The 72,089-nt window shown below is 44.3% G+C and overlaps 1 protein-coding gene across 1 annotated transcript; it reads right to left on the bottom strand.

The window, feature by feature from the left end:
- Positions 1 to 32,647: 32,647 nt before the first annotated feature.
- LOC101595919 (zinc finger protein 14-like) lies at positions 32,648 to 65,865 on the bottom strand. The gene is given in 5 exon segments (XM_045139262.1): positions 32,648 to 33,931; positions 53,393 to 54,642; positions 56,121 to 56,181; positions 56,374 to 56,506; positions 65,751 to 65,865. Coding segments are annotated over 5 exon segments (2,337 nt in total). The 5' UTR covers positions 65,754 to 65,865; the 3' UTR covers positions 32,648 to 33,041.
- Positions 65,866 to 72,089: the final 6,224 nt, after the last annotated feature.

The raw sequence follows: 72,089 nt of genomic DNA, 5'->3' as shown, positions 1-72,089 counted from the left end.
AACCTCTAGCATCCGTGTAAAAATCTAGGCATGGCAACATATACCTATAACCTCAGCATTTGAGGAGGTAGAAACGGGCAGATCAGCCAGTCTAACCAAACAACAGAGCTCTAGGCTCAGTGAGACACTCTGTCTCAGGAAAACACAGTTGAAGAGCAATGGAAATGGACAACTGACATCCTCTACTGGCCTCTGCACACTTGTTCATGAGGTGTGCACATCTGCACACCAACCTGCACACACACACACACACACACACACACACACACACCCCACATACCACATACATACATAACAAAAAAAAAAAATAATAGAGCCAGTCTTGGTGGCCTTTACTCCCAGCACTCAGAAGGCAGAGGTAGGATCATTGTGAATTCGAGGCCACCCTGTGACTCCAGAATGAATTCCAGGTCAGCCTGGACTACAGCAAGACCCAACCTTGAAAAAAAGAAAGAATTGATATTGTTAAGCTATTCTTTCTACCTAAAATAGTGTTAAGATTCATTACAGCCTCTATCAAGATAAACAGGGAAAAAAAAATCCTAAAATTAGTATATCACTACAAAAATACCTTGATTATCTAAAACAATTGTATTAGTTCCTTTTCTAATGACAACCTTCTCTACAATTACAAGTAATTTTTTGTTTGTTTTTCATGGTAGGGTCTCACTCTAGCCTAGGCTGACCTAGAATTAACCATGTAGTCTCAGCGTGGCCTCGAACTCACAGTGATGCTCCCACCTCTGCCTCCCAAGTGCTGGAATTAAAGGTGAGTACCACTGCGCCCAGCAATAAAAATATTTTTTAACATTCTGCATGTTAAACATGCCTTGGTTGTTCTGGCTATCTAAAGGACCCCAGCCACAAGTCATTCATTTTCATGCTTAACTCAATTGACTGTAGGTTCTAAGAAGGTTTTAAATGAGAACCTTGGGTATAATATTAACATTCTCAATATGTGCCCTCAAACTACAGATTGTAAAAAAATAAAAAAAAAAGCAGGTTGTGTGGCATTTTGTGGATAACAACAAAGGAAATACCTACCATGCAAAATACCATGACCTATCCTATAAAGCCATTTTATTTTTTATTTATTTTTTATTTTTTTATTTTTTATAAATTTTTTATTTATTTATTTGAGAGCGACAGACACAGAGAGAAAGACAGATAGAGGGAGAGAGAGAGAATGGGCGCGCCAGGGCTTCCAGCCTCTGCAAACGAACTCCAGACGCGTGCGCCCCCTTGTGCATCTGGCTAACGTGGGACCTGGGGAACCGAGCCTCGAACCGGGGTCCTTAGGCTTCACAGGCAAGCGCTTAACCGCTAAGCCATCTCTCCAGCCCCTATAAAGCCATTTTAAATGGATTGTTTAAATTGAGAAATATGAAGGTAGAATTCAGTGTCCAGGAATGCTGTATTATTTGAAAATATCTTATCAGGGCTGGAGAAATGGCTTAGTGGTTAAGGAGCTTGCCTCCAAAGACAAAGGACCCAGGTTCGATTCCCCAAGACCCTCGTTAGCCAGATGCACAAGGGGGTACACACATCTGGAGTTCATTTGCAGTGGCTGGGGGCCATTCCTTCTCTCTCTCTTTCTTTCTCTCTCTCTCTCTCTCTACCTATCTCTCTCTCTCTCTCTTTCCCTCCCTTCTTCCCTCCCTCCCTCTTTCTCTGTCAAATAAATAAAAACAAATAAAAAATAAATTTTAAAAATAAATTATCTAGCCAGGCATGGTGGCACACGCCTTTAATCTCAGCACTTGGAAGGCAGAGGTAGGAGGATCACCATGAGTTTGAGGCCACCCTGAGACTACATAGTGAGTTCCAGGCCAGCCTGAGCTAGAGTGAGACCCTACCTTGAAAAAAAAGAAAGAAAGAAAATATATTATAAAATCTTTATCACCCTTAATCCTTTGTAAGAGGATAACTTATGAAATTGTCTTTTATGGTACTATTATTATATACTACAAGATTAAAAAATAGCCGGGCGTGGTGGCGCACGCCTTTAATCCCAGCACCTGGGAGGCAGAGGTAGGAGGATCACTGTGAGTTCAAGGCCAGCCTGAGACTTCATAGTGAATTCCAGGTCAGCCTGGGCTAGAGTGAGACCCTACCTCGAAAAAAAAAAAAAAAAAAAAAAAAAAAAGATTAAAATTATTTGCATGTTATTTATGTGTGAATCACATTTAAATGCCAGAATAAGCTATTTTTTAGTATGAGAGTGGTAAACTGTTGGATTCCTTAATAGTTAATGTCATTTTAGATATTTTAATCAAGTGTCAGTTCAATTGGTATCTTCAGAAATAAGCAAGAACCTTAGAACTGATCTAAAAAATGGAAGGAAGTAAAAATACATACAATACTACAAATTCTGAAGAAAGTGTTGAAGATCTTAAGATGTGCAAGAAACAGTTTCACATGAGATTATCAAGTACTGAGAAGTTTAAACAGAAGCCAGGTGAGGAGATCTCTGGAGAAGCAGGAGAAAATGGCTGCTAATCAGTGCAGATCAGTTGCAAGTGGACCTGCCACTGGGAAGTGCTTCTCCTTGCGCATAAGCAGCTCTGCTAGCATGACCAGTGGAAACTGTGAGGAAGAGCGTTGTCCTACACACACCAGCCTTGTAAGATCAGGAGGATCTGCAGGAAAGGACTGGGGACAGCGTATGAGTGTCCCAAGAACACCCCCAGGCAACATTGCACAACCTTTCCCCTCCATAACCCACCACCAAGAACAGAGACTACAGGAAGCCGGCTGTTCCCACTCTTCCTTCCCACACACAGCACCAAACCAGCCAAGCTCGGCAAGCTGAGAGTGTATCACCTGACTTCAAGACTCAGTGTAACTGGCTAGAAATTCCCTCCAAGAGCTAACTTGCCTTATCTTCAAATCTGGTTCTGGAGGTTTGTACTGCAAATTGCATCTTCCATATCAGGGCAGGGTGCCAAAGCAAACCACCACAGGGAGGGGAAGAATCCAGAACCCTTCTCCAGTCAAGGCTCTGTGCCTCCATGTCTCACCTAGATGATGCACCCTTTGTTGACCTGCACCTACCCATCCTCACAATCTCCCCAAGTGGTAGCCTGAGTGAGCTCATGAAAATGTTCATGGGATCTTTCAGCTGTGCCCTCCTGGGCTTATCACCGCTCCTACCACCAGACATCTTCTGTCCCTATTGTCCTGCCTTAGGGCACGTTACTTCACTCTTCCTCGCTTGGATACCTCTTTAGGGGTTTTGCATCTGCTGTCCTTTGGCCTGGAAGCGTGTGCTTCCAGCTGCATTTAACCTTTAGGATGGCTTCACTTCGGTAGGAATGTCTCCCTGGGATACACCACTGAGGGGTACATCTGAGGGTTTCTCAACCCTGGCACAACCTAGATTTGTAGCCAGATTTTTTTTTTTTTTTTTTTCGAGGTAGGGTCTCACTCTAGCTCAGGCTGACCTGGAATTCACTATGTAGTCTCAGGGTGGCCTTGAACTCATGGTGATCCTCCTACCTCTGCCTCCCGAGTGCTGGGATTAAAGGTGTGTGCCGCCATGCCTGGCTGTAGCCAGAGTCTTAGTGTGTGTGTAAGGATTACCTTATACATTGGTTTAATCCCTGTAACTTCTGCAAAACAATGATGTTTATCTGACGCAAAGCAAAGACCAGACAGCAAGTCAGCTGTTCATCACATATGACCCACCTTGCCCTACCAGGCATGTGGTTGAAGCTCAAAATCTTTCTCTTATGTGGAACTAAGATTTGGCCCAGGCATTGTTTCAGCACCCACTCACATGGCCAGTATGCAATTTTCTAGCCTCCCATGAGCCTCTGAGGCTGGGTACCCAAAGCCTTTGTGGAGTGAACAGGGAAGTCTCCTAATGTCTGAGGGGAGAATGCCGGGTACCTTTCAGAGACCAGCTACGCTGTAACTTGTCTTCCTGATAGCTCACCTGACGAATGGCTTTGGCCCCTCCTCAGAACCTCAGGCCTGGCAGCTCCTTGGGTATTTAAGGTACTTGAGTTGCCAGCTGTCTCACTTTTGCCTGAGAACTGGGAAAAATAACGTTTTCTCTTGAGCACAGCAAGAGAACCACAGAAGTAGACTTTTAATGGGCAGAATTGACTCTGGGGGCAAGTTCCCCAGAGAATCCTAGTGAAGAAAACTATTGTCTTCTCTTCCCAGGTAGAGCCTTTGAGCTCAATTCCCTTATAAGAAGGAATTTTGTTCCAAAAGCACAGACTTTATTATGACCTATTTACTGACAAAGATATAATATGATACTTATTTTTTTCCTGGCAAATACTTATTAAATATATTATTAGTAATCATGTCTTCAATATTTTCTCTGCTTTGTTATATGGCTATAATATCATATATAAAAAAGCAATATCTCATAATTTCCACAAAAGTACAATCTATCATAATATAGCATGAAGAGGCAGGTGTAGGGTTCAAATTGATGTGATTGGCTCCAGATCAAACTAATAAATGCATATGCCCTTGACACCACATAAATAGGTCTTTATTTTGTATGACTAATATTCCATTGGATTAATGGAAACTTTCACCCACTCATCTGTGAATAGACTTAAGTTTGTTTCTACCTTTTACCGGTTATAAATACTGCTTCTGTAAACACTCGCATACAAGTCTTTCTGTTCCCATGTTGTACAGAAATTTTCCCCAAAATGAAACATTCTATTCTGGAGAGAGGCTCAACAAAGTTCCACGTGAAAATGGGGGGTTTTGAGGCTCAGGAAGTAAGTAAAGCTTGGGATATGAACACCTCAAAAATGGCAGGAAGCTCCTGAAATGTGTGAGATTAACAAAGCCTCTTCCCAAAGTTATATAAGCAGTAAAAACCTCGTAGGAGAAGAAATAGCAGTGCTGACTCCAAGTTATACAGCAAGCTCCAGGCATGCAGGTTTTGGGTGAAGGAGCTGCTTTTAAGTTAGTCTTACTCTTGTAAGTAACCCCAATAAACTCGCTGTTTCACTAAGCTAGACTTGAGCAGAATCATCTCTTTTATCTGTCATCAGTGGTCTATCTGGGATGAATAGACACATATCCCGAGGAAAAGCTGACACCCTGTGTTCAATTATTAGAGACATTTATATTAAGGAATGGAAATTCTGAGTGATACAGTAGTTCTGTGTGTCACAGAACTGACAGTTGTCCATAGTGATGGCACTATAATGTCACGGCAATGCATGAAGGCTCAAATTTAACAATATATTTGCAAAATCAATAACAATCACAAGCAGGTAAGCATCAAACCAGTGCAGGGCCAAGTCCAGTCTCCATAACCAATGACAAACTCTCTGGGTTTCCAATTTTGCCCCTCCAGCCAGGCTGATCAGCCTGGAAAAAATTCCATTCTGAGCTCACAGCTCTCCGTGTCAGTCTTCCACAATCCTGGCATATCCAAAATGCGTTCAGGTCTATACCAGAAACCATGGCTCATTTTCATAGTCCGTATGATGGCCTTGGTGGGTCTCAACACAGGGATTTCAACATGGGTTTACATTCCCGCATCTCTGTAGCTCTTGGAACTGGTTCAGCTCCATAGAGTGGCCTTCGTGGGTATCCCTATAGGGATTTCAGCCCTGTTTCACACTGCCACATTGCAGCAGCTCCTGGAACCCACCTCCCTGCATTTCATGTGCTTCCAAAACCAGTACCAGGTGGGTGGCATAGCCAAACGTGTAAGTCCAGGAGAGAATAGGACTTGACCTTTGAAGAGCAGGTTATCATTTACCAGTCTTATTTCACCCCACCTCCTTTCAAAAGAATGTGCATTCTTACTGTCTTTAGCCTCCCACGGCTCACCCTTGGGGCATCAGTCCCATTGTCCAGAACAGTTTGCCCACCTTTAATGGTGGTGATCTCCTTAACAATCCCAGCTTAAGTATCAAAACACAAGTCTCTGTACCTACAACTCAAACTTGTTTTAATTTTTCTGTGATAAACTGTGCATCTTTCATGTCTTTCTGCTGTATGCCTTCTGCCAAGTACACAAGTGTCCATTACATTTAAATTTAACCTTGTTCAAATGCTCAAGGCATAAGTGGAAGAACACAGCCAACCTTTCTGCCAGTAGCTCAGTTTCAACAAAGCTTTTTCCTTCCCCTTTAAACTCCATAAGCCAAGCCTTCACAGTCCACAATTTTCTCTGTGTTTAGAATTTTTTAGCTTTCATCAGAATTAACAACAAAGATCTGCTCCCAAAACTGCATGGCTTCTCCAGTCAAAAGTGTCAAATTCTGGGCTGGAGAGATGGCTTAGCAGTTAAGCGCTTGCCTGTGAAGCCTAAGGACCCCGGGTCGAGGCTCGGTTCCCCAGGTCCCACGTTAGCCAGATGCACAAGGGGGCCCACGCGTCTGGAGTTCATTTGCAGAGGCTGGAAGCCCTGGCACGCCCATTCTCTCTCTCTCCCTCTATCTGTCTTTCTCTCTGTGTCTGTCGCTCTCAAATAAATAAATAAATAAATAAAGTGTCAAATTCTGGGCTGGAGAGATGGCTTAGCAGTTCAGCACTTGCCTGTGAAGCCTAAGGACCCCGGTTCGAGGCCAAATCCCTTCACATTCCTCCTACAAATATATTCCAAAAGACCAAAACCACATGGTCAGATTCACTGTTAGTACCAGTTTTCTGTTGTAGTTACCTTACCATTGCTGTGACAAGCACCCAACCAAAAGCAGTTTATGGGAGGAACGATTTTATTTGAGGCCTTCAGATTCCAGGGGAAGCTTCATCACTGGCGAAGAAGCTGGTTCACTTCATCAGACATTTACAGCAGAGAGAAAGATAAGTGGACAGCCAGAACTCAAGCTGATTCTTTTTTCTAAATATTTTATTTATTTACTTATTACAGAGAGAAGGACAATGGGTACTCCAGGGCCTCCAGCCCCTGCAAACAAACTCCAGATGCATGTGTCACCTTGTGCATCTGGCTTATGTGGGTATTGGGGAATCAAACCTAGGTCTGTAGGCTTCACCGACAAATGCCTTAAAAGCTACAGCCCTCAATCTGGTTCTTATCATACCCTTAGGGTTGGACTCCAGATATACCCCCAGAGACACACCAGCTCCAGTAAGACTCAACCTGCTGAAGACTAAGTAGAAAGCTTAATCAATAATACTTGAGTCTATGGGGTGGTTCACATTCAAACCACCTCAGACCTGTTCCAGCCTTGGGAAGAATTGCTTTGAACAGAATGTCCTTCTGGTTTTCCAGAGGAAGTTTCTGCTTATTCTCTCCTGAATATTCGTCCTGGGAATACATGGAACGCCAGACTCACAGTCACATGGAGATAACCACTGGCCTCAGAGCAGGAGCACTGCCTAGGCTGAGTCGAGCCTCACTGAAAAGGGAAGAAGGACCTGACATTGTCACAATTCATGATGTTGTACAAGGCAGTTGGCTTCATGGGCAAGATTACACGTTGTCTCTGAAGCCACTCATTTTTAGCTACAAAAATGAAAATATTTCCAACAGCCAACAAGAGTACATAGAATTGGAAGAACTTCGGTCAAGACGGTGGCCTCCTAGCCATGTTTCAGCTCCTGGGGTAATATCAGGCAAGAACTGTGGGGCTCCAGTTTGAATAGGCCTTAGCAGACCTCCACTGGGTGGTCATGGAGGGGCACAGTTGGGAATCTTCTGAGTCCCTCGCTCTCAGGTAGCCCACTAGACCCTGGAGTTCCCTCAATCATTCCACCAGCCACCACACTATGGACTCCCCCACCAGGTTCACTGCTACACTATCCACAGGCTCCTCAGTCTGTGCCCACAGCCCATGCTGGAGGCCCTGGTACACCCATATTCCCCATAGTTTCTCTCTCTCTCTTTCTCTCTCTCTCTCTCTCTCTCTCTCTCTTCCTCCCTCCCTCCCTCTTTGTCTGTCACTCTCAAACAAATAAATAAAATAAAATAGGAAATATAGTCTAGTTCACAAAAAAAAAAAATCACAAGGAAAACATTTCAGCCTCTGGGGTGAACAGTTTCAACCCTGAACAAACGAATTCATGGTAACAGGCCTTGTAAACTAACTGCAACTGGAAACTTGAACAAAACATGATAAAAGTCCAGTCCAGAGAGCTTTGAGTGACTTTGATTAATGAGGGGAAGTGATCTTAAAAAGATGAAGAAAAGCCAGGCATGGTAGCAATGCCTTTAATCCCAGCACTCAGAAAGCAGAGATAGGAAGATGGCCATGAGTTCAAGGCCACCCTGAGACTACATAGTGAATTCCAGGTCAGCCTGGGCTACAGCAAGACCTTGAAAAAACAAACAAACAAAAAGATGAAGACATACATGAGCTGGACTCATCTTGGTACTCAATGACAGCCATAATTGTTTGCCCCAGTGATATACTGAGATAAATAATGAGTCACTGCATTACTGGTTTTGAGAGCAGTGGAGCCTTTCTTGGTTTGGGGTGGGCTTATCTTAGGGGTCAGAGTGCCAGACACTCAATGATTACTAAAACTCTCAAAGTCAATGGTTATCAAGTTCTTGTCTTGTGACCCACAAATAATGGCTAATACAGACACAGTAGAAGGATAGATTAAACAGGTTTATTAGAATATAAAGCATAAAGTGAAATTAAGTCAGAAGGGATAGATTGGATTGGTTACTTTGAATGCATGTGAGGGGCTCCTAATGGCTGATGAGTTAAGAGGATTAGGCCAGCCAACATCTTGGGAAGTCAGCATAAATTGGGATTTTTCGCCCTTTGAAAGTAAGGGATTTTGTGAATTTCAGTTCCTAGGCTCTGCTTCCTGGGCCCATTATATAATCTCTGGGCTCATTGGCTCTGCCAAACCTTATAGATATCTGTTTATTCTTTTTGGACTTGTAACCCTGACTAGCGGTCTGCAAAATAGAGCTACCTTACTACTAATCCTTATCAAACGAATCTGGTAACAGGACCGTTTGGAGGAAGGACGTACCATAGCGGACTTTGAAGGGGCTTTTGTAGGATATAGAACACTTGGGAGACACACGGAATCTTAAAAGTTCACCTGGGAACCCGGGAGTGGTGGTGCACACCTTCAATCCCAGCACTCAGGAAGCAGAGGTAGGATGATTGCCATGAGTTTGAAAAATAAGTTTTACTGGGAGACTAAACCAAGCCTGGAACAAGACTGCATCTCTAGTGCAAGCTGACTGAGAGGTCTGCAAAGCTAGATTAGCTCTTTCAACATTCACAGAAGGTCCAGCATGCCAGTCTATGTAGAGATATTTAATGTTGAGAGCCTCACTCACAAGTAGATGTTTGAGTCCTTTGCATGGGGCATATGCATGAAATTGCTGTCTGTCTTCACCTGGCATTGTTCTCCTATGATGGACAAACTGTAGAAGGGAAGACGGTCTGAGGGTCCCTTCAGAATTAGCTTGATAACAGATGAAGCAAGCTTTGAAAATGGACCATAAAGTTTAAGGAATTCCTATACCTGTGAAGAGGCTCAAATATAATTTGGAAGGCTTTGGTTCCCATATGTGTGGCTTGATGAAAATGTGAGATGTTACAATGAGAGGATCCCGCGAGCAACAGCAGGTTTTCTGGGCTCCATAATCTTTTTTTTTTTCAAATTTTTATTAACAACTTCCATGAATATAAAATATATCCCATGGTAATACCCTCCCTCCCCCCACTTTCCCCTTTGAAACTCCATTCTCCATCATATCCCCTCCCCGTCTCAATCAGTCTCTCTTTTATTTCGATGTCATGATCTTTTCCTCCTCTTCCATAATCATTTCTTATAGGTGGCTGTGAAGTCCTGATTTGTTTTCTTCAGCCATGCACTAGTGATGTACGAGAGTATGTCTGGGAAGTAAGGTAGCCTAGAGAAGAAGCCAGCCTACCTGATGTTTAGCTTGTCGATCAGGCTCACTGTTACCTAGAGAAATGTCACAGTGGTTCTTCTGGTGGGACTTACAGGGCATTATGGGATCCTAACTTGGGAGCCAGATTTATAATAGGGCCAAATCTCAGGGGTATGTTTAATACGATGAGTGGTGAGCAAACCTCTTTCTCTCTAGGTGGCTGTATGAGTGCGGGTCACATGAGGAGCATAGGCCAAATCTGTGTAAAAATTAATCTCATTCCTGTCCCCATCCAGCTGCCCTGCAGCTGGAGAAACCTAGTGAAGGCAATTAGCTCTGCTGGGAGGAGGGGCTGACATGACCCAGAAGGGGCCCAGATTCTATGACCTTTATGAGGCTCGCTACTACATGCCCTCAAAATCTGTATCTGCCCCCATAAAACCTCCATCTGCGGCTCGGGTGACCACAGATCGAACTGGAGAATCCCAATTCTGCAAAACTTTGTCATGTCCAAGATTTTGGTTTGGTTTGATTTGGTTTGGTTTGGTTTGGTTTAGGGAGTGGTTTGTTTGTTTTCACTGTGGTCCCCATAGTTAAAATGAAATCCTTATAGTAATTATCTTATCTGAGATTAATAGTCATCTACATAGTGAAGGAGGCTACTCCCAGAGGGCCAATTTAAGGGAGAACAGATATTATGGGAAGCGTTTCTCCCCTGGGGTGGCATGAGCACATGTCTTCTCTCTGGATAGAGCACAGACATCATACCAAAGGATGATTATAACAAAAACCACTTTGGAACCAATGAGTTCATTGGGGTGATTTACAGAGCAGTGAAGGGTTGCTTGCAGGAGCAATAAATGACTCAAACACAGCTGTTCCACAAGAAGTCACATCCCGCCCTGAATGGCCACTCGCTGAAGCTGAGCCTCAGCAGTAAGCTGCATCTTGGCAGTTCACTGGCTACTTGGAGGAAGCTCCATCGAGTCTCTCCCCAACCCTTTCCCAGACTTGCTGACATCCTGAGTCTCTGCAACTTCCTTCCTCCATGCCCTGCCCACAGTAAGGAATGTTTCACTTTCTCCTTCCTCTCTTCAGGAGCTCCTTCTCTCTCTTTCTCTCTCATAAATAACTATACATTTTAAAACAAGATTTTAAAACAAATTCCGCCGGGCATGGTGGCACACACATTTAATCCCAGCACTCAGGAGGCAGAGGTAGGAGGATCGCCCTAAATTCAAGGCCACCTGAGACTTCATAGTGAATTCCAGGTCAGCCTGAACTACAGTGAGACCCTACCTCAAAAAATAAAATAAACAAGTTCCAAGCTTCCAATATACAATGGCATAAAATAAACATCCCCATTCCAAAAAGGAGGAATGGGACCATAGCAAAGAAAGACTGGACCAAAGGAAGACCACATCCCCTCAGGGAAATCACCAAATTCTGCAAATCCACGCCCAGTGTCTGGGGCTATTGATACCATCTGGGCTCTGACAGCCTTATGTAGCCAACAGCCTCTCCATTTTGGTCACCTGGCGTACTCATAGCCTCTGGGCTGGCTCCATTCCCTGCCTGCAGCTTACCATGGCAGAATGGGCATACCAGGGCCTCTCAACACTGCAAATGAACTCCAGACACATGTGCTACCATGTGCAACTGGCTTATGTGGGTCCTGGAGAATCGAACCTTAGGTACTACTGCTTCATAGGCAAGTGCCTTAACCATTAAGTCCTAGGCTGTCATTTTTAAGGAATTCACTATGTAGTCTCAGGGTGGCCTCGAACTCATGGCAATCCTCCTACCTCTGCCTCCCGAGTGCTGGGATTAAAGGTGTGCGCCACCACACCCAGCTTTCAGTAGCTTTTTAAATTTAACCTCTCTCCTTTGAAATGAATTTACATTTTTACAAGCTAGAACCGTCAATGAGTGAGGTATGCCCCTTTACTAATGTCCCAGTGTGAAATTCAAGCTTATTTTTATTTTTATTTTTGGTGTTTTGAAGCAGGGTCAGACTGACCTAGAATTTATCTACAGACTTACTCTATAGACCCAAACTGTCCTTGAACTCATGGCAATCCTCCTACCTTAGCCTACAGGTGCTGGGATTAAAAGCAGGTATGTCACCACACCTGGCCATATATCTTAATTGTGCAGATTTCTTTAACAATTACAGCTGCTTTCTCTGCACCATGTCCACATAAAACTTGCTAAAGCTCCTTTGTCCCATGATAGATATCATTCCTTCCCCTTCTCTCTCCCTCCCTTTCTCACCCCTTTCTCACTCTCCCCTTTTTCCCTCTCTCCAACAGTGGTGAGAAGTAACCATGACACAGTCTGGATGCTATTCTGACTTAAATTTCTTTGGCCAAACCAAATAGCCCATTAATTTTAAATTCAGCTTTGCCGGGCGTGGTGGCGCACGCCTTTAATCCCAGCACTCAGGAGGCAGAGGTAGGAGGATTGCCATAAGTTCGAGGCCACCCTGAGACTCCATAGTGAAGTCCAGGTCAGCCTGGGCTAGAGTGAGACCCTACCTCAAAAAAACAAAAAAAAAAAAAAAAAAAAAAAAGAAGTTGTCAATAATATATACACATAAATAAGTAAATAATAAATGTTATTTAAAAATTTTTAAAAATAAAATGTTTGTTCTATTGAGAAGAAAGAAAGAAAGAAAGAAAGAAAGAAAGAAAGAAAGAAAGAAAGAAGGAAAGAAAGAAAGGCTGGACAAGCTGACATGACCTTAAACTATGCCCTTTGCTTTAACTCCTAAGTTTCTTGTTGGTACTCCTGACCCACAACAATGTATATATGTGTGAGATGTGCTGACCACCCCACTGAACTGAGCATACAAATTACCCACATAAATGTTGAAAGCAACATGTGGGCTTAGAACACACAAGGCGTGTGTGTGTGTGTGTGTGTGTGTGTGTGTGTGTGTGTGCGCTTCTGTGCCAGCGATGTTCACTGGTCCTGCCCCTAAGTCTCTTCCTTTCATCAAATGTTTAAGGAATTTTTTAGAGTCCAAGTCCTTGTCTCTCCCACATGTATTGCTTTGTTTTTCCCCTCTTTGGTTTTGCAAGGTAGGGTCTCGCTCTAGCCCAGGTTGAGCTGGAATTCACTATGCAATCTCAGGGTGGCTGTTGCAGTCCAATTCGCATTGCTGGTAGAAATCACCTAACCAAGAGCAGCTTCTGGGAAAAAAAGATTTATTTTGGCTTACAGGCTCGAGGGGAAGCGCCACGATGGCAGGGGAAGACGATGGCTTGAGCAGAGGGTGGACATCACCCCCTGGCCAACATAAGGTGGACCACAGCAACAGGAGGGTGTGCCAAACACTGGCAAGGGGAAACTGGCTATAAAGCCCATAAGCCCGCCCCCAAAAATACACTGCCTCCAGGAGGCATTAATTCCCAAATCCCCATCAGCTGGGAACCTAGCATCCAGAACACCTAAGTTTATGGGGGACACCTGAATCAAACCACCACAGTGGCCTCAAACTCATGGCGAACCTCCTGCCTCTGCCTCCCAAGTGCTGGGAGTAAAGGCGTGTGCCACCGCACCCAGCTTACATATTGCTATTTTTGCTATTCAATAAAAAATATTTGATCAGTCTTTGCCACAGGCTGGCAGGTTTTGCAGCAAGAACCTTTAACCATCCAAGCCATCTCCCCAGCCTGCCCTCACAAGAAAAAATTTAATTGTTTGCATACCTAGATAAACTCTCAAATTCATAAACCCTTTTCTGCAGCAGGCAGCAAGACCTCTCTTCATAGACAGTCTCAGTGTCTACAATTGACCACCTAAGCACACCAACGCTCTGTAGACAAAGGCCAAAGTAACTGAAGGTGAAGACTTTAACTTAACCTCTAATTCGGGTAAACCTCCAACCAGCAATCCTTTCTGTTCCAAAGAAACAAGCTACTGCAAAGGCCCTCCTTCCATAATGCCTCCTTTTTAAACCCCAGGCCATGCCAGACACACACCCTCCAAATCACTGCTAAACATGTGATTAGCTTAACTGACTAAAAGGAGCAGAACAATTGAGGGGTACTAGGGTTTAGGGTACAGCACAGGCAGACAATCTTCCTGCCTCAGCATCCCAAATGCTGGGATTTCAACCTTGTGCTACCATGCCCAGGTCAGGACACTTATGAAGCTGACTTCCTCAAGTCTCTCCTTCTTCCAGGCCTGTGATTTTTCAGGAGGCAGAGGCAGAAAGATAGCCACAGATTTGAGTCCATCTTAGTTTATCTATACAGCAAATACCAAGCCAGTCAGAGCTTCACAGAAACCCTGTCTTACAGTAAATAAAGAATTAAATAGGGCTGGAGAGATGGCTTAGCGGTAAAGCGCTTGCCTGGGAAGCCTAAGGACCCAGTTCAAGGCTCGATTCCCCAGAACCCACGTTAGCCAGATGCACAAGGGGGCACATGTGTCTGGAGTTCATTTGCAGTGGCTGGAGGCCCTGGCACACCCATTCTCTCTTTCTCTCTCTCTTTCTCTCTCTGTCTGTTGCTCTCAAATAAATAAAAATAAACAATTTTTTTAAAAAAGAATAAAATAAAATTAAAACTTTTTAAACAACACTTAGTCATTATTTACATGACAAAAAATAATGAACTAGGCCAGGTGTGGTGGTACATACCTTTAATTCCAGCAGAGGGAGGCAGAGGGAGGAGGATCGCCATGAAGTTGAGGCCACCCTAAGACTACATAGTGAATTCCAGGTTAAAGTGAACCTACCCTACCTCGAAAAATCAAGAAAGAAAGAAATGTGATGTAGACCTGTGGTATAAATGAAGCTAAAAATTGAACTGATTCACTGTAAGAGTTAGTTGCTGAGGAGCTAAAACTTATCTTTGTCAGCAGATGGAAAAATCCCAAAGAAGGAACTGTCCAGAAAGGGCCCAAAGGGACGCTAAGAAGGAAAGATAGTTTAGGCTAAAACAAAGTAAAATGGAGTTTATTGTTAGGGTGGCCTGACTGCAGAAGTGAGTGATATGCAAATTATCACATATTATTTGGTCATTTATTCCTCCTCTTGGCTATGAAGACTATAAAATGGAAATAAGATCTCTGCTCCCTTGGGGCCACAGCTTCTTTGGAGGGCTACCTTAGGCTTTTTGGCCCTGGGGTAATAAATTCCTCTACTTTTTACTCATTCTAGAAATGGAGGAGAATTTCTACAACAAACCCTATAAGAAAAAAACTAAATATAAAGCTACATATTTAATTCTCTCCCTGAAATCCAAGTATTACTTGCCTTTTTGTGTCTTGTTTTGCAAGCTCTTATGAATAATAGAGAAGCAAAAAAAAATTAATTTTTAAAACACCATTCATGTCAGTAATCCCAGCACCCTAGATGCTGAAGCAGGAAGTTGCTGTTTAGTGTGAGGCCATCATGAGCTACAAAATGAATAAATTCAAAGCCAGCATGTGCTAGAGAGTGAAACTACAACTGTTGCCCAGCTAAATGGATATATTATGCCCATCCAACTTCCCTTATGCCCATATATTAATGCTACTCTCTCTCACCTTTGGTTAGAAAAGCTTCTCTTCAGCTGCCGGTGGCCACTGGGATGACTCAAATCACCACAGTGCTGAGAAGTGACAGTGGAGTGTTCAGAACTAAGTAAAATATCTCTTATCACATCCCCCAAGGCTCAGGGATCACTGCAGAAGTGATGGAAAAAATGTAAGAGCCACAGGAAGGGGAGGAGGAGTGCTTACGACCATGTCACCCAGATAGAAAGTGGCCTGGGTATCCACGACTTATGGTGGCTGACCCTCCCTACACAAGACCTGCATAATAAGAGGGGGAAGTGATGACATCAATATAGAAGAAAGACTAATCAGAAAGAAGGGATTCAATGGAGGGTGGATTTGGGAGGGGGAAATGATGGTGGTGGGAGAAGATTATGATCTTGGTATATTGTGTATACTTGGGAAGTTGTCAATAAAAGATTTCTTTAAAAAGAAAGAAAGAAGCTTGCCTGTGAAACCTAAGAACCCAGGTTCAATTCCCCAGGATCCATGTAATCCAGATGCACAGGATGGCACATGCTTTTGGATTTTGTTTGCATTGTCTAGAGGTCCTGGTATGCCCTCTCCCCCCCCACCCCTCGTCTCTCACTTTCTCAAAATTTAAAAAGTAAAATAAATAAATAAGAAGGCAAAAGAAAAGAGAAAGAAAGAGAACCAGAGGGAGGTGGGGGAATGAAAGAAAGAAAACTAGAGAACCAGAGGGAGGTGGGGGAATGGAAGAGAGGGGAGGAAAAATTAACCGAGGATCATGCTTGTGGTGGTTTGATTCAGGTGTCCCCCATAAACTTAGGTGTTCTGAATGCTAGGTTCCCAGCTGATGGAGATTTGGGAATTAATGCCTCCTGGAGGGAGTGTATTGTTGGGGGCGGGCTTATTGGCTTTATAGCCAGTTTCCCCATGCCAGTGTTTGGCACACCCTACTGTTGCTGTGGTCCATCTTATGTTGGCCAGGGGGTGATGTCCACCTTCTGCTCATGCCAGCATTTCCCCCTGCCATCGTGAAGCTTCCCCTCAAGCCTCTAAGCCAAAATAAATCTCTTTTTCCCAGAAGCTGCTCTTGGTTGGGTGATTTCTACCAGCAATGCGAACCGGACTGCAACAATGCTCTTTTGAGTTAACAAGTCAAGTCAGGGTCAATGGTAGCTTAGAAGCCAGATCTGACTCAATTTTTAGTTTTGTTTTAGACAAAGTCTCATGTAGCCCGGCTGGCCTTGAATGCCTGATATTCCTGCCTCTACCTCCCAAATGCTAAGATTATAGGCAAGTGTCGCCATATTTAACTTGAGTTTTAAGAGAAGCATTTTATGACACGAAACAGTTCCTGGCCCTATTCGGCTCACTGAAGTATGCAATGTTCACTTTCTCAAGAGACACTGTCGGGCATCTTCAACCTGCAGCCCCCAAGTGTAGCCCCATGTGCCCACGAATAACTAAGAATGCCACCCAACACAAAATTGTAGACTTACCTAAAATACTATGGAAACGTTTTTGCAAATTATCTTGTAATCTGATGGATAATTTTTGATGACAATGTCATGTCGCAATGTCAAAAGGTTGGACCTGCCTGCCCGGGTCCCATGGGTCCAATGTCAGGTCATGGCATTCCCCTCAACGTTGTCCTCCTGCCCTAGTCCCCAGTATCCCCACGCTTGCTCCCTTATGTCCTCATTACTCAGTCCTCTTGTCACTGTCAAGTCTCATATTTTCTGTTACCCTACCCATGTGCCACGGCACCCTGAACAGCGACCTCAGCTATCACCCTCCCCTTTTCCCTAACACTCCTGATCCCCTTTCTTGCTTCAAGACCTCTACACAAATTCACTCCCACATACAGGATATGTAAATTAGAAGCTAGCATTGCATGAGAAAGATACCTCGTTGTGGTGTCCCCCATAAACTTAGGTGTTGTGACTGCTAGGTTCCCAGCTGATGGAGATTTGGGAATTAATGCCTCCTGGAGGGAGTGTATTGTTGGGGGCGGGCTTATGGGCTTTATAGCCAGTTTCCCCATGCCAGTGTTTGGCACACCCTTCTGTTGCTGTGGTCTATCTTATGTTGGCCAGGGGGTGATGTCCACCCTCTGCTCATGCCATCGTTTTCCCCTGCCATCGTGAAGCTTCCCCTCAAGCCTGTGAGCCAAAATAAACCTCTTTTTCCCAGAAGCTACTCTTGGTTGGGTGATTTCTACCAGCAATGCGAACCGGACTGCAACACTCGTTTAATATAGTTATTTCCACGCTCAACCATTCCCCCGAAAGTCGCACACTTTCATTCTTGGCTTTGGCTGGGTGAGACTCCATCACACGGTGGAATGGGTACATGTGGCCGCATTTGATCCGCTCATCTGTCGATGGGCATTGGAACTGAAGTTGCAAGCACCTGGGGGGCCAGGATTGCGAGTCCTTTTGCTTATCCTAAGCCTTTGCGGCCCTGCGGTGGGCTAGGTACCTCCTCAGGCCTGGCAGTCCAGGGCCCCGGGCGCCTGGCACGCTTCTCCCGGCGCCACCCACAGCCTGGGCGGCCCGACGCCGCGCCCCGAGCAGACCCGCAGGCCCCCGATCTGCGCAGGGCCACGGGGTCGAGGCCGCCCCCCGGCTCTTCCTGGCCGGACCCCACACCCGACCCGGCACCCACCATTTCCGGGTCCTCCCGGGCTGTCCGCGGCCCCCGCGGTCCCCGCCGCCCACGCCGGAGCCCCCCACGACGGCGCGGGGCACCGGGAGTTCGCCCAGGACGCGGGCGGGGCGCCTCCGCGCGCGGCTGCCTGATTGGCCGCAGGGCGGCTAAGCCCGCCCCCCTTAGCCTTGAGTGACAGCTGCCATCAGTCCCTCGCTTGGCTGGGGAAGGGGTCGTCCAAGTAGCAGAGCGCAGCCAGAGCCCCTGAAGCAAGCCAGTCAGTGCTCTTCCCCTGGTGCAGAACTAGCCCAAAATGAGGTTAACCGAATTTAAGCGTCACTGGCTGTGCCTTTCAGGATGGACAGCGACTTTTCGCTATGCTCAGAGGGTCTTCCCTGCTTTCTGCTCCCACAGTTGAGTGAAGAAGTCGTCCCACGCATCCTGAAGACCCAAGGAGGCAATTCCTGACCACAGAGAAAAAGGGGCGCTGGGGCACACCAGGACATACTGCAATAGAAGAGAGGACCTAATGTCACGTATTGCTAAGAAACAATGAGGAAGCTGGCTTACTGGCCAACTTTTTCCCACACCTAATATTCCAACCTATCCATTTTTAGCCAAGAAAGTATTTTCCATTAGAAACTAACAAAAAAACAAAATATGTAAAAGACATCCAGAACCTGCCATTGGAGACCAGTAACAAATCCTTACAAAGTAATTTTGTTTTATTTATTTATTTGTGTGTGTGAGAGAGAGAGGGGGCGGGGAATGGGTGCACCAGGGCTTCCAACCACTGCAAACGAACTCCAGACACATGCACGGTTTTTTGTACGTCCTTAGGCTCCGCGCAGATAAGCGCTTTAACCGCTAAGCCATCTTTCCAACCCTCAACGGTCTTTTAAATCACAGAATAATTTTAAAAGATACATTGATTAAGTGGACTGCATAGTTAAAGAACACTTCATGCTTCCATGGATCTAACAGTTGAAATGAAATGAGAATGGGGCATAGTGACACAAATTTGTAATCCCAGCACTCAAGAGGGAGGAAGAGGCAGGAGGACCACAAGTTTAAGGTCAGGCTAGGCTGCGTAGCTCTAGGCTACCAGCCTCAGGTACACAGCAAGACCCTGTCTGAAAACAAATTAAAATAGAACAGGGACTAGTTCAGAAGAAGAACGGGCCAGGCGTGGTGGCGCACGCCTTCAATCCCAGCACTCGGGAGGCAGAGGTAGGAGGATCGCCATGAGTTCGAGGCCACCCTGAGACTCCATAGTGAATTCCAGGTCAGCCTGGGCTAAAGTGAGACCCTGCCTTGAAAAACCAAAAAAAAAATAAGAAAGAAAGAAAGAAAGAAAGAAAGAAAGAAAGAAAGAAAGAAAGAAAGAAAGAAGAATAGATTCAGTGGAGGGGGGATGGGGAAGGTAAAAAGGACAGTGGCGGCACGGGATTATGGTCATGGTATATCATGTGTATGTGTGGAGGTGGCCGGTAAAACGCTAAAGAAAACACAGCCAGACATGGTGGAGCAAACCTGTAATCCCAGCCCTTGAGAGGTAGAGGTATGACAAGCAGAAATTCAATGTCATTGTTGACTACGCAGTAATTTCACACCCAACGCAGACGACATAAAACCCTGCCTCAAAACAGCAGCACCAAAATGAAGACGGGCATGGTTACTCACACACGTGCAAGGGTGCTCCCAGGCCTCTGGTTGCTGCAAGGAAATGCCTATCTGTTCCTTACTCCTATAACTTTGGGGAGTGGTCCGGTGACTTTGTAAGTGTTAGCTTTCCCAGACTTGCTGGCCTCTTGACTCCTTCCTTCCTTCAGGCGGGAATATTTAAATTCAGAGAAATTGATGTTAAGCTGTCTCAGACCATCTCAAGCCCTCATGTTTGCACGGCAAGCACTCTTAACTACTGAGCCATTCCCCAGCCCCATTAGGTGATCTACTATTGTTATTATTAATTCCTGTTATTATTATTTGTGGGTATGTAGGTGTGCACACGCCACTGCACATACATGGAGCTCATACGTGGAGCGTTGGTCCTCTCCTTCCACCTTTTTTTGGACAGGGTCTCTCTCTCTCTCTCTCTCTCTCTCTCTCTCTCTCTCTCTCTCTCTCTCTCTCCTTTAATTTTTAAGAAATTTTTTTATTGATTTTTCTAAAAAATTGTTTATTTCTATTTATTTATTTGAGAGCAACAGACAGAGAGAGAAAAAATGGTCACTCCAGGGCTGCCAGCCACAGCAAAAGAACTCCAGATGCATGCATCACCTTGTGCATCTTTCTTACGTGGGTCCTGGGGAATTGAGCCTTGAACCGGCGCTTCACAAGCAAGCACTTAACCACAAAGCCATCTCTCCAGCCCCTTTTTCGTTTATTTATGAGAGAGAAGAGGGAGAGAACAGGTGCAACCAGGGACTCTAGCCACTGCAAAGAACTCCAGACACATGTACCACCTCACTTGTCTGGCTTAAGTTGGTTATGGGGAGCCAAACCTACATCTTTAGGCTTGGCAGGCAAGCACCTTAGTCACTAAGCCATCTCTCCAGCCCTGATCCTCCTCCTCATTCTCATCCTTCTCCTTCTCCTCCTCCTTCTTCTTTTTTCTCCCCCCACCCTTTCTCTCTCCAACTGGGAAGGCCAGGCTAGCTGGCCATCAAGCTTCTAGAGTCTCCTGATTTCTCAGAGTTATACATGCTTTGGGATTACAGACACATGTGCTATTTTCTATCCAACCTTTCATGAGTGTAGGGAATTTGAACTCTAACTGGAAGGCTAACAGAGCAAGTACCTTTAACCACTTAACAATCTCCCCAGCCTGGGAATTTTTTTTTTTTTTTTTGAGTCAAAGTCTCACTCTAGCCCAGGCTGACCTGGAACTCACTGTGGAGCCCAGGCTGGCCTCAAACTCATAGTGATCCTCTTACCTCCACCTCCCAATTGATGGGATTAAAGACAGCACCATCATACCCAGCTTCCACAATATTCTTAGTATACTAATGTTATGTGTAAAGTTTTTATTAAGGCGGTGACATATAAAATGATAAAGATATTTATTAAAGGTCTTTATGTTAACTTTCCTTTTCACAATAAAAATTACAGAAGACATCATTCCAAGAAGCAGTAGCATTCAGAATTTGGATAAAGTTATTCTCTGTGTAATAAAAATGATTGTTATTAAGTCTTTAAAATGATAACTACTATCTTCCATTTTCAAGACAAATTTTAGCTTACAATCCCAACATTAAGATATAAAACCGGGACTGGAGGAATGGTTTAGTGGCTAAGGGATTTGCCTGCAAAGCCAAAGGACCAAGGTTTGGTTCCCCAGGACCCATGTAAGACAGATGCACAAGGTGGCACATGCTGAAGCCCCTGGTATGCCCAATCTGTCTGTCTCACTTCTGTTTCTCCCTCTCTCTCTCCTTATCTCTCTCTCTCTCTCTCTCTCCAAATAAATAAAAATTAAATATTTTTTTAAAAGCTATAAAACCGCTCACCTATCTCTCTGTGCTACCTCTTTCACACATCCTAAGTGGCAATCATACCCCTAAAGCAATTATTTTTAAGATGTTTTTAATCTTAGCCAACTTAAACTAAAGAAAAAAAAAGATCATTTGTAAAGGCTTTGTATCTTTACAATCTCTTTTCTTCTTTATTTCTATTGAATCACGTCTTTGAAGATACAAATTTAAGCTGCAAAATTACTTAGTACTTATAAAGAAAGGTCATTAGTCTAACTTAAAACTAACAAGATATAGGTCTAAATAAAAGCTATAAAACCTTTAGTTTTTAAAACATTTTATCAACAACCCCTATAAATATAGACAACATACCATGATCATGATCCTCTCCCACCACTCTTTCCCCCCTCTCCTATTCCCCATTGCCATCCCACTGAACCCCTTCTTCCCAGCTAGTGTCTCTTCATTTTAATGGTATCATTTGCCCCCCCCCCCATTATGCAGGTCTTGTGGAAGTAGTGTCAGCCACTATGAGGTCATGAATATCACCGCCAGTTGTGTCTGGAAGACAGTACTTTAAGCACTCTTCCCCTTCCTTCGGCTCCTACATTCTTTCCACCCCCTCTTCCTCAATGGTTCTTGAGCCTTGGATGGTGTGATGGAAATGTCTCACTTAGCTCCAAACTCTCCACTGTCATTCCTCAGAACTTGGGTGAGTTTAGAGTGTCCCCAGTGATCTCCACAGTCTGCAAAGAGAAGCCGCTCTAACCAAGAGAAAGAGTAGCACATCCAGGCATAAGCCTAAGTATTGGGAGGGCCATTTGATGGGCACAATACACCCGTTTAGCCAGACAAGACAAGCACTTTCCCTTTAGGGCTTATGACCTTGCCAGCCACAAACTTTTGATTAGGGTTTCAGTACCATGCAAAGAATTCCTTCCCTTGGAGCAGCTTCAAGTCCAATCAGAAAGAAGTCCTTTCCCCCATAACAGACAAGCCACCATTGTACCGGCTGGTAATTTGGCCGAGCTGGTCAGCCCTGAAGCTTGCAGGGTGTGTTTTTAGTACTGCTGGTTAAGAACACTGACAATTTTTCTCTCCCAACAGGCTGACTAGCTCTTTCCAGCATCATGACAGCTAGTCAACAGGGAACAGGCTTCCAGCTCAGCTCTAGCTTGATTTCTCAGTGTTTTTTCAGCCCAAGCATGTGTTCTCTTCCACTATAGGGTCTGGAATGCCCTGAGGGTACCAGAGGCCTTTAACCAAGAACTTACTGGGAAGTATCCAACACTTGGCACTAAAATTTTCTTGCAACAATCTATGGCTACTGGGCACAGTATTATCCATCCCCTCAGAATATTTCTACCCAAACTTTCTCTTTTAAAATATATATATTATTTAGGGCTGGAGCTTAGTGGTTAAGGCATTTGCCTGCAAAGCCAAAGGACCTTGGTTTGATTCCCCAGAACCCACCTAAGCCAGATGCATAAGGTGGCACGTGGGTCTGGAGTTCATTTGCAGTGGCTGGAGGCCCTGGTGTGCCCATTCTCTCTCTCTCTCACTCTCTTTAAAAGAAAAAAAAGAACATATATATACATATACATATACATATACATATACATATACATATACATATACATATACATATACATATACATATATATATTGGTTTTTTGAGGTAGGGTCTCACTCTAGCTCAGGCTGACCTGGAATTCATTATGTAGTCTCAGAGTGGCCTTGAACTCATGGCGATCCTCCTACCTCTGCCTCCCAAGTGCTGGGATGAAAGGCGTGCACTACCACAACTGGTGTTCAAATAAATTTTTAAAAGTTAAATTAAAAATATATATTATTTAGCTAGCAGAGAAGTAGGTTTCCATGTGACTTATTCATAACATCTTTAATTTTGACTAACCCTCTTCCCAGTCCCTTCTGTCCCGCATCTCTTGGCTCCACTTAGAGCACCCCCGCCCCAGAATTCTCCTGCTCTACTTATTTTCCTCTGTCTCCCTCTGAGGCCTCCCCTGGCCACCCCCGCTCACGTCCCCTTTTTATCTTCCTGGTGTCTACTACTGACTTTTACTCCAACTCTCATACAAACGCAAACATTTGAAGCTGGGATCCACATGTTAAGAGCGAACATGTGGTGTCTGACTTCCTGAACCTGGATAACCTCAGTATAATTATTTCTAGATATATCCATTTCTCTGCAAATTTCATAACTTCATTTTTCTTTACAGCTTAATAAAGCTCCACTGTGTAAATATACCACATCTTCATTATCCTACCACAATGTTTCTTTAAAAAAGTCGTTATTTCTATTTTTTTCTGACTTTTTTTTTTTTTTTTTTTTTTGAGATAGGGTCTCACTCTAGCCTAGGCTGGCCTGGAACTCACAGAGATCCTCCGACCTCTGCTTCCTAAGTGCTGGGATTAAAGGCACGCACCACCATGCCTGGATTTTTCTGCCTTTTTAAAATAAATTCATTTGTAGCCTGAATGTCGCCTGTCACCACTGTCCATATAGAAAACCTCAAAAAAAAAAAAAAAATACTACCACCAACTTCATCTATACTTGCTTATCCTTCCTCCTACTGTTGCCTCAGACAAGAAATTTCACACCTCTCTGGAAACTTTTTATGGGGGGGGTTACCTACTTCTTATAACTTGCCAATTTCTTATAATCCTATATTTTAAGACTTTTCCGTTAGCCAATCAATATGTAAATTGTCTTTTTGGCTGTAATCCCCTGCCAAGCCAAGGCACCAAGGCTTTGAGACTGTAGTCTGCTGGATGTGGCTGCAGCCTGATTAACACCTGACCTCTCTGTGATGACTTGCCTTATCTTCCCTGCAACACTGTATCTTTTTATTTATTATTTATTTATTTATTGAGAGAGGGAGAGAGAGAGAATGGACACTGCAGGACCTCCAGCCACTGCAAAATGAACGCTAGACGCATGCGCCACCTTGTGGCTTTGCAGAAACTGGGAACTAAAGTTTCCGAAAAAGCCCTACATCTACATGGAACAAGGCTGAGTGGACTGACAGAACTCCTGAGACCACAGAGATAGCATGTTGCAGGATCAGAGCCAAATTACCTTGGGCTACTATTAGCTCCTTAATACTATTTATTGCCCACCTTCCTGTCTGACCTAACATCTTGGCTACTCTCAGTTACTAAGGTGGTATCTTTTGGGAATGTGCAAACAGAGCCCCCCAGCTTCCACCAGCCCAAGTGCTAAGAATGACATCAGATAGCATCTGAAGCCTAAGGCGGAGATAGCTCCCCATTAGCTGTAAACCTAAGGATCAGGAATATAAAGAGAAACTTATGAATGTAAAAAGTGTGGTGAAGCCTTTAGGTGGCCCAGCGACCTTCGAAATAAGAAACCTTATGGATGTGGGCGATGTGAGAAAGCCTTTTGTTGACCTGTTTACTATCAAAGACACACACAGATTCACAACAGACAGAAACCTTATGTGTGTAAGGAATGTGGGAGAACATTCAGATGTTCCAGTTTCCTTCACGTACGTGAAAGAATTCATGCTGGGGAGAAGCCGTATGTATGCAAGCACTGCAGCAAAGCCCTCCCTCGTGCCAGCTCTCAGTGAATACACGAGAGAAACCACAGCAGAGAGAAACCTTGTGTGTGCGCGCGATGTGGGAAAGCCTTCAGAGAGTTTGGCAAAATGCGAAGACATGGAAAGATTCACGCTAAAGTACGAAAAGGGAGAAAGCCTTCAACTACCTTCATTAGGTCCAAAAACAAAAGGGACTCATCATAGGTAAATCCTAGATCTAAAACCTGAGAACATATCATTACCCCAGGACCCTTCTAGCACACAGAAAATGCAGACTAGCGGGGATTGGTATCAATGGAGACAGGGAAAGGCTTCTAGGCATCTCAGAACTAAGATCTAGGAGAACACCGCATGGAGAGAAATATACACAGAAGATATGCACAAAAGTTTTCCCTTAGCCCACATGCAACAAAGCACACTGGATCAAAACCTTTGAGCGAAACACAAGAAAAATTTCAGTAGCAACAGTTTCAAGTTTTAGTGACTCATGAAAGCTCATGTACTGAAATCCTATGAATGTCAGCAATATGAAGAGCCTGAGGAGATTGTGTTTATCAATGGCTCATTCTTAAAGTATATCTCCACATCATTTATGTCTCATTCTCCCTCTTTCTGTTTTTTTAAGTTTAGTGAAGGGTCAGTCTTGCTCTAGCCCAGAATACTATGTAGCTCAGGCTGACTAATGGCAATTCTCTTGCCCCAGTCTTCAGAGTGCTGGGATTACCAGTATAAATCATTATACCTGGCTCATTCTTACTATTTATTTATTTATTTATTTATTTATTTGAAAGTGACAGACAGAGAGCGAAAGAGGCAGGTAGAAAGAGAGAGAGAGAGAATGGGTGCACCAGGGCCTCCAGCCACTGCAAAGGAACTCCAGATGCCTGCAGCCCCTTGTGCATCTGGCTAACGTGGGTCCTGGGGAATCAAGCCTCCAACCGGGGTCCTTAGGCTTCACAGGCAAGCACTTAACCACTAAACCATCTCTCCAGCCCTCATTCTTACTCTTTAAAAAAAAAAATTTTATTTGAGAGAAAAAGAGAGAGAATTGGCATGCCATGGCCTCTAGCTACTGCAAATGGATTTCAGACATATGTGCCACCATGTACATTTGGCTTATGTGGGTACTGGGGTATCAAACCTGGGTTCTTCGGCTTCTCAAGCAAATGCCTTAACTTCTAAGCCATCTCTCTGGGCCCTATTCTTACTCTTGAAAACAAATATGCTGACATAATTCTGGAAGTGTGGTTAAAGCAATCATGTATGAGTTTTGTATATCAAGTTCATTTTACTCAAGGAGAAAATAAATTCAGCCGTATGGAAAGTTTTAGGTATTTCTTACATTTTATGTATATTCCAAGTGCCTTTTCTTGGAAAAATGACATTTTGGTGTTTTGAACTCATGATCTGTCTGTCTGAACCTCCCATATACTGGGATTATAAGCGTGAGCCTACTCACCTGGCTTTGTATTATGTTTTTCAAACAGGATTTCTGTACATGTTTCTTAGAATTCATTTATTTTATCTTATACTTTATAGACCTACAGACATGCTTCGTTTACTGATTTATTTATGAGAGAGGCAGAGAAAGAGACAGAGAGAATGGACACACCAGGGCCTCCAGCCACTGCAAACAAACTCCAGACACATGCTCCACCATGTGCATCTGGCTTATGTGGGTCCTGGGGAATCAAGCCTGTAAAGACTAAGGACCCATGTTCAACTCTCCAGATCCCACGTAAGCCAGATGCACAAAGGTGAGGCAAGTGCACTAGGTGGCGCAAACATCTAGAGTTAGATAGATTGCTGTGGCCGAGGACCTGGAATGCCAATTCTCTCTCTCTCCCTCCCCACACTATCAAGGTAAAAATAAGTAAATAAGGGCTGGAGAGATGGTTTAGCGGTTAAGCGCTCGCCTGTGAAGCCTATGGACCCTGGTTCGAGGCTCGGTTCCCCAGGTCCCACGTTAGCCAGATGCACAAGGGGGCACACGCGTCTGGAGTTCGTTTGCAGAGGCTGGAAGCCCTGGCGCGCCCATTCTCTCTCTCTCCCTCTATCTGTTCTTTCTCTCTGTGTCTGTTGCTCTCAAATAAATAAATAAAAATTGAAGAAAAAAAAAAACATTTTTTAAAAAATTAAGTAAATAAAAAGCCATTTCACCACCAATCAATCAACCATGCTGCATCAGAATGGTGGGGAACAGTGAGAGCAGTGAATTCTGTGAATATGAGCCCACTGCTGAACTTCTTTGGTGGTGAAGTGAGTTCCTAGGTCAGAAGCAACGCTGCGTAAAATGCTATGATGGAGGATAAGACGTCCTGTAAGTACTTGGGAGACATAATTCTGGCAGAAGCATCACTTGCAGGGAGAACAAATACTACCTAGAGTAAGCATGTTTTCCAGAGAAAAACAAAGTGCTGCCCTCTCTATGACTGAAGCATGCCACCACAAACAATCTGCCCCCAGGTTGCTTGCTAGTCACCCCAGGAAATGGCCATACAAGAGGCTCGGTGGCTTTGGCATTCAGCAGCAGCTGTAGCCACATCAGCCTTGCTTGCTAAACCCGTGAGTAACCCACCTCACTGCCAGTGTGGCTGCTTTGCTCAAGGGCCCATTAGGCTGTGACAGAGATGGCTAGGGGAAGTTGTTTACTGCCACTCACAAAACAATTCATCCTGTCTTCTTGGTTACTGAAGTCTTCTCCTGCAGAGGTTACCTGGTGGACGTTACATTCTTCGCCCACGTGAAGGGGTATCCACATACCCCTGACCATGATACCTTTTGCACTAACTTTCAAATCATGCTCCTTGCAAGTCCCTAACCATCCAGCTACACCATTGGCTATAGCCCCATGGACCAATATACAGTCACACAACTAGCCATTTTTTTTCCTTTCATTCAAAATGTACAGCCTTCTCTCTCTCTACACACACACACACACACACACACACACACACACACACACACACATCTGCCTCTTTCCCTCTCTGTATGTCGCTCTCAAATAAATAAATAAAATAAAAACAAAAAAGGATGGAGAAATGGCTTAGTTAAGGGCTTGCATGTGAAGCCTAAAGACCCCAGTTTGAGGTTCAATTCCTCAGGACCCACGTTAGCCAGATGCACAAGGCAGCGCATGCGTGTGGAGTTCTTTTGCAGTAGCTGGAGGCCCTTGCGCATCCATTCTCTCTATATATATCTACCTCTTTCTCTCTCTGTCTGTCGCTCTCAAATAAACAAAAACGAAATGTACAGCCATGTGCAATACTAAAAGTTTCCTTAACCACTGAGCTTCAGGGATCGCTTGTAAAGAGGCTTTCATGAGAAATAGGAAGATTGCCAAGAATTCAGGCCACCCTGAGACTACATAGTGAATTCTGGGCCAGAAAACCTACCTCATAAAAAAAAAAACATAAAAAATAAAAATTAAATTAAATTAAATTTAAAAAGCTATTAGCCAGGTATGGTGGCTCATGCCTTTAATCCCAGCATGCAAGAGGCAGAGATAGAAGGATGGTCATGAGTTTCAGGCCATCCTGAGACTATATAGTGAATTCCAGGTCAGCCTGAGCTAGAGTGAGACCCTACCTCGAAAAACAAACAAACAAAAAATTAATTCAGGCCAGGACCCACATAAGCCAGGTGCACAAAGTGGTGCATGCATTTGGAGTTCCTTTGCAATGGCTAGATGCTCTGACATGCTCACGTTCTCTCCCTCTGTCCTTCTCTCTGTCTGTCTCTCAAATATATATATATATTTTTTTTTTAATTTTTTTTGTTCATTTTTTATGTATTTATTTGAGAGCAACAGACACAGAGAGAAAGACAGATAGAGGGAGAGAGAGAGAATGGGCGCGCCATGGCTTCCAGCCTCTGCAAACGAACTCCAGACGCGTGTGCCCCCTTGTGCATCTGGCTAACGTGGGACCTGGGGAACCGAGCCTTGAACCGGGGTCCTTAGGCTTCACAGGCAAGTGCTTAACCGCTAAGCCATCTCTCCAGCCCTTTTTTTTTTTTTTTTAAAGAAAAGAAGTTAATTTAAGAGAAACCTTGGGATTTTGTATGACATTTTAGTGGCTTTGCTGAGCGCTATCTTTATGAGATTGAGAGACTTTGGTAGAGATGAATGACTTAGAGACATGTAAATCAGAGTATTTTTCAAAGTATTTTTATTTATTTGCAAGGGGAGTGGGAGGGAAAATAGAGAATAGAAGAAGGGAAGGGAAGGGAAGGGAAAGGGCGTACTAGGGCCTCTTGCCACTGCAAACAAACTCCAGAGGGGTCAGACCCCGAGAACCGGCTTCCGCAATGGCCGCAGCAGCTGAGGGCCTGGCCCTGCTCGCCCTGACCCTTAGCCCACACTGAGCAGCGCCAGCCAGCCCTGCGGAGGGGCTTCTGGTGCGGGGAGGGGGGGGGGATGTGCCGTGGCCCTGTGGGTACACCAGGATAAGAAAGCGGGGTGTGCTTATGTGAAATAATTGTGGATAAATGAGAAATAATAAAGTGGTACCTCTTACCCATGCCTCTTCACCTGACATTGCATTTTGGAAAAGAAAAAAAAAAAAGATAGGTACAGTGGGAATCTTTTCACACCACGTTGGACCTTGCTAGCATCTGTCTGTAGTATCACTTGCCGTGCTTTGAGTAAATGACAGAAGGCCTTCAGAGACCCTGGCACCCTCTACAGGGAGGTTTGATTTTATGCTCATCTCTGAGTGCTTTACAAAAGTGGAAAAGCCTCGGGGGAATAAAGTAAAACAGCAGTTCGAAGACTTTAAAAGGACCTTGTATAGGTGGGGAAAGGCAATTGCTGCATGACCCAGTGCAGGAGGAGGTTATCTCCCTACAAGGAGCTGGCCAGCAAGGCTTATAAGGCGCCCAGACCACAAGGCAATTGTCACTGCGATGGGCTGCATTGCAGAAAAGGATGGTAAGACCCTCCTGCTCAAAACATTTCATATCCTGCTTGCAGGACACAGGGAAATCAAGCCAAAACTGAGCTGGAAGCTCCCTACTTGCAGGCTGGTGTTTGGAGTGTCAATAGGAGCTACAAGAACATGGTTCAGTGGTTAAAGTGCTTGCTTGCAAAACCTGCTGGCCTTGGCTCAATCCTCCAGGCATTGACGTAAATCTGGCATTTGTCTACAGAGCAAGAACACCCCCCACCCACCCACCCACACACAACTAATACATTTTTTTAAAGGAGGAGCTATACAGGCCATAGCTTTTGACCCTGCATTCTATACTAGCAATATGCCAAACAAGATATGCCTCCTGGTGCGGTCGTAACATGACTGCTGTGAATAATGACATGACGGGGGCTAGGTAATATAACAGCTGTTTCCGTGCTGGAGAAGCAGAGAACCCAGTCAAAGTAGGATGCCTGGGTAGGCAGCAGTCCCAATCTCGTGCTAAAAAGCCTGGATGTTCATTAGAGAATCTCTGGTACTGAGTTCACATTAAAAGGCTGGCAAAGCTGAAGTCTAATGTAGTATAAGATCACGGCAGCAATGGCAGACACAATCACTTAGAAATAAGGCAGGTGCATGCATACTGGTTTTTTGGTTTTCCTCAGACTCCTTTTTCACCTGCTAGAAGGTGCTACCCACGTTGAGGGTGGTGCCCTACCCTGACAGCCATAGTTCTGTTATGTCAACACACCAATCCTCTCTGGGAATATTCCCACAAATGCACACAGACATTTCACCAATCTCACCTCAATACAGTCAACAACCAAGAAAGATTCATGGTACTTTTTGTGTCTTAGGTTTTCCTACAATGTGTAACTTCAGCCTTCCAGGTAAGAAATATTATAGTGACCAAAAAATCATTGCATTCATACCTTCAGTGTATCCACTAGAGGGGAATACCTTATTCTATTTAGAAGTAATCATTCCTGCAAATTCAAACAACTATGCTGTCAGAAACCCAATTAAAAATATTAATTGAGCCAGGCATGGTGGCGCACGGCTTTAATCCCAGCACTCAGGATGCAGAGGTAGGAGGATCACCAGGAGTTTGAGGCCACCCTGAGACTATATAGTGAATACCAGCCCAGCCTGGACTAGAGTGAAACTGTACCTCAAAAAACAAAAATAGGGCTGGAGAAGATGGCCTAGCAGTTAAGGCACTTGCCTGCAAAGCCAAAGGACCCTAGTTCAATTCCCCAGGACCCATGTAAGCCAGATGCACAAGGAGGTGCATGCATCTGGAGTTCGTTTGCAGTGGCTGGAGACATTGGTGCACCCATTCTCTCTCTCTCTCTCACTCCCTCTCAACCTCTTTCTCTCAAATAAATAAATAAAAAATATATATTTTAAAACAAAAACAGCCGGGCATGGTGACACATGCCTTTAATCCCAGCACTCAGGAGGCAGAGGTAGGAGGATCACCATGAGTTCGAGGCCACCCTGAGACTACAAGTAAATTCCAGGTCAGCCTGAGCTAGAGTGAGACCCTACCTCCAAAAAACAAAAGAAAAAAACGTTATACATATATATATGTATATATATACATACACACACACAATTGTGAAACATACTCTATCTTTTGATATGATGAGTGAATGACAATTTATGACTAAAATAAATTATAACAATACAATCATGAATGAAATTTACATGAGGAATAAAACACCATCACTTATAAACACGTAACAATTTGACATAAAATATCTCACATGCAATTATGGTAGAATTCTTGCAAGTATCCATAAATGAAGACAATAACTCTTGGTAATATATAAATTGGCTTAAATAATTTAGAAACTAAGAAAACATACATAAAAAAGTAGTGACAGTTAATCTTTCTTATCAGCCTGACTGTGAGAAACCTAGAACATTAGTTGGGCACACTTCTGAGTGTTTATATCATTTTTAGACATGGTTAGTTCAAAAGGGCTCTCTTAGCCGAGCGTGATGGAGCACGCCTTTCATCCCAGCACTCGGGAGGCAGAGGTAGGAGGATCGCCATGAGTTCAAGGCCACCCTGAGACTACATAGTGAATTCCAGATTAGCCTGGGCTAGAGTGAGACCCTACCTCGAAAAACCAAAAAAAACGGGGGGGGGGGAGCTCTCTTAATGATCGCTCATAACAAGATGATGTTGTTAGGAGGGGGGACACTGCAGCAGGCGGGATGTACATGAAGGAAGAATTGTCTACGGCAGTAGATCATGCCCTCACCTCTTCCTGTGTGGCACCTTACACTGCTCTGTGTTCACTACGTGCACTGCTCACTGCTCTGCTCGGTTATGACCTCCCTGTCATGACAAGATTGACACCTCTGAGCCAGTGAGCCCAAGTTACATCATCTTCAGTGGCTTCTCTCAGGTTTCTGGTTACAGCAATGAAAAGTTAGCTAAACAAAGTAGTAGTATACGTATAAAAGAAAAGAACTTGCCCCATGAACCCAGCTGAAAAATCACAGCAACTAAGAACTCATTTTTCAATAATAGCACACTAAAATACATAAAATTAAGCCTTCCAGCATATCATAAATGTATTTTCATTTACATACGGGTCCAACAGCTCAGTCAGAAAGTAGAGGAAGCATTTTTTAAAAATAACTATTAACTCAGGCTCTACTGACTCAATAAACATCAGAGAATTATGTCATCTCACCATTTATTTTCGTGAATGAAATTAGAAATAGCCCAGAAATCTACTTTAATAATGAACAACTAATAAGCACAATATACTTACAACTTTAGAACATTTACTTTTGGTTGTATAATATCTGAAGCATTTCACATAAATTACTTTGCATCAAGCTTTTCATAAGGCATACTTATAGCATCCCATTACCTGAGGACATTTCACAGAATTTTGAAATTTCTTACAAGTGACAATTTTCTTATGTTTTCTGTACATTTACAAGTCTTGATACTGGGCACATACTTGGATTTCCGCCAACCAAAGACTTGTGCACCTCTCTTCTAAACAAGGTGTCTGACCAGTTTATTTGCTGACTCGCCCAGATGACTGCAGGCTTCACACCGCCACTACTTCTCTTCTCGATGCCCTGCCCTGTTTGCTATGCTAAGGAACTCTCTCCAGTGTTGGGTCTTTTCGTGTATTTTAAGGGAACTACTACGAGTGAAGGCTTTCCCACAATGGCTACATATATAGGGTTTCTCTCCAGTGTGAATTTGTTCATGTCTCTGACAATCACCCAAAGTGGTGAAGGCTTTCCCGCACTGCTTACAGACATAGGGTTTCTCTCCACTGTGAATCCTTCCATGGCGTTGAAAGGAACTGTAACCACTGAAGGCTTTCCCACACTGCTTACAGTCGTAGGGTTTTTCACCACTGTGAGTCCTTTCATGACGCTGAAGAGAACTGTGAATAGTGAAGGCTTTGCCACATTCCTTGCATTTATAGGGCTTCTCTCCGGTGTGAATTCGTTCATGTATTCGAAAGGTACCAGAAGAAACGAAGCATTTCCCACACTGCTGACAGACGTAGGGTTTCTCCCCACTGTGAATCCTCTCATGATTTCGAAGGGAATTGCGAGTAGTGAGGGCTTTATCACACAGGTTACATACATAGAGTTTCTCTCCAGTGTGAGTCCGTTCGTGTACTCGGCAGGTGCTAGAAGAGATGAAACATTTCCCGCACTGATTACACACATACGGCTTCTCTCCTCTATGAATCCTCTCATGGCGTGGAAGGGAACTATGACCAGTAAAGGCTTTCCCACACTGCTTACATATATAGGGCTTCTCTCCACTGTGAATCTTTTCATGGCGTCGAAGGGAACCGTGACTGGTGAAGGTTTTCCCACACTGCTTACATATAAAGGGCTTCTCACCTGTGTGAGTTTGTTCATGTCTCCGAACCTTACTGGAAGAAGAAAAGGCTTTGCCACACTGTCGACATTTGTAAGGTTTCTCTACAGTGTGAGTATCTTCATGATTCAGAAAGCATTCAGGATACATGAAAGCTTCCCCACACCCCCTAAACTTATAGAAACTCTCTGCATATATCTCATATTCATAAGGGCTATGGCCAGTTGGAACAGGGATAGGCACATTTAGGGATGAAAGGCCAATCAAGATGTCTTCACACAAACGGCTTTCGTACAGTTTGAGTCCATGAGTTTTCTTATTCACAACAGTATCTGGAAACTGGCTGAGGACTTCTCCACATCGACTGTCTTCTTTACGTTCACCTAGTAGATCCACCACTTCACTTCTGTAAAAAGAGAAAACGCATTACTCAAGTTTTGCTCATAAGCTATTTACCAGAAGAACTGTTCACAGGATGCACTGCCACAAGTTCTCCACACAAACAGACCGAAAGCTCTGCAGGATAGCTAATGTCAATATATTGATATTCATATGGAGATTCTTAATATTTTTATCAAGTTAACTGTTTTGCAAAAACCAAATGTATTACTATTCATTCATTATTTTTTTTTAGGTGGGGTATTGCTTATTGCTGAGATGCTTAGGTTGGCTTTGAATGTACCACCCTCTTCTAATGAAATGTGAACTAGCTCATCTTATAGGCATGAGCCACGATTATCTGCTTCCCTATGTTACAAACAAGAACACTTGAAGCCAGGCGTGGTAGGTAGCACACGCCTTTAATACCAGCACTCAGGAGGCAGAGGTAGAAGGATTTCCATGAGTTCGAGGCCATGCTGAGACTACAGAGTGAATTCCAGGTCAGCCTGGGCTAGAGTGATACCCTACCTCGAAAAAAAAAAAAACAAAAAACTTGAGTATTTTGAGTATTCTCTAAGCAAAACAGTTAAACCAAAACTATTTCTGAATTTCTTTTAAGGCAAGCCCAACAGACTGGCCTTTTTTTTTAATGCATAAGAGCAAGAGAGAGAGAGAGAAAACTGGCATGCCAGGGCCTCAGCCACTACAACCAAACTCCAGACGCCTGTGCCACCCTGTGAGCACATGCAACCTTGCATGCTTGCAACACTTTCTGTGTATGGTTTACGTGGGACCTGGAAAATCAAACATGGGTCCTTAAGCTTCACAGGCAAGCACTTTAACCAATAAGCCATCTCTCCAGCCCTATTTTTGGATTTTGAAGCAGATGCGTGTACATAACGTACATATTCTTGATGATAAAAACCAGTATAAACATGAAATTCCTTTATGTGAAAGCCTCAACATCAAAGCCTAAAGGTAATTCCATATAACATTTAAAATAACTTTGTGTGTAGAGCCAAGTTTGTATACACTAAATCATCAGAACGTCAACTGCATTAGTATGCCAGTGCTCCACAGGTTGCCAATTTGTATGCATTTTATAAGACAACTATCTAAGACTAAATTATTTTCAAGTTGGACTCATTTGTTCAGTTGGTTTTTTTTGTGGGGGGGGATATGGAGATATAATGCTTTTATTTCCGAGGGACTATTACCTTAGATTTCTTCTGGAACCTTTGTAGTCATCTTCAAAATTCTGGCCTTCCTCTGTTTGTCCTAAAACGTGGAACCAAAACCTCATCATAAATTCTATCATTACAAAAAAAAAAATATATATATATATATATATATATATTAAACCAAGCATGGTGGTGCACACCTTTAATCCCAGCACTAGGGAGGCAGAGGTAGGAGAATCACTGAGAGTTCAAGGCCACCCTGAGACTACATAGTGCATTCCAGGTCAGCCTGAGGTAGAGTGAGACCCTACCTCAAAAAAAAAAAAGGAAAATAATATTAGATTCCATTAGGTTCAGGGTATAACATGGCCATGGCTAATAGACTCACCAGATTTACCCTTTCTATATTCCAAATCATTGAGCAGTAATGTTGAACAATACTTGTTCTCTCATTACCTAGGTAAAGAAATAATCTCACCCTTACCTACAGAAGCCAGATTCTCCAAGGTTTCCTGCATAACATCTCTGTAGAGTTTCTTCTGGGAAGAATCAAGCAAAGCCCACTCCTCCAGGGAGAAGTTCACAGCGACATCCTCAAAGGTCAGAGACTCCTAAAATATTACACATATTTTCAGAAGGAAAAATGAGTCACATTATTGAAAATTTTGATTCATTTCATGAAAAGTCCACAAGATGCTGTGTTCTCCAAATGCCAATGAATACCCAGGACACTACATTCTACTCTCCATGCACAATCTCTCTCACAAACACACCTTTTTTTTTTTTTCCCCCAAGGTAGGGTCTCACTCTAGCTCAGGCTGACCTGGAATTCACTTTGTAGTCTCAGGCTGGCCTCGAACTCATGGCAATCCTGCTACCTCTGCCTCCCAAGTACTGGAATTAGAGGCATGCACCACCACACTTGGCTTCACACACACACACACACACACACACACATGTTTTTTTGCATAGTATTTGTGGTGGGGTTACAGGTGGGCCACCACACCCACTCCTCATTCCTATGGGTTTGGGGTCCAAACTCTGATCATGCTTGCAAAGTATTTTATCCACTCAGCCATCAAAGTTTCTCTAAGAACTCCTCATTTCAGCCAGACAGCTAAGCCAGTAAGCCAGTAAACCAGTAAACCAGTAAACCACTAGGACTCCCTGCCTCCACCCTTCCAGTGCTAGGATTACAGACACTCACTGCCACACCCAGCATTTTCTCTGCGTCCTAGGGATCTGAACTCAGAGCCACGTGCTTACATGGTAAGCACTTTATCCATTAGGCCATATCCTCAAGCTCCCAAAACACACTTTTGAGAAGCTAAAATTAAACTACTTTATAACATGTCCGGTACATATTATTAAAAGAGAACAATCCTGGGCTGGAGAAATGTTTTAGTGGTTAAAGTGCTTGCTTGCAAAGCCCCAGTACCCACATACAACCAGATGAACAAAGTGGTGCATGCATCTGGAGTTTGTTTGCAGTGGCTAGAGGCCCTGGTGTGTCCATTTAGGGTAACAAAAAGAGAAAAGATATGACTGTAAACATTATGCACTTATACATGCAATTTCATAAAACAAACACTATTGCACATAATGGGGCAGTTCTCCCCCTTGCAGTTACCTAATAAGAGGATGACCTCAGGAGGCAACAGTGTCCGTTCTAGGAACTGACATCACAGTCCCTCCTCCCTGTCTTCCCACCCTCTTTCTACTGCAGCTTGCTCCTGACGAACCACTGGGGTGCACTAGACTTAGGGCTTCTCCCTACTGTGATACTTTTCATTTAAAAAAAAAAAAAAAATCATGGGCTGGAGAGATGACTTAACAGTCAAGGCGCTTGCCTGCGATGCCTAAGAACACAGGTTCTATTCCCCAGGAACCAGGTAAGGTAGATGCACAAGGTGGAGTACGTTTGCAGTGGCTGGAAGCCCTGGCTTTCCCATTCTCATTCTCTTTCTCTCTCTCAAATAGTTTTTGTTTTTTTGAGGTAGGGTCTCACTCTAGCCCAGGCTGACCTGGAATTCACTATGGAGTCTCAGGGTGGCCTTGAACTCACAGCGATCCTCCTACCTCTGCCTCCCGAGCGCTGGGATCAAAGGCGTGCTCCACCAGGCCCGGCTTGAAATAGATTTTTTTTAAAAGCTAAAAGTAAAAATCATGTCGGCCTCCACCAATACTGCGTTTTTAAAGGCAATGTCACCCCGGAGGCCGCACTTTCTCCCTCCAACCCCATGCTATCCCCGTGTCTGTGGACTCCCCTTTGCCAGCCAGTTTGGCAACCTAAGGAACTACTTATTAATTCAGGGACTGTCACCCCTAGCGAGCAAGCAGGGGGCTTGGATTCTGGGGGGACCCCCCGCAGCAGAGCCGGGCTCCAGCGCGCAGGCGCAGTCCGCCACCGCCCCGGCCCCGCCGCCCCCCGCGCCCGCGTCTCCCCGCGACCCTCGCCGCCCCGCCGCGCGCCGAGGCTCCGGCCGGGGGAGGACGCCGGGGTCCCGCCGCCGCCGCCGCCCGCCCGCCCCGGGCACAGGGGGAGCGCGGCCCCGGCGGACTCGGCCGCAGACCCGGGAGGCCCCGTCGCCGCGCGGCCGCTTCCCGCAGCCCGTGCCCGGCCGCACTCACCATGTCCGCCCGGGTCCTCCGCCGTCTGCCCGTCCGTCCGCCAGTCCGTGCGCGCCGCGGCTCAGGCCCCCAGGCCGCAGCACCGGAGGGTCTCGGGCGCGCGCAGGAGCAGGGCCGCACGACGGCGGCGCCAGAAAGAAAGATGGCCGCAGCGGGAACAGCCGCCTGCCCACGGCCGCTCCTGATTGGCCAGCTTGTGCCGGGCGCCCCTGTGTCCTGATTGGGTGGCGCTCAGAGCCCGCCCGGGAGAACTGGAGCGGCCGGCGCTCCTGCCTGCAAAGCGTGGCTCCGGGTGCGCGTCCTGACGTCGGAGCATCTAAACAGATTGTGCGCCTGTTTTTGTGTTGTTTGTTTTCAGAGGAGAGATGAATGCGGCTTCTTACACATAACTGGGGCCATCCTGCTCCTTCCTGGTGGAAATGAAAAGAGTCTGCTCCCGAAGTTCCAGATTTAGTGTCCTATGAGGCAACTAGTGACCCCAGAGAAGGAAGAGAGCGTAGCTAGACCCGGCCACCCTGACAAACTGATCGCACTTGAGAAATCGGGATGTGGCATTTTTGCATCATGGCCAAAGCTTATGTGTTAACTCAATCTACATATTTCTCAGCCATGAACAGAAAAGAAAAAAATATGCCAGCAAGAGAGTAATCAGCCGGGCATGGTGGCGCACCCCTTTAATACCAGCCCTCAGGAGGCAGAGGTAGGAGGATCACAGTGAGTTCGAGGCCACCCTGAGACTACATAGTTAATTCCAGGTCAGCCTGGACAAGAGTGAGACCCTACCTCAAAAAAAAAACAAACAAAAAGAGGGAATAGTCATAGCTTGCTGTTGTAGACAGTTCCAACTTTGCTGGGCTGAATATCCAAACACACAGTGTTATGGGAGGAAGGAATTTATTTCAAGCTTACAGATCCAGGGAAATTTCCATCAGTGGTGAAAAGCGGGCTCCCTTTCACAGATCAAAGCAGAGAGAAAACCACTGCCACCCTGAAAACAAGCAAAACAAAACACCGAAACAAGCAGCGAGCACACACAACCGCCAGAGCTCAGACCGCTCTGTACACTCCTTTGGGCTGGACCCCAGGACCCACCCCCAATGACACTCAAGTGACAAGCTTAATAAAACAACACCTGTGTCTATGGGGGTAGATTTCATTCAAACTACTACACCTGCATGCAGAAACTTGGAGTCACAGGATAGCATAGTTTACAGAGTAATTATAGCAGATTTTCTTACCATCGGGTCCTTGCCCTGTAGCAGGGTGAATTGAACACACGGAGTAAGTAAAGCAAAAGAGATTTATTGAGGAAATAGAAAGACTACCCAGTATGAAAGCAAGCATGCTTATTATCCCAGTATCCCCCATATCCCAGTAAGAAGGGGAATGAAAGGTTATGCTTTGTGATTAAGAGCACAGAAAAGCGTGCAGACTTAGCAGTGAAGGTCCGCAAACAATTGCACAAAGGAAGATGTATTTGGGGGTATGTTTCTATATTATTAAGGGGCTATCTATTCCTCACAGCTTCTTAGCATGTCTTCAGGTGATGGGTAAAGAGGGGTGATCTCTTTGGGTAGATGTTGGTGAGTTCTTTGGGAGGGGGTTCAGAGCTCCTTTGGATTGACTGATGGTCCACTGGTTCATTCTGAGTTGGTTGTTAAGGACCCTTCTTTAAATTTTATTTATTTATTTGCGAGAGAGAGAGAGAGAGAGAGAGAAAGGCAGATATAGAAAAAGAGAATGGGCGTGCCAGGACCTCCAGCCATTGTGAATGAACTCCAGACACATGCGCCACCTTCATGCACTGGCTTATGTGGGTCTTGGGGAATCAAACCTGAATCCTTAGACTTCACAGGCAAATGCCTTAACCACTAAGTCATCTCCCCAGCTGAGGACCCTTTTTGTTTGAATACCTTTTTAGGTTTGCTTTCAGATCATTCGGCTTAAGGTATCCATTTTGTTTGTTTTCAAAAATTTTTGTGTCTGATCATTCTGTTTGTTTTTGTTTGCTTTCAGATCTTTGAAAGCATTTTTGTTTCTGGTAATTTAGTTTGTTAATTGCTAGCATTCAGCCCTTTTCTCCTGCAACTCCTCCAAATCTAATTCAAGGAAGGAGGAAATATTTGGAGGAAAACTATTTGGTATCCCAACTGGATTTGTTTGATAATTGTGTGAATTCAACATGCAAATACTTGACAAAAAATGGGGAACACTTATGAAATATAACTTCCCTTTATGTGTCCCTCAGTGGGAAACATCTGATTCTAAATTATTTGTATCTAAAGCTAGAAGTACTAGGTAAGAAAATTAGAATGAGCAGCCTGCTTTAATTAAAATTTTAAAAACCTAAATAAATGGTAAGTTACAAAACAAGAGTTTTCAAATTTACATCCAATTGAAAAGGATACATTACAAAGGAATGAAAAAAATAATGAAATGAGGTTATGTTAGAACTAATGATAAATTCTAGAAAGCCAACTGCTCTTAACTCCTTACTCTAACTTCTATCCTTCTCTGACTTTGTCTCTTCCTCCACTATCTCCAAGAAAACAAAATTCTGTATCAAAAAAAAAGGTTTTTTTGACCAGGAGCAGAGAGCTATATTCAGGTTCTCTAGAGGAAAAGTAGGATAAACATATATTCTGAAGGCAATTTAATTCCAGCACTAGGGAAGCAGAGGTAGGAGGATCACCATGAGTCCGAGGCCACCCTGAGACTACATAGTGAGTTGTAGGTCAGCCTGGGCTACAGTGAGACCCTACCTTGAAAAACCAAATAAATAAATAAAACAATTTATTAGATTAGGTTTCAGCGTGCAGGCTGGGGTATACACCAATGGCTGGCTGTATGCTGGAGAGTGAGAATGCTGTAGCTGTTCAGTCCACAGGACAAGGCTGAAAAAGCTAGGTTCCAGTGTCTGCAAAGGTAACAGAAGGTAGAGGCACTCACAGCAAGTACCAAGGACTGCCAGACAAAAGGCACTGCCTTTGCCTGAAACCTCTTTGTATACAGGCTACCACTGGAAGGGTTCCCTACTGTGGAGGAAGGTCTTCCTCCCTCAATTAATCCATCCTGAAAACACCCTCACATCTACCGAAAACAACTGTCATTTACTTGATTCCTGATGTGATCAAGTTGACAACAGAAATTAAATCACAACAAGGTGCCGTGAGTGGCTCACGCCTGTAATCTCAGCACCTGAGAAGATAAGGTAGGATCACTATGAGTTTGAAGCCATCCTGGGCTGCACAGTTCCAGGTCAGAGGGAGACTCTACCTTAGGAATAAAAAAGAAGAAAGAAAAAATTAACCACCAGAGCAAGACTACCATCCTCAGAAGGGCAGAGTGGCAAGATTCTGAATAAATACTTGGTACCTCTCTTCCTACTAGGTGATTTCTAATGGTTCCTTCCATCAGCCAAACCAACTTGGTGGGGAAATAGTGTGTCTATCTGGTAAGTTGGCAACTTTAGTCCTGGGCTTCTCTCTGTTTAGTCAGAGACTCAGCCTAAAGTACTGTATCTTAATGGAAATGTTGCATGGCCTTTTAAAAGTGTCAAACCAGGCACACTGCCCGTCCTCCAGCTTGGGGCGACACGGGACTGTTTCCTTCCTGGAGTTTAGGGACTTTGGTCCTGACTGTGCAGCCCGTGCCACCGTGCAGCTGGGAGAGCGGATGGAGCCGCTGGTGTTGGGGACGCCGGACATGGTTTAAAGGCAGGAGCGTGCATAGTTCAATACCAGCCTGGGCTGCAGAGTGAGATAGAACAAACACACAAACCACGCAAACATTGAACGGTAGATCAACAAAAACAGCTGCAATCAGAAGGCATGTACCTTGTTACAGTGAAACAAGGCACAGACCTGCTCTGGCTCACATTCCATGTCCATCAACCAAAGTCTATGGACAAGACAAGACAAGATAGCCAACTTCCAGGCAGAAGATGAGCCACACCTCAATGCAAAGCACACCCCAGGGTTGCTTTGCATTGAAATGGGCTGGTGTGAGCAGAGGGATATGGCACAGCAAAAATGAAATCTTTGGGCCAAAACTGCTGCCTCTTCAGCTGCAATTGTATGAGAGATTACAACTTTTGAGTCTGGGTCAGCTGACCTGCACTGGGGCAACAGGAAGGATGTAGATTCTATTGAAGGGGCTTGAATGCTGAGGAGTGTTCTATTCTTCAAAGTTAGATTTATTCCCCCCTGGATTAACAAACTGGCACCCCACCAGTTATTATGAAGTATAAGAAATGCAAGAAAGAGAGGGTCATTGAATTTGCAACACGGTCTTGTGTTTTGGAAATGGCCATGGACAGTGTGAAGCAGGTTTGCTGGCTGCCTGCATGAAGACCCCATGGAGCTGTGAGGATGAACCATGGGTTGCAGTGGAGACCCAGTGGTGCAGCTGGGACCACAAGACGGCTGCCAGGGAGAGGTGCCGGGCCCAGATGAAGTTTCCCAGGCCTGTGAGTAACCTAGTTGGAGGAGCGGAATTGGAACTACAGACTTATTGGTGGTTGGAATTACTGGAGTTGGAGACTTGTCATTTGCTAGAGTTGCTGGACTTGGAGCTAGAGTTTGATATTTACCCCGGTTGTTTTAAATCTTGTATAGGTTGAATATTTTTTCCTATGCCCAATGCCATCTTTTGCAATGTGTTTATTCTGTGTGCCATTTATGGGTTTTGGTGGGATTTTTTTTTTTTTTTTGGTATTATGGCTCGAAAGATCTGACTGTGGGAATGTTTGTACAATCATTAGGATTGATTAAAAGCTATGGGAACTTTAAAGATGGACTGAATGCATTGTATTTTACATCATGGATGGCTATGGTTATGAGTTTATGGGGGCCAGGGGCAGAACATGTTGTTTTGATTCACGTGTCCCCCATAAACTTAGGTGTTCCAAATGGTAGCTTCTGAGCTGATGGAGACTTGGGAATTAATGCCTCTTGGTGGCAGTGCATTGTTGGGGGAGGGGTTGTGGGTATTATCGCCAGTTTCTCCTTGCCAGTGTCTGGCACACTCGCCTGCTGTAATTGTCCACCTCACCTTAGTTTTTCTAGGGAGTGATGTCTACCCTCCTCTCATGTCATCATTTTCCCCTGCCAAGCTTCCCCTCAAGTCTGTAGGCCAAAATAAACCTTTATTTCTCACACACAAAAAAGTGCCAAACCAGGCTGGAGAGATGGGTTAGCAGTTAAGGTGCTTGCCTGTGAAGCCTAAGGATCCATATTCGACTCTCCAGATCCCATGTAAACCAGATGCACAAAGGTGAGGCAAGTGTGAGGTCTCACATGCCCACTAGGCTCCTGACCTCCTGCAGAATTATTTACACCCTGCTGATATGTGTCCTACATATGCTTTTAAAAATGGCGCCTGCATCCATTTATCAGCCATTCTAGTTTTGAGTGTGCTACCCATTTATCTTCAAAACCCTGTCTAAAATAGATGGCTATTTAAACAGAATCCAAAACAGGAACAGAGTGGGGAAGAAAAGTGGAGGACTTGTGGCCAGTTCAGGTAGGGTCCATATTCACTGATCACACATTAAGATTGTATTACTTTGCTTGTTTCTGTAACAAGAACAACTTAAGGGTATGAAGAGATGGCTTAGTAGCTAAGGTGCTTGCCTGAGAAGCCTAAGGACCCAGGTTCAATTCCCAGGACCCATGTAAGCCAGATGCACAAGGTGGCACATGCATCTGGAGTTCGTTTGCAGAGGCTGGAGCCCTGGCATACCCATTCTATCTGCCTCTCTCTCAAATAATTATAAAGGGAAAAAAGCAACTTAAAGGTTTATTTTGGTTCAGTTAAGGAATAGAGCCCATCATGGCAGCAGAGGACACAGCTGGTCACATGGTAACCACAGTCAGGAAGTGGGGGGGAGGATATGCTATTCTACTTTTCTTTTTTTTGCTCTAGGTCCTAGTCCATGGTAAAGCGCCAAATGCATTCAGGTTGTGTCTTCCATCCAGTTAAACCTCTGGAAACTCCCTCAAAGATACACTCAGAGATGTGTCTCCTAATCCAAATCCAGCCAAGTTGGCCATCAAGATTAACCATCAAAATGGTTAATGTCGGAAAATGAGGCTGGACAAAGTCTTAGGTCAGTTCGGTATGTCAAAATACCATAAGCTTGGTGTCTCACGAAGACATATTTGTCACAGCTCTGGGCCCTGTGGAACCCATAATCTAGATACTGTCTACCTGTTCCTAGTGGTATTCACCATTGTATGTACCTTGAAGATAGTAAAACTTAAGTCACGCCGCATCCATGTAAGAAACACGTAGCAATTCTGTTGTGTTAGCTGCTTGGGTGCCTTCTTTCCATTGACCGTGAAACACACTCAGAGGACTTCAGGCAGAAGAGATCAAGCAACCCCTGCAACGAGGCAAGCCAGGGACAGAAAACTGATCTAAGACTTTTGAACACTGCTTTAAAACTTATTTCTGGGCTGGAGAGATGGCTTGGCGGTTGAGCGCTTGCCTGTGAAGCCTAAGGACCCCGGTTCGAGGCTTGGTTCCCCAGGTCCCACGTTAGCCAGATGCACAAGGGGGCTGTGGTGGTTTGATTCAGGTGTCCCCCATAAACTTAGGTGTTCTGAATGCTAGGTTCCCAGCTGATGGATATTTGGGAATTAATGCCTCCTGGAGGGAGTGTATTGTTGGGGGCGGGCTTATGGGCTTTATAGCCAGTTTCCCCTTGCCAGTGTTTGGCACACCCTCCTGTTGCTGTAGTCCACCTTATGTTTGCCAGGGGGTGATGTCCACCCTCTGCTCATGCCATCGTTTTCCCCTGCCATTGTGGAGCTTCCCCTCGAGCCTGTAAGCCAAAATAAACCTCTTTTTCCCAGAAGCTACTCTTGGTTGGGTGATTTCTACCAGCAATGCGAACCGGACTGCAACAGTAAAGTGGTACCGAGGAGTGGGATTGCTGCTAGACACCTGATTGTGTGGCTTCGGCCTTTTGAAGCTGATTTTCAAGAGGAATGTGGAAGGAGTTGAAACCTTGGCCTAAGAGATGCCTTGCAGTGCTGTAAGTACAGCTTGATGGTCTATCCTGGTCAGAGCTGAAAGACCTGAAGGCAGTAAGAACTATGGACTGTGAGGTTTGGCTTATGAGGGTGAGAAAGAGCTGTGCCTGGACTGGGCTAGCAGTTTGTGTGAGATGCTTGCTCTTGTGCCCATGTCCTGAGAAGTTGTGCAGGGTTGCTTAGCGTAGAAATGAACTGGTGTGTGCAGAGGGATATGGCACAGAAAGGAAAATCTTTGGGTGAACTGTTGCCCATTCAGCTGCAACTGAGAGATTACAACCTTTGAGACTGGGCTAGCTGACCTGCGCTAGGGCAACAAGAAGAATGTCAGCTTTTTTGAAGGGGCCTGAGTGCTCAAGGAGTGTCCTGTTCTTCAAAGTCTGCTTTATTCCCCCCTGGATTAACAAATTGGCACCCTACCTGGTATTGTGGAGTATAAGAAATGCTGGAAAGAGGGTCATTGAGTTTGCAACACGGTCTTGTGTTTTGGAAATGGCCATGGGCAGTGTGAAGCAGGTTTGCTGGTTGCCTGCATAGAGACCCCATGGGGCCATGAAGATGAACCGTGGCTTGCAGTGGAGACCCAGTGGAGATGCCGGGACCATGAGATGGCTGCCGAGGAGCTGCCGGCCCCGGTGAAGTTTTCCAGGACTGTGAGTAGCCTAGCTGGAGGGGCGGAATTGGAATGCCAGAGACTTGTTGCTGGTTAGAATTATCGGACTTGAAGATTTGTCACTGGCTGGAGTTGCTGGACTTGAAGCTATAGAGTTTGATGTTTGCCCTAGTTATTTTAAATCTTGTATTGGTTGAATGTTTATTTGCTATGCCCAATGCCATCTTTTGCAGTGTGAATATTTATTCTGTGCCATTCTGGGTTTTTTTGAGGTTATGTTTTGGTATTATGGCTCAGTTAAAAGATCTTGAATTATGGGGATAAATGAACATCATTGAGATTGATAAAAACTATGGGGACTTTTAAAGTAAGACTGAAAGCATTGTATTTTACATCATGTATGGATATCAGTTTATGGGGGCCAGGGGCGGAATGTGGTGGTTTGATTCAGGTGTCCCCCATAAACTTAGGTGTTCTGAATGCTAGGTTCCCAGCTGATGGATATTTGGGAATTAATGCCTCCTGGAGGGAGTGTATTGTTGGGGGCGGGCTTATGGGCTTTATAGCCAGTTTCCCCTTGCCAGTGTTTGGCACACCCTCCTGTTGCTGTAGTCCACCTTATGTTTGCCAGGGGGTGATGTCCACCCTCTGCTCATGCCATCGTTTTCCCCTGCCATTGTGGAGCTTCCCCTCGAGCCTGTAAGCCAAAATAAACCTCTTTTTCCCAGAAGCTACTCTTGGTTGGGTGATTTCTACCAGCAATGCGAACCGGACTGCAACAGGGGCGCACGCGTCTGGAGTTCGTTTGCAGAGGCTGGAAGCCCTGGCGCGCCCATTCTCTTTCTTCCTCTATCTGTCTTTCTCTCTATGTCTGTCGCTCTCAAATAAATAAATAAATAAATAAATAAAAATTTTAAAAAAACCTTTTTTCTTTTCTTTTTTCCCTCAGGCTGGCCTCAAACTCACAGTGATCCTCCTACCTCTGTCTACCGAGTGCTGGGATTAAAGGCATGCACCACCACTCCCAGGCTTTTAAACTATTTTAAATTATGGGTATTGGTAACCACACATGTCTGTTGTTGATTCCCAGGACAAGGGAAAAGTTTGGTCAAAGCTATGCTGGCACATGCACCATATGGTTACACCTGAGAAGCAATTTTGCATGTGAAAAGGGGCTTAGGGGAATATCTTGTATTTTTCACCAAGCCCTATAAGAAGCATCAGTACATCTTTTTTTAAAAAAAAATTAATTTATGGGCTGAAGGGATGGCTTAGTGGTTAAAAAAAAAAAAAAAAAAAGCTGCTCTTCGTCAAGTGGTTTCTATCAGCAAAGCCAAAGGACCCAGGTTTGATTCCCCAGGACCCACATTAGCCAGATGCACAAGGGGGTGCACGCATCTGGAGTTCATTTGCAGTGGTTGGAGGCTTCGGTGTTCTCTCTCTTTCTCCCCCTCTCTCTCTCTCCCCCCTCCCCCTTTTTCTCTGTTAAATAAATAAAAACGAAATACTAAAAAATTTATTTATTTATATGAGAGGAAGAGGCAGAGAGGGGGTGTTGAAGGGGGGGGAAAGAGAGTGAAAGGCTGTGGCTGGACCTCCAGCCACTGCAGACAAAGTCCAGATGCATGCATCACCTTGTGTATATGGTTTATGTGGGTACTGGGAAATTGAACAAAGTGCCTTAAGTGCTGAACCATCTCTCCAGCCCTTACATCTTCACTATTAAACATCAGCTCCTTTCTACTATTCTGTGTATGTTTAAGTTTCTCTGTACTTACTATAGTACTCAAAATTCAAAAATACTGTGTGTAAGATTTTGTCCATGTTCTTACATAGACTCTGCGATTACTTCAACAGGGTTTTGGACTTCAGTGAGACATCAAGAAATGGTAACTCGATAAATTATGGGCTGGAGAGATGACTTAGTGGTTAAGCCAAACGACCCAGGTGCAGTTCCCCAGTACCCATACAAAGCCAGATGCATAAGACAGCGCATGCATCTGGACTTTGTTTGCAGTGGCTGGGAGACTCTGCATGCCCCCCCCCTTTCTCTCTCTCTCTCTCAAATGAATAAATACATTTTAAATGATAAATTGTCACTTATAACTTTGGTAACATAATGAATTAAATGTTTTATATTGAAATAATCATTTCTTACATTCCTTTACCTGAAGTACAATTTCTCATTCCTACACTTCTGACTTAATCAGAATGAAAAAAAAAAAAAAGGTATGTACTTGTTAAATATAAGGCAGCTTTCCTAGTTGTAAAACTGAGGTATTTTTCATATACATCCAGAACTATATTCGCACCTGTTACCTAATACTAATAGACTGGTATGAAAAGCATAATTAATGCCACATTTATAAAACTGCAGATGAACACAAAATCTGAGGTGTGCCTGAGTTGTAACAGTACTATAGGAATGCGAAATTACTAGACACCACACATGCTCTCTGTGATGGCTTGATTCAGGTGTCCCCCATAAACTCAGGTGTTCTGAATGCTAGATCCCCAGCTTATGAAGATTTGGGAATTAATGCCTCCTGGAGAGAGTGCATTGTTGGGGGCGGGCTTATGGGTGGTATAGCCAGTTTCCACTTGCCAGTGTTTGGCATACTCTCCTGTTGCTATGGTCCACCTTAAGTTGGCCAGGGGGTGATGTCCACTCTCTGCTCATACCACTGTGGAGCTTCCCCTCAAGCCTTTAAGCCAAAACAAACCTCTTTTTCCCAGAAGCTACTCTTGGTTGGGTGATTTCTACCAGCAATGTGAACCCGACTGCCACAATAAAGTGGTACCGAGGAGTGGGATTGCTGCTAGACACCTGACTGTGTGGCTTTGCCCTTTTGGAGCTGATTTTCAAGAAGAATGTGAAAGGACCTAAAACTGTGGCCTCAGAGATGCTTTGCAGTGCTGTAAGTACAGTTTGATGGACTATTCTGGTTGAAAGGCCTGAATGCAGTAAGAACTGTGGACTGTGAGGTTTGGTTTATGAGAGTGAGGAAGAGCTTTGCTTGGACTGGGCTAGCAGTTTGTGTGGGAAGCTTGCTGTTATGCCTGGGTCCTGACAAGTTTTGCAGTGTTGCTTTGCATAGAAATGAACCGGTGTGAGCAGAGGGATATGGCACAGAAAAAAATGAAATCTTAGAGCCTAAACTGCTGCCCGTTCACCTGCAAATTGTTTAAGAAATTACAACTTTTGAGATTGGGCCAGCTGACGTGCACTGGGGAAACAGGAAGAATGTAGACTCTTTTGAAGGGGCCTGAGGGATCAAGGAGTGTCCTGTTCTTCAAAGTCTGCTTTATTCCCTCCCCCACCCCCCGGATTAACAAATTGGTACCCTATCTGGTATTGTGGAGTATAAGAAATGCAAGAAAGAGAGGGTCATTGAGTTTGCTACACAGTCTTGTGTTTTGGAAGTGGCCATGGGCAGTGTGAAGGTTTGCTGGATGCCTGCATGGAGACCCCATGGGGCAATGAAGATGAACCATGGATTGCAGTGGAGACCCAGTGGAGATTCCGGGACCATGAGATGGCTGCTAAGGAAAGCTGCCGGCCCCATTGAAGTTTTCCAGGACTGTGAGTAGCCTAGCTGGAGGGGCGGAATTGGAATGCCAGACACTTGCTGCTGGTTAAAATTATCAGACTGGGAGATTTGTCACTGGCTAGAGTTGTTGGAGTTGGAGCTACAGAGTTTGGTGTTTGCCCTGTGTAAATCACGTATTGGTTGAATATTTCTTTGATGTGCCCAATGCCATCTTTTGCAGTGTGTTTATTCTGTGCCATTAGGGGTCGGGGGGGGATTTTTTGGTATTATGGCTCAGTTAGAAGATCTTGGACTATGGGGATGTATGAACATCATTGGAATTGATAAAAACTATGGGGACTCTTAAAGTTGTACTGAATGCATTGTATTTTATATCATGTATGGGTATCAGTTTATGGGGGCCGGGGAAGAATGTGGTGGTTTGATTCAGGTGTCCCCATAAACTTAGTTGTTCTGAATGCTAGGTCCCCAGCTGATGAAGATTTGGGAATTAACGCCTCCTGGAAAGAGTGTATTGTTGGTTGCGGGCTTACGGGTGTGATAGCTAGTTTCCCCAAGCCAGTGTTTGGCACACTCTCCTGTTGCTATTGTCCACCTTATGTTGCCCAGGGGGTGATGTCCACCCTCTGCTCATGCCATCATTTTCCCCTGCCATCGTGGAGCTTCCCCTTGAGCCTATAAGCCAAAATAAACCTCTTTTTCCCAAAAGCTGCTCTTCGTCAAGTGGTTTCTATCAGCAATGTGAACCTGACTGCAACTCTCTAAAACTGTGAAGAACGTGTGACATGGTTTCTTTTGTTCTTTAATAAGACATAAAGTAATTGCATTCAATGACATGGACTGCAGTCAAGGAATATGAAAATACCGCCCGTGAACAGCAAAATGGGCTTTGGGACTTTGTGAACCACTGAAGCACAATGTTTCCAGTGATCCTCTTAAGACTTGAATAGTTCCAACACTATGTTAAATACACTTCCTGATCCACAAAATTCTATTATGACTTCAGTCATTGATGCTCACCCAAATTATGACTTGGATAAGCAACTTCAAAGCATGTATAATTCTTTTGGGCGCTTCAAGGGAGAAATCACAGCAAGTCTGATAATACAACTCTACTTTTGTAGGAAAAACCCACTAAGAGCCAGCACTGTGCAGATACCAGAACCAGTTCACATACTGGGAGGAACTCCAGGACTTTATGGGGTACATTTTGCATCACCCCATATACATATATACACCCAGCAGAATGATTCTCTCCCTCCCTCCCTCTCTGTAGTTATAAATCTTCAAATCGTGCGACACAGGTAGTAATGCTGACACTTGTGGTCCAAAACAGTAGGGAATTACTGGTCAGAGTCTCAAATGCAAATTAAAGGCTACATGTTATGGTCTCTGTAAGAATTTAGCAAAGCAAAGCACATATACACTTTTCACCTATTTAGACACACCCTGGTCTATTTCAGCAGCCTGTACTGTCTGTGGTACCCTGCCCTGTCCAACCCCACACAAATACCTCGTAACAGTGCTGAGACACTGGACGCGGAAATGGAAATGATTAATGGGAGCATCTTCACCTACTCACATTCCCAAGCTCCACAGTGATGAAACATGCCCCACAGACCGTCACCTGCTGGTACATACGCTCCTTAGAGCCCTTCCTTCCATTTGAACAGCAGATGATTTGAGGTTTGCTCACCACCTCATTTTCCCCACCACACACAAGCAGCAACACTTGCACTGTTTTTTTTTTTTTTTCATGCCACTATACACAGAGAGGGCTAGATCATTCATGCTAGTACTGTATGTTTCCAGTCCACTGTGATGGCATGTTAGAATGCTCGAAAATGACCGTGAAATGCGTATTTAATAAGCAGCAAGTCGGTGTTGTCTCTGTCTCTTGCAAGGTTTCCTACTCTACCTCCCTAAATATACTGTTCTCATTAGAATCAGAGGATATTTAAGAAGTGCTGTGAGCGGACTAAGAAATAAGTACATAAATGCTCTTTAACTGAGACAAGGATGATCACTAGCTCACAATGGTCTTTGGATTTTTTTCATGTTCAGATGCTGGGAAAACATGCGCCAAGTAGAAGAATGTCCTCTGCGGAAGCAGCGGGCGGTGTGCTTTCTCATGATGCTGGCCAGCAGCACAGAGCTACAGCAGTCAGATGTCTGCACATGCCAATCAATTGGACAAGATAGTAAACATATTGTGAAGTAGCCCCTGTGCTGATTTCGCTCAACTATAGGCTGAGTGATAGGAACGTATTCAAGTCAGTCTAGGCTCAGATGTGAAGTTCACTAGGTTGGATGTAGCAAGTGTATTTTACACTTTATAATGGACTTATGGAAACAAAATATCCTGAAACCTGATGAGCATCTATTTTTTTGAGAGAACTCTCTCCAGTGCACATTGTAGGCAATACCTGAGTGTTCCATCAGGAAGGCCAAAGTAGGTCCGGAATACTGGGGTTGGCCTTATTCACAGGAAGGCCAGGTTTTTGAAAAGTCCAGTCACACGCAAAAGCAGGTAGTGTCCTAGTGACTAGGAGGACTATCCCAGGCTAGCCTGAACTCACTCTGTAGTCCCGGGCTAGCCTCGAACTCACTGTGAGCCTCCTACTTCTATGGCCAAAGTGCTGGGATTAAAGACATGCACCACTATGCCTGGCTCTGGCTCCTTTTTTTTTTTTTTTTTTTTTTGGTCATGCATTTCTAAAACTGGTAAAATATAAGCAAAGTGTCCCTATTTTTGCTAACAACTAATGCATTAATTAGGTTTTGTTCTATTACTTCAGCCTTTCAGGTAAGGACCGTTATGATGACCAAAGATAGAATTGCATATTCAATAAGGGAATACCTCATGTTTAACAGATATCATTCCCTCTAAAATGAACACCAGTCTTGCTAGAAATTCAATCATGAGTGGTCTGGACATTAAACCACATTATATTTCTGCACAGATTTGTTACACAAAAGTTATGGTCCTTGTGGTCTCTAGCAAGGCATTTATACCAACATGATGTTTGTTTTGTTGTAATTAGTGAAGGACAGATATAAACACAAAGTAAACAAACACGAGCTTCAACTCACTCCTGTAGCCCAAGCTAGCCTCAAACGCATGGCAATCCTCCTGCCTTAGACCCCAGATGCTTGGGCTACAGGAGTGAGTTACCACGCTCATATACAAGCTGTTTTAAAAGTTAGCCGGGCGTGGTGGTACACGCCTTTAATCCCAGCACTTGGGAGGCAGAGGTAGGATTGCCATGAGTTCAAGGCCACCCTGAGATGACAGAGTTAATTCCAGGTCAGCCTGGACCAGAGTGAGACCCTACCTCGAAAAAACAAAAAAACAAACAAACAAAAAATAAAAGTGTGTAAAAACTGGACTGGAGAGATGGCTTAGTGGTTAAGGCACTTGCCTGCAAAGCCAAAGAACCCAGGTTCAATTCCCCAGGACCCACATAAGCCAGATGGTGACATGTGTCTGGAATTCATTTGCAGTGGCTGGAGGCCTTAGTGACCTATCCCTCCCCTTCTCCTGCTTTCTCTCAAATAAATAAATGAAAACAAAATATTTTTAAATGTGTAAAAATTAAGCCTCATGTGTTAGAAATACTTGATTTACATATGGCTCCAATACAGTTATGAAAGGATAACAAGCATAATGAAAAGGTCATTATTTTTAAAATGTTTGCTCTTGCTTAGAGAATTTCTATCATTTCACCATTTGTTTTCAAGAGTGACAATTAGAAATAAATAGTCCAGAAATTTGCTTTAATACTCAATGAGTAGTAATCACAACATGCCAATAAATTTTCAACATTTCCTTCAAGAGGTATCATTTCTGGAGCATTCTATACAAGTTACTTTGTATCAACCTTTTAAAAGAACTATCTGTAGGGGTCCACTACAGGAAGAACTTTTATGGAATTCTGATACAATCTGTCACAACTGAAAGCATTGGTATTTTTTTAAACAAATTTAATGCTGAGGGTATTCTTAGGTGTGAATGAAAAGGACTTTGACACATTTCTTCTATCAAAGTTTCTCACCAGAGCCACGTTCCATTTGTGAATTCAACCATAATTAGAGGCGTCCCACAAGCTTTACAGTATTAGTAGTTCTGTTTCTTATGCGTTGTTGTGTTTGCTAAGGGAGGCCTTTGCACATTCTGATTTTAAGGAATTTTCTCTAGTGTGAGTCTTTTCATGTTTTTTAAGGGAACTACAAGCCAATGCTTTCCCACACTGCTTACATATGTAAAGATTCTCACCGGTGTGAATTTGTTCATGTCTTTGACAATGACTCAAAGAAGAAAAGGCTTTTCCACACTGTTTACAGACATAAGGTTTCTCTCCACTATGAATCCTTTCATGGCGTTGAAGGGAACTGTGAGCAGCAAAGGCTTTCCCACACTGCTTACAAACATAAGGTTTCGCTCCACTGTGAAGTCTTTCATGGCGTCGTAGGGAACTGTCAACACTAAAGACTTTATCACACTGCTTACATTTATAGGGCTTCTCTCCAGTGTGAGTTCGTTCATGTATCCGAATGGAACGGGAAGAGATGAAACCTTTCCCACACTGCTCACAGACATAGGGTTTCTCACCACTATGAATCCTTTCATGATATTGAAAGGAACTGTGATTAGTAAAGGCTTTATCACAAACTTTACATACATAGGGTTTCTCTCCAGTGTGACATCGTTTATGCCTCTGAAGAGAATTATAATAAGTGAAGGCTTTCCCACAGTGCTTACACACATAGGGTTTCTCACCAGTATGAGTTCTTTCATGGTCACGAAAGTTAGTCAAATAATTGAAAGCTTTCTCACATTTTTTACATTGGTAGGGTTTCTCTCCAGTGAGAGTTCGTTCATGTCTTGGAATACTACTCAAACTTTTAGAAAAGGTTTTCTTCCCACCTTGCTTATATACATAGGGCTTTTTCACTAGGTGAATCTTTTCATGGCACTGAAGGAAACTCTGATTCATGAAGGCATTATCACATTGCTTACACACATATGTTTTCTCTCGAGTGCCAATCTGAACATGAATTTGAATGTAGCTGTGACTCTGGAAAGCTCTCCCACATTGCTTACATTTATAGGTTTGCTCTCCATCTTGAGTATCTTCCTGCTTCAGAAAGCATTCAGGATAAGTGAAGACATCCTCACATTCCTTAACCTGACAGAGAGTCCTTCCGTGTATTTCATATTTATAAGGTTTTTGTCCAGTTTGAACAGGAACAGGCACATTTAGAGATGAATGACCAATGAAGCCATCTTCACATACATGCTTTTCACACAGTTTTACTCCAGAAGGAGTATCCTTGTTCCAAACTGTACCTAGTATCTGGCTGAACATTTCTTCACATTTGCTAACTTTATGTTCACCCAGATTGCCCAACACTTCACTTCTGTAAAAAAATGGAAAACACATTATGCAAATTTTTAGCTTTCATGCCAGCAGAATTGTCAGTTTTGTGTGCTTTATTTTGTGTGTGCATGAAACAAAGTTATCTACTGAAAAGGAGTGACAAATGCCCAAAGTGTAAGGGCACACATGCATAAGATTTTGACCAGCATCCAAAGAAATAGAAAGGAGGCAAGAAAAGACAACACTTTTGAATTAGAACTCAAAAGAGCAGGCAGACTTAGCAAGTGAAGATGTACAAGCAGTTATCAGTTTTATGCACTTTAAGAATTTCTGAACATGAATGGTCTGAATGCTCTGTATGGTGTCTGGAAGGCAGCTATTGCCAAGATACTGGTACTCATGAGGTGTTTTTTTTTTTTAATTTTTATTTGTTTATTTGAGAGTGACAGACACAGAGAGAAGGACAGATAGAGGGAGAGAGAGAGAATGGGCACACCAGGGCTTCCAGCCTCTGCAAACGAACTCCAGACGGGTGCGCCCCCTTGTGCATCTGGCTAACGTGGGACCTGGGGAACCGAGCCTTGAACCAGGGTCCTTAGGCTTCACAGGCAAGCGTTTAACCGCTAAGCCATCTCTCCAGCCCTCATGAGGTTTTTTATTATCTTTGTTAACTGTTTTTCAAACATTAAAGGTTATTTGGTGAGGTCCCCATGTGGTTGGTCTGGAACTGACCACACTCTTGTGCCAGCCTTGAATATCTGGGATTGGAGGCTTGTGGCACCATGCCTGCTTCTCAGTATCAAGAGCCAATTACATGTGAGTATTCACTACAAGGGGCTGGGATGACAAGTACTTTGGATTTTGAGATATTTGCATATACACATGTTATCTTGAGGATGGATAACAGTATAAAATACGAATGTCTTTATGTTTTCTATACACATTGTGCCTAAAGCCTATAGGCAAATTCATATAATATTATTAAAAGTTTTGAGGAGAAAACCCAACAAGTGAAAGTTTTGTATTCATTATTTCTGTATTTATCAGTGAGTACAATTAGTAAGTCAATAAAAAATGGAAAATTGATACACAAATACAACTGTTAGGTTAGCAATGAATTATTTCTTTAAATAACAAAGGTTACAGAAAACTGACTATACACATGTATGTATACATGTACATACATACACACGTGTGCACACACACACACACACACTTTTAATTTTTTGGAGGCAGGGTCCCATTCTGGCCTAGGCTGACCTGGAATTGATTCTATAGCCCAGGTTAGCCTCAGGCTACAATAATCCTCCCACATAGGCCTACTGAGTGCTGGGATTATAGATGTGGACCATCACACCTAGATATGTGTTATTTTTAATAAATCTGGGCATGAACAAAGTCTCAGATGAAATAATTTTGAATCTAGACTTATTTGTATACTTCTGCTTTTTGTTCTTTTTAAATTTCCAGTTGGCCCCACGTGGAAGGGTATTACTCTCATTTGGGAAGGCAAGTTACCTTAGACTCCTCATGGAACTTCTGTGGTCATCTTCAATGTTGTGGCCTTCCTGTGTTTGTTCTAAAATGCAGAACCAGAAAAATCAATATAAATTTAATTATAGGAAAAAATGCCAGATTCTAAGTAGGTTAATGGTGTGATGTGACTTATGCTTGGTGCATCCACCAATGACCCTTCCCATACTCAAATCAGGGAACAACACTAATGAGCAAGGTAGATTTGTTCTCAGATTAGGTAAGTGAGTGATCTCACCCATACATATAGCTGTTAGGTTCCTGAAAGTCTCTTCCATCACATCTCTGTACAGTTTAATTTGGGAAGGATGCAGCAAGGCCCATTCCTCCAGGGTGAAGTTCACAGCCACATCTTCAAAGGTCACAGGCTCCTAGAAGATACCATACATAAAAGGTGAAATTCACAACACCTTTAAGAGATACAGACTCAACTCATTTAAAAAGAAATACATACTTGTATTTCAGTTATCTCTCCACATGTGTTTACATGACAGGGGAGGGGCATAATAGGGTCTCCTGCCAGTGCATGAGCCCATCGGTTCTATGTGAGTGCCTGTGGAATTGAACCTAGGTAAGCAAGCACTTTTAGCCAGAGCCATCTCCCCAGCCCATCAATTCAAATTTTTATAGTTTTATTTGTTTGAAACAAGGCCTCTAACTTGCCTCTCCCTACTGGGATTATAGGTGTGCATCAAACACACCTGACTCCACACTCAATTCATGTGGTGCAGTGTCTTCCAAATGTTCACTCCATGCCCTGATGGTCATATCTGCTCTCTATCCATATTCATATCCTTTCACACAACAGATGCCTTATTAAACTGGAACTACTTGGAAAAGCAATGGGCATAATACAAACATCAATTATATTTCTGTATTCCTAATTTCTATTATTTTCTTTGACTCAACATTTGTAGTTTTTTTCTCATTTCTGTTTGCACACAGGGCATTTGTACGTCTCATAACAAATTTCTATTACTTAATGTGCATAACAGTGATCATCACCTGTCTACACTAAGGAGGCAGAGGCAGAAATATTATGAGTTTAAAGCCAGCCTAATGAGTTCAAAGCCAACATTGAATGTATAGTAACACATATTCTCAAATAGCAAAACCAAAACAAAATATAAACAAAAAGAAAAAAACCACTGGCTGTCCTGAGACTGCATATTCTTAGAAAGGAATTATGTGTGCACATACATCTAAACACATACGTACCAAAATAAAAATAAATAAGAGAGCCGGGCATGGTGGCGCATGCCTTTAATCCCAGCACTGGGGAGGCAGAGGTAGGAGGATCACTGTGAGTTCGAGGCCACCCTGAGACTACAGAGTGAATTCCAGGTCAGGCTGAGCTAGAGTGAGACCTTACCTTGAAAAACCAAATAAATAAATAAATAAATAAGAGAGACTGTTTCCAAAGTTTAAACCAAAACAATGTTGTTTTTGGTTTGGTTTTTTTTTTTTGGCTGTTATTGCTGTTGAACTCCTGTCCTTGCAGACTTGTAAGATGTTCTGTTGTGGTTTCCTTCCTTCTCACTGGGAAGAAGCAAAAACAGCTAGTGGGAGGCAAGTTCTTATTTTGGCTTACAGTCTCCCAGAGAAGCTTCTGATGGTAGGAAGACTGGCAAGAGCAGAGGCTGGATGTCACCTCTGCTATACCAGTTAGTAACAGCAGCAACAGAGCCAGCCAGCTAACACTTACAAGCTGCAGGCTGATAAACCTCAAGCCCTCCCCTGGCAGCACATCTCCCCCAGTAAGGCTCCACCTTCCAAGCCGCCATCATTCTGAATACGTGAGTCTATGGGGACATCTGATTCAAAACAACCATATTTTGTCCCTGGTCCCCACAAACTCACAACCATTTCAAGACATAAAAATGCATTCAACTTAAAAAATTCCCATAGCTTTTTTATTATTTTTTTTTAGTCAATCATAATATTGTCTAACAGCCCCATAGTCCAAAGTCTGTAACTGTGAACCTATTACATATATGTAATGGCACAGAGTGAACATTCATCCTGCAAGAGATGGCTTAACAACAAATTAAATGAATACCGAATTTAAAACAAACAGGGCAAATATCAAACCTGAAGGTATAAGTGTGGCATCTAGGACCTGTGACAAAGTTCTGGAGGTTCCAATTCCACCCCCCCAGCAGGGTTGCCCACAACCATGGCAAAACTCCATCCCAAGCCAACACCTCTGTTTCACAGCCATTCCATAATCCTGACATCTCCAAAAGCCCCAGGGTCTTCACTGTAACCCACGGTTCATCCATGCCAGGCTCCTTTCGGTCTACATGTAGGGACTCCAACAACCCTGCCTCACAACAGTCAGTAGCCATTCCCCACGCCCCCCCCCCAAAAAAAAACCACAAATGGTGCTGCAAATCCAATGACCCTTTTTTTCTTACATTTGCTATACTCCCATAGTACCAATTGGGCTATCAAATTTGTTAATTCAGGGAGGAATAAAACTGACTCTGAAGAACCAGAAAATTCCCTCAGCATTCGTCCTACTGTCCCAATGCAGCACAGCTGGCCCAAGTTCAGCAATGCACTCTCTTAAACAACTGCAGCTGAGCCGAGCTGTAGTCTCTAGCCACGATTTCATTTCTTTCTGTGCCATAACCTTCTGCTCATGCCAGTCCGTTTCTTCTAATCCAAGCCTGATCACGTTCTTAGGGTGTGGGCAGAATGCGGCTGGTCACTCACACACACTGCCTCTAGTCACGTTCTTAGGGTGTGGGCAGAATGCGGCTGGTCACTCACACACACTGCCTCTAGTCACGTTCTTAGGGTGTGGGCAGAACGCGGCAGGTCACTCACACACACTGCCTCTAGTCCAGCTCTAGTCACGTTCTTCCTTCATAAGCCAAGTACAATTCTTTCTGCATTTATGTCTTTCAAGTCCCACAAGTATGTTTCATATTAAGCTCTACTTTCAGCATTGCAAAGCCTTTGAATCAAAAGTTTCAAATCTTTCCATATTCCCTCCGCAAGTCAGGTCCAAAAGATCAAAAGCTACTCAGTCAGGTTTTTAGCAGTAAAACCCACTCCTCTGGTCTCAATTTCCTGTTACCTGCTTGTTGCACAGACAAAGCACTAGACTGAAAGCAGATGATGGGAAGAAAGTTTTTAGTTTGCCTACAGTATGGAAGGCACATTTCATGGTGGCTGAGGAAAGCATGGCATGAGCACTTCTGCCACCACAGGTGGACAACAGCAACAACAGAGTGAGTCCAACTAATATTGGCAGCTAAGGACTAATAAAGCAACATCTCCTCCAGGAAGACGCCACATTCCAAGTTGTCATAGGCTAGGGAACAGGTATTTGTAACACATGAGTTTATGATCTGCTTCAAGCCACCACATGTTCATCACAGAAAGATGAGCTAATCCAGTCCTGAAGCACTGACTGGATTTTTTTTTTGGGGGGGGGGTGTAAGGGGACATGGTTAGCTTAGAACTTACTATTTAGCCCAGGCTGGCATTCAACTCATAGAAATCCTTGTTTCATCCTCTTGAGTATCTTGAGATTTCAGGCATGCAACAATATATTCTCCTGGATGATGAATGTTTTTTTTTAAAAATATTTTTGTTCATTTATTATTTATTCATTTGACAGTGACAGACACAGAGAGAAAGACAGAGGGAGAGGGAGAGAATGGGCGCGCCAGGGCTTCCAGCCTCTGCAAACGAACTCCAGACGCGTGCGCCCCCTTGTGCATCTGGCTAACGTGGGTCCTGGGGAATCGGGCCTAGAACCGGGGTCCTTAGGCTTCACAGGCAAGCACTTAACCGCTAAGCCATCTCTCCAGCCCGAGGATGATGAATCTTTACTGAGCTGTTCCAATGGGAAAATTTTCACACAACTTGTTACTTGTATAATTGAGCCACTGTTCTGTGCCTATACTAGCATATTGCATTTGTAAGTTTGCACCTGATATATTTTTGACCAGTCATGATTGAACATTAAAAACAGGCTCATGAAGAACATTTCCCTTTGCTAACAGAAAAACACAGTCTTAAACTAATGAATGGAAATGATCGTCACTAATGTCACCAAAATAACACCTTACACATACCTCTCCCACAAAAAAAAAAAAAAAAAAAAAAAAAAAAAATAGCCTAGGTGGTCAACTATAAAAGTATTTAACTAGCTGAATGTCTACTCTAGAGCATTTCTTTAGTTTCAGAACTTGGGAGGCTGAGGTAATAGGATTTCTATGAGTTCAAGTTTATCCTGGGGCCACAGGTGAGTTCCAGTTCGGCCATGATTACATTGAGACCCCACCTCAAATAAACCTACATAACTAAATCTAATATGCATGATAACTGTCTTTGGAAAAATAATGTGCTCAGTTAACAAATACAAATACTTTTTAATATATGAACTCCATGTTATGATTTGGATGTTTCATGCCCCCCCAAGAGACTCATACATTGTAGGCCTGGTCCCCAGTAAATTAATATTCAGAGGCAGTGATTTGAGGGAGGGAGTGAACCATAAATACACTGATCTTATCAATAAATTAATACCATTCCTAAGTTTATAACTAAATGATGACTTCAAAGTGGTAGAAAACATGGCAGAAAGGGACTAGCTTGGTGGAAGTAGGTCACAGAAACATAACTCTTGATTGTGGATGTCATTTCAAGCCCACTGCACCCAGCTGTCATGAGATAAGCAAGCATTCCTCTACAACTAGCATGATCTCTCTCACCAAAGACCCAAGCCAACAGACCCTGCTAGGCATGGACTGAAATACTGGAAAACATCCAAAATAAATCTTTCCACCTTTGTTTGTCCCAGGTATTTTGTTTTTATTTTATTTTTATTTACTTATTTGAGAGAGATACAGAGATGGGCAGGTAGAGAGAGAGAATGGGCATGCCAGGGCCTCCAGCCATTGCAAACAAACTCCAGCTGCATGCGCCCCCTTGTGCATCTGGCTTACATGGGTCCTGGGGAGTTGAACCAGGACCCTTTGGCTTTGCGGGAAAACGCCTTAACCGTTTCGACATCTCTCCAGCCCTGTCCCAGGTATTTTGTAACAGTAATGCAGAGCTAACTGACACACTCCACTCTTCAAGACAATCTTAACAGAACTGTTAGCAAGTACATTACACAAAATAAAAACTAAATCTGTTTTTCTTGTGGTACTGGGGATTGAAGAAAACTGAATTTAATGGCCCCATATATAGACAAAAATGATACAGCAGCCATTGTGCAATAATATCAGAAATCACAATGTAATACGTGACGCAAGGACACTCTGATGCCTGAACACACGTGCTATATACTTTCTCTCACAGGCAGGTAACAAATTATTATAAAGTGGGAAAAATAAAGCCTGAACACTTTTTGAAATACAGTCACACATCTTTTAGATGTAAGAATAGTGAATTTCAGAACTAGAATTCAATAGAAAAACCTTTAAACAATCAAGAAATGAAACTACTAACCTCCAAGTAACAGATATAAGAGAAGCCTCATAAGAAATTTAAGCATGTCAAGTAACATGGAATTGAAGGTATGCTGTAAAGATTCTGGGATGCAGAAAAAGCAAGAGGAAGCCTAGGGGCTGGGGAGATAGCTCAGCAGTTAAAGGTGCCTGTTTGCAAAGATTGCAGGTCTGGGGTTCAAATTCCCAGCCACCCTACATAAAGCTAGACAGGCATTAGTGTTCAGTAGCAAGAGACACTGGTGTGCCACACATACACATATATATATTTTTTTTTTTACAAACAGTAAAAAGAAAAAAAAATGAATGAATGAATTCAGTAGAAGAGAAAATGAAGACATAGCAATCTGGCCCTCTACATAATAAGACCAGAGAAGAGGAGCAAGGTAATGACAAATCCTTCCTAGATGGAGGATAATGAAACTCACAAGAACTTACAAGGTAAGCCCATACAGGTCAAGCTTTCCAAGCATGAAGACCCAAGTTTGATCCCCAGAACCCATCTAAAACTAGTTGGATGTGGTAGCACATGCCTTCAATTCCAGTGCTGGGGGCAAAATCAGGCAGATCCCTGAGCTCCTGAGCTAGCCTGCCTGGCCAAGTTGGTGAATTCCAGACCAGTGCCAGGCCATGTCTCAAAAAAGAGTGGCTGTCCTCTGGTCCACATGTACCCACTCACAAGAACATTTACAAGACTCAGGAAGCTCACGAGATTGGAAGAAGGCCTTTTTCTGGAGCAGTAAACAACATAAGCAGTGGACAAATGCTGGGGATGAAGAGACTTTGGTGGCGCTCCTGTAAGTGGAGTGGGGGACTACGGAGACACAGCTTTCATGAGCTGACGCCCATGCTGGTACAGGACTCTTTGGTGGCACTCCTGTAAGTGGAGTGGGGGACTATGGAGACACAGCTTTCATGAGCTGATGCCCATGCTGGTACAGGACTCTTTGGTGAAGCAGCTGCCTAAGTCATCCATTCTCCTCTGTAAGTAACCTCAATAAACTCCCTTGGATCACCAAGCTAGACTTGGCTGGAATCATTTCTTTGGTCTGCTGCTGGTGCCCTATCTGGGACAAACAGATACTTGTTTAAATCTCCGCAGGGAAAATCATGTGAAAAATGGTAATCAAAACATCAGGGCTTAGCCGGGCATGGTGACACATGCCTTTAATCCCAACACTCAAGAGGCAGAGGTAGGAAGATCACCGTGAGTTCAAGGCCACCCTGAGACTACATAGTGAATTCCAAGTCAGCCTGAGCTAGAGCGAGACCCTACCTTGAAAAAAAAAAAAAAAATCAGGGCTGGATAAATGGCTTAGCAGTTAAACTTGCCTGTAAAACCTAAGAACGCATGTTTGAATCTCCAGGTCCCACATAGCCAGACACAAAGCATGAAATGTCACACATGCACACAAGGGGGTATAAGCAGCATCTGGAGTTTGTTCACAGCAGCTGAAATGCCCTGGTGTGCCCATCCCCTCCGTCTCAATAAAAAATAAAAACAAATAACATCAATAAAGTTGCAGACAAGAAGTCAACAAATTCAACTCTTTCTGGCCTTCTGAAAAGCTCATCAAAGTTGGTTACATCTTATACAGCCATGTTTAAAACACACACACACACACACACACACACACACACACTGGGGAGATAGCTTTTCAGTTAAAGGCACTTGCTTGTAAAACATGCAGGCCCAGGTTCAAATCCCCAGCCACCCACATCAAGGTCCAACTCTTTCCTAAGCTTAAAGACCATCTCATTGGTGTGGGTGTCTCACTCCAAGGCAATGAGAGAAATCTGGAAAGCAGGAAGCTTCATTCTGGTACTTCCACATAACACACTGTCCCTTCTTCCTATGTGAAAAGTCTCCCTCCTCAAAAGGATCAATGCTGACAAGTGAACACCCAGTCAGTTGAAGGTTCAGACCAGTGATGGCATTTCCTTACACTTTGTCTCACACTGAATGGGTGCCATTTGTTGAAAACTTAACATTCTCCAAATTCCCACTGAATGTTCCACAACTCAGCTATGACACCATCCAGAACAGAGGAGTCATGACAAGCTCAAGGTGCAGCGTCAGCACACTGAACGCACTACAGATGCCAGTTCAAAGCATCTGCTTGCTCTCTCTGGTCACCAGTTCCCACCGTGAGGTAATACAGAGGTGCCACTACGAGTCACCTATTCGCAAGAATTCTGATATTGCCTAGAGGGTGCTTGGCAGGAAGGACCAGAGACATTCCCAGTGCCCAAGAAATTCCAAAATTTTAGGTTCTCTGTGCCAGAATGTGGGACAAAGACCACTTTACTTACACACACGCACACACAAAATCATCTTTTTCTCCATCAGGCAGAACTTCAATAGGCACAAATTACAGCTTAACTATAGCAACTGTGTGGGAAGTAAAGAAAAACAGCTGCAGACAGGGAGTTTTGCCCACGTATTAACTCTGGTAAACAGCAGTGATTACAGATCTTCCTACTTCCAGTACTTTCTGTTCTTGGAAAACACCCTCCCTTTTAGACCAAGTTAATGCTGCTCTGGTAGGATTTGGTCAGATGCAAACTTTCCAAATGCCTTTTAAAATCTGAGTATAGACTCCCAGCACCTAGGAAATGCCGGCACTCTGGAGGGGGAGACAGGGCCAGCAGGCTAACAAGACCACGTTACTGGAGAGTTCTGGGCTCAGATGTGAGACCTCAACCAATACCTTGGTGTCAACCTCTGGCTTCCACAGGCACGTCAGGGAATGTACACACACCACACACACACTCATACAGACACAAAACGTTTGGCTGGCTGAAATGACCAGAAGAAACAGAATACTGAACTGCTCAAGTTTCTCTCCTTCAAGGCCAATTATGGGCTGAAGAGATGGCTTAGCAGTTAAAGGCGTTTGCCTGCGAAGCCTAAGGACCCAAGTTCAAGTGCCCAGAACACACATAAGCCAGATGCACATGGTGATGCATGCATGTGGGGTTCCTTTGCAGTGGCTAGAGGCCTTGGCCAGCCCATTCTAAAAGAACAACAACAACAAAATAGCCAGCTGTGATCTCCGACTCAACTTGAGCTGGCGCACAAGGTCTCCTTTATAGTTACCCTAAAGACAGTCTGACCTGAAGTGGGGGATCAGAGGACATTCGCTGGCGCCACTCTCCATTATCCCCTCCTCCACTACTTTCTTTCTACTGCTCGTCCCCAAACTCGAGTAACAAGCCTTGTCATTTCTCACCACTAACACAATCCCAACACTGTAGAGTTGCGGCTTGCCCCTATGGCACACAGCGATTCTTCGTCATAGAATGTTAGGTCCTCCCTCTGTCTGCCCAGCATATTTAAAATCACCGGGGCAAGGCTGGTGAGATGGTTTAGCGGTTAGGGCGCTTGCCTGAGAAACCTAAGGACCCAGATTCCATTCCCCGGTACCCATGTAAAGGCAGATGTACGAGGTGGCACATGTGTCTGGACTTCCTTTGCAGTGGCTGGAGGCCTTGGTGCGCCCATTCTCTATATCTGCCTCTTAATAAATAAATATTTTTTAAAAACATGAAAAACAGGGCGGTGGCGCAAGCCTTTAATCCCAGCACTAGGGAGGCAGAGGCAGGAGGATCGCCATGAGTTCGAGGCCACCCTGAGACTACGTAGTGAATTCCAGGTCAGCCTGAGCTAAGTGAGACCCAACCTCGAAAAACCAAAATAAATAGAAATCACTGGGGCAAACTGGTGCCAAGGCACTTTGGAGCGACTACGTCACAGGGACAATACAACTTCCCAACCAAGCCCACAGCAGCACGCGGCTGCCTGGTTCTGACGGGTTTGGGTCGCTGGGGCTCTGAGGGCCGTCCATCCTCAAAAAGCCCTGCTGGGCCCAGGAGCCGAGGCCGTGGGTTCTGGAGGCCGATGTGCAGCAGAGCCGGCCTCCAGCGCGCACCGCGCAGGCGCAGACCGCCCGCCGCTCCCCGGCCCGCAGAGCCCGAGTCTCCCCGCGACCCTCGCCGCCCAGCCGGGCGCAGAGGCTCCGGCCGGGAGAGGACGCCGGGGTCCCGCCGCCGCCGCCCGCCCCGGGCACAGGGGGAGCGCGGCCCCGGCGGACTCGGCCGCAGACCCTCCTCGCCGGTATGGACGTGTGACGCCGACACTCACCATGACGGGCTTCGGGCAGGTCCGGCGGTCTCCGGCGCAGGCCCCGGGGCCAGCTGTCACGCCGCGACAGACGCGGGACCGCCCGCGACGCTCTCGGTCGCCAGGAGAACGCCGCGACGATGGCGGCGCCAGGAAGAAAGATGGAGGGGAAGGAATGTCCGCCCCGCCCACCGGAGAACCTGATTGGGCGGCTTCCGATGGCCCCGCCCCGGGCGCTCTGATTGGCTACCGAGGCCCTGCGTTCTCCCGGTGACAGAGAGCAGCCAAAATGACACATCCCCGCAGCCCGGGCGCCCTCCCTGGAAGGCGACCTGCTCAGCCTGTGAAGCCCAGCTTGGCCCTGTCTTTCTACTCCACTCAGTGAGCCACTCCTGATTCCTCCTGGAAATGACGTCAGGAAGTTGATCAAGAAATTCCAGAGTCCCCGTCTCATCCACGGACTTCAGAGGAGTGGTAGGTGCAACAGGGGGCAAAAGCCTGATCCCGCCACACTTGAAGAATTTGGCTGTTGGAATCGTGGCCAGGCCTTTCTCCCACTTTTTCTCTCAACCAACACGTTTTTTAGACAAGAAAAAAAAAAAAAAAGATGTCAACATGGGAATGTAAATTATTCGATGCATGTAGCAATATGCTAAAAGGAATCCAGAGGAGAGAAAAGCAAACATTTAGCTTAGTTCAAACAAGCAGCCCCCTTGGCCCCAAGTTACAATAAAAACCCACATCCTGAAGAGAAAACATGTCCGTAAGCATGATTATACAGCTGCTGAAATGAAGGCCTGCAGAGGATCCATCACTTGTCCTGGAGCAGACACCTAAAGAAATACAGAAGCTTTTCCTGCCCTCCTTTCTTCTGCTGTGACAGTGAAACATGAGCCCAAGCAAAAGAATTAAAATGTCTTCAGGAAAGCCCATGCTGAGTGGACAAACAGCTTGAAGTTGGCACCACAGGGAGACTCCTCATACTCAGGAAGAGACTTGTCATTTCACATTTTGATAATTTATCTCACAGCTAAATTTACATTTGCATATTTTCTGGCTTTTGTTTCCTCCTCCCCTCCCCTCCACCCCATAAGTTGTAACTTGTTAGAGGCGAAGTGGATAGAAGCTAAAAGTTTTCTCTCCCCATTCTGGTAAGAATTGTAGATGCCCATATCCCTTCACCCCCCCCCAAAAAAAAAAACAGAAACAATAGCAACTAAGAGCAACTTTAAAAGAGATAAGATTTTTTTTTATTTTATTTATTTATTTATTTATTTAACAGAGAAAGAAGGGGAGAGAGAGTGAGAGAATGGGGACACCAGGGCTTCCAGCTACTAAAAACGAACTCTAGATGTGTGCGCCCCCTGTGCATCTGGCTTATTGGGGTCCTGGAGAATCGAACGTGGGTCCTTTGGCTTTGCAGGCAAACGCCTTAACCACTAAGCCAACCCCCCAGCCCCTAAAAGGGACAAGTTTTGCAGGCAAATGCCTTAACCACTAAGCAATCTCTCCAGAGGAACTCCCTTCAATTCCCCAGGACCCATGTAAGCCATATGCATAAGGTGGTGCATGTGTCTGGTGTTCGTTTGCAGTGGCTGGAGGCCCTTGCACGCCCATTCTCTCTCATTCATGCACGCGCTCTCTCTCTCTCTCATAAATTTTTTAAAGTTTAAAAACTGTTAAGTTTTAAAGACATTCACTTTGGGTTTACTCAGTTCTAAGCTACCTAGCCAATTACTGACTCCTATCAATAGCTCAATCTGGCCTTTAACTCATGATTCACCTGTGTAGCAGTCACCATCTTGTTGCTGGGACAAAATACATAACCAGAAGCAGCTATGGGAGGAAAGGGTGGATTTCAGCTAATGGTTTCCAGGGGAAGACATAACAGGAAGAGCAGAAAGCCTGGGTCAAGTATCCACATCAGCTGGAAGGAAATAGTGTAAATATTGGATGTGGAACTTGGCTTTATTACCCCAAAGCAGTTCCCCAGTGACACACCCACTCCAACAAGCCTCCACTGCCCAAAGGTTCCATCACTTCCAAATTGCCACCAGGTGGGAACCAAGTATTCAAAGCACAAAGCTATGGGGGACATTTTACATTCAAACCACCACAATCTGCCTCAGCTCCCTAAGTGTCGGGATTACAGGCGTGGGCCATATCCCTCAGTGCATAACTAGAAATTTTGTTTGCTTTTCTACTTTTTTTTGGGGGGGGGTGTTGAAACAAGGTGTTAGGTAACAATTTCCTGCGTATTTAAAAGTTGAAACATTCCCTCCTGGAAGTAAGAGAGAAGCTAAAGAGGCTTTGGAGGTAAGCAAGACTGAGCTAGCTAAAGCATAACAGGTCACAAGTCACCTCCACAAGATTATAGACCAAGCAAACTTCTGGGGGAGAGAGATTCTGACCAACTGAGCTGCCCACAGGTTCAGCAATATGCTCCAAAGATGTGGTTTCCATAAATTGACACGTATGATGGAGTGGGCTTTTTGGTGATACAGCTGCCTTTGAGTCACTCGTGCTTTGGAAGTTACCCCAATAAACTCATTGGTTCACCAAAATTGCCCGCCTGACCCAAGTGACATCCCGGCACGCCTCTCCACCAGCCCATGTCCGAGAGAGTCCGATTCCTGGGGAGGCCGACTCCGCCCTGGCTTGGAGGAACCTGCGCCCCTGCCCCATGGGTGATGATCCATCTCAGGTAAACCTGGCCTATGTGGAAGCAGCAGAGTACCTTGCAGAACCTGTTAACAGGGAGCCTCCTTCCAGAGAAGCTCAGCTCCTGACTTTGCAGAACACATCAGAATTTGATATTCTTGTTATTGGAGGAGGAGCAACAGGCAGTGGCTGTGCACTGGATGCTGTCACCAGAGGACTAAAAACAGCCCTTGTAGAAAGAGATGATTTCTCATCGGGGACCAGCAGCAGAAGCACTAAATTGATCCACGGTGGTGTGAGATACCTTCAGAAGGCCATCATGAAGTTGGATATTGAGCAGTACAGGATGGTAAAAGAAGCCCTTCATGAACGTGCCAACCTACTAGAAATCACTCCTCATTTATCAGCTCCATTGCCTATAATGCTTCCAGTTTACAAGTGGTGGCAGTTACCTTATTACTGGGTGGGAATTAAGCTGTATGACCTGGTTGCAGGGAGTAATTGTCTGAAGAGTAGTTACGTGCTCAGCAAATCCAAAATTGGTTTTGGTATAATCATCCTTTGGTCCGTCACTTGAGTTCTTTTCAGGGTGGCCTTGAGCTCACAGCAATCCTCTTAACCTCTGCCTCCCAAGCGCTGGGATTAAAGGTTTATGCCACCATGCCCAGCTTATCCCTTGTGTTCTGTCTAGGTTTGAAGAGATGTGTGTTCACATCTCCCCAGGGAAGAAAAAGTTTCATGTAACACAAGATGTCATGTATCCCAGGCTGGTCTCAATCTTGCTATGTAATTGACATTGCCTCAGATTCCTGGTTCTGTTACCTCTACCTCCAAAGTGCTGAGATTACAGATATGTGCCACCCCACCTGGTTTACAACAAGGATTTCTTAAAATATTGGTCTTAGTAAATAAGACTTACAAAAGATCTGATTTTAAAGGATGAAAGTACAGTAGCTTATAACAATTAGGGCTTCTGTTTTCTGTAAAGTCCATCAGGTTTTTCTTCTTTTGTATGTCTTTTGATTTTTTTCAAGGAAAGGGTCTCACTCTAGCTCAGGCTGACCTGCCCCTCATTCTGTAGTACCAGACTGGCCTCAAATTCACAGAGATCCTCATACTGCTGTCTTCCAAGTGCTGTGAGTAAAGGCGTGTACCACCACATCTAGCTTTATAAGGATTTTGATTTCCTGACCAAAAAAACCCCTAAAACATAACAGAGTACATGACATGTTTAGGCTAATACCTTTTATTTATTATTTTAAATATAAATATTTATTTATTTGCAGCAGAGGAAGGGAGAGATATAAAAAGAGAAAGAAGGGGTGAAATAGGGCCTCCAACCACAGCAAATGAACTCCAGATAAAAGTGCTACTTTGTGTATCTGGCTTTATGTGGGAACTGCGGAATAGAACCCAAGACTTCAGGTTTTGCAAACAAGTGCCTTTAACAGTTGAGCCATCTCTCCAGCCCCAGCTGATGTATTTTAAATAATTGTAGGTCTGGAATATAGTTATAATATATATGAAAGATACTTGGACATCAGACAGTAAGGCAATTTATGGTCATTAATAGTGTTTTCTGTATTTGTCAGGATGCCTAAAACTTTGAAGATTCTAAATTTTGCCTAGAGGTCAAAGTTCTAAAAACCTCTGTATAACTGTGATGCTAATGACTGCTATTTTCGTTATTTGTTTATTTTGCTCCAGGTCCAAATTTCCCAAAAATACAAACCTGGAGAGATGGCTTAGTGGTTAAATGCTTGCATGTGAAGCCTAAGGACCATGGTTCAAGGGTCAATTCCTTAGAACTCATATAAGCCAGATACGCAAGTTGGCGCATGCATCTGGAGTTCCTTTGCAATGGCTGAAGGTCCTGGTGTGCCAACTCTCTCATTCTTTCTTTCCCTCTCTCTCTCTACCTCCCCTCCCCCGCCTAAATCGCTCCCTGTCTGTTGCCTTCAAATAAATAAATAAGAATAAACAAAAATACAAAGCTTAGTATTTCCTTTACAAAGATATAGTCGTCAAAAATACAATTCTTAGAAATGATAGGACTTTAATTTCCCAGGCTTATATATGTTCCTAATTATATTACCACTGTTACTGGAATGGGCATGGACAGAGCATAAGCCCTGACACAACTAACAAACTACGCTCAGCCACCCATGATCAAACACCCAATTAAACAAACAAACAAACAAGAAAGCCATGAAGACTGCCTCATGCCATTAATCACAGCACTTGGTGGCCAAAGTAGGAAGATTGTCATGAGCTCAAGGGCAGCCTGGGCTGCAAAGTGACTAAAGGGCCGAATTAGACTGGAGTGAGACCCTATCTCACAAAATAAAGGAAAAAGAAAACAGAGAATTAAGAGGACATTTTCATTATGGCCATATCACAGAGAACAAAGAAGACATGTGCCAATTTTAAGTAAGACTATGGGATCCAGCTAAGTTGTGCTAGACAAGATACCCATGTATCACTGACCCGCATATCCAGCTGAGCTGTGCTGGCCAAGGTGCGCTCTATCTCTGACTCCCTATTCCAGCTGAGCTGTGCTGGCCAAGGTGCCGCTCTATCTGACTCCCTATTAAAGCTAAGCTGTACTGGCCAAGGTGCTGCTGTATCTCTGACTCCCTATTCCAGCTGAGCTGTGCTGGCCAAGGTGCTGCTGTATCTCTGACTCCCTATTCCACCTGAGCTGTGCTGGCCAAGGTGACACTCTATCTCTCCCTATTCCAGCTCAGCTGTGCTGGCCAAGGTGCTGCTCTATCTGACTCCCTATTAAAGCTAAGCTGTACTGGCCAAGGTGCTGCTGTATCTCTGACTCCCTATTCCAGCTGAGCTGTGCTGGCCAAGGTGCGCTCTATCTCTGACTCCCTATTCCAGCTGAGCTGTGCTGGCTAAAGTGCTGCTCTAACTCTGACTCCCTATTCCAGCTGAGCTGTGCTGGCCAAGGTGCCTCTGTATCTCTGACTCCCTATTCCAGCTAAGCTGTGCTGGCCAAGGTGCCGCTCTATCTCTGACTCCCTATTCCAACTCAGCTGTGCTGGCCAAGGTGATGCTCTATCTCTGACTCCGTATTCCAGCTCAGCTGTGCTGGCCAAGGTGCTGCTCTATCTCTGACTCCCTATTCCAGCTCAGCTGTGCTGGCCAAGGTGACGCTCTATCTCTGACTCCCTATTCCAGCTGAACTGTGCTGGCCAATTGCCGCACTATCTCTGCTCCCTATTCCAGATAAGTTGTGCTGGAAAAGGTGTATTCTATCTCTTACACCCTATTCCAGCTATGCTGTGTTGGCCAAGGTGCCGCTCTATCTATGATGACTTCCTATTCCAGGTAAGCTGTGCTGGCCAAGGTGCTCATCAATCTCTGACTCCTTATTCCTGCTGAACTGTGCTGGCCAAGGTGCCCCTCTATCTCTGACTCCCTATTCCAGCTGAGCTGTGCTGGCCAAGGTCCCACTCTTTTTCTGACTCCCTATCCAGCTGAGCTATTCTTGAAAATGTGCCACTCTATCTCTGACTCTCTGTTTCAGCTGAGCCATGCTGGTAAGGTGCCGCTCTATCTCTGACTCCCTTTTGCAGCTGAGCTGTGGTGGCCAAGGTGCTGCTGTATCTCTGACTAAACTTTTTTTTTTTTTTTCGCTGACTAATCGTTACAGCTAAGCTGTCTTAGCCAAGGTGTTCCTCTGTCTCT

Source organism: Jaculus jaculus, chromosome 21 (assembly GCF_020740685.1).
Source record: "Jaculus jaculus isolate mJacJac1 chromosome 21, mJacJac1.mat.Y.cur, whole genome shotgun sequence".
Classification (NCBI taxonomy): Eukaryota; Metazoa; Chordata; class Mammalia; order Rodentia; family Dipodidae; genus Jaculus; species Jaculus jaculus.
Note: the sequence above shows the minus strand (reverse complement) of the source record. Positions and strands in the feature narration are given on the sequence as shown.